At 44.2% G+C, this 68,314-nt stretch overlaps 8 protein-coding genes across 11 annotated transcripts; 4 read left to right on the top strand and 4 right to left on the bottom strand.

Moving 5' to 3' along the window:
- Positions 1 to 9,298: 9,298 nt before the first annotated feature.
- On the bottom strand, positions 9,299 to 21,599 carry LOC133646835 (transcription initiation factor TFIID subunit 4-like). Its single transcript, XM_062042653.1, has 15 exons — positions 20,521 to 21,599; positions 20,104 to 20,270; positions 19,931 to 20,038; positions 19,673 to 19,852; positions 19,436 to 19,558; positions 15,162 to 15,251; positions 14,885 to 15,070; positions 14,694 to 14,769; positions 14,506 to 14,611; positions 14,173 to 14,342; positions 12,123 to 12,253; positions 11,916 to 12,041; positions 11,767 to 11,823; positions 10,316 to 10,438; positions 9,299 to 10,228 (listed from the first exon to the last, which is right to left on the bottom strand). The coding sequence occupies exons 1-15, from the start codon at positions 21,545 to 21,547 to the stop codon at positions 10,082 to 10,084; spliced, it is 2,817 nt and encodes a 938-aa protein (XP_061898637.1). The 5' UTR covers positions 21,548 to 21,599; the 3' UTR covers positions 9,299 to 10,081.
- A 406-nt stretch (positions 21,600 to 22,005) lies between these two features.
- lsm14aa (LSM14A mRNA processing body assembly factor a) lies at positions 22,006 to 27,176 on the top strand. 2 transcript variants are annotated; one of them, XM_062042655.1, is made up of 9 exons: positions 22,006 to 22,297; positions 22,855 to 23,018; positions 23,097 to 23,250; positions 23,318 to 23,527; positions 25,696 to 25,866; positions 25,960 to 26,125; positions 26,220 to 26,258; positions 26,335 to 26,569; positions 26,658 to 27,176. In XM_062042655.1, the coding sequence occupies exons 1-9, from the start codon at positions 22,177 to 22,179 to the stop codon at positions 26,676 to 26,678; spliced, it is 1,281 nt and encodes a 426-aa protein (XP_061898639.1). In that variant the 5' UTR covers positions 22,006 to 22,176; the 3' UTR covers positions 26,679 to 27,176. The 2 variants fall into 2 exon arrangements, with proteins under 2 accessions (XP_061898639.1, XP_061898638.1); XM_062042654.1 differs by having other exon boundaries at positions 22,007 to 22,297; positions 26,655 to 27,176.
- Positions 27,177 to 27,797: 621 nt separating this feature from the next.
- Positions 27,798 to 42,925, top strand: gpia (glucose-6-phosphate isomerase a). The gene is made up of 18 exons (XM_062042651.1): positions 27,798 to 28,052; positions 28,726 to 28,816; positions 29,040 to 29,108; positions 29,180 to 29,299; positions 33,963 to 34,046; positions 34,116 to 34,262; positions 34,330 to 34,401; positions 34,471 to 34,515; positions 34,603 to 34,656; positions 34,724 to 34,784; positions 34,844 to 34,887; positions 34,961 to 35,113; positions 38,375 to 38,504; positions 38,581 to 38,657; positions 42,126 to 42,254; positions 42,338 to 42,413; positions 42,481 to 42,547; positions 42,625 to 42,925. The coding sequence occupies exons 1-18, from the start codon at positions 27,934 to 27,936 to the stop codon at positions 42,746 to 42,748; spliced, it is 1,662 nt and encodes a 553-aa protein (XP_061898635.1). The 5' UTR covers positions 27,798 to 27,933; the 3' UTR covers positions 42,749 to 42,925.
- Positions 42,926 to 42,995: 70 nt separating this feature from the next.
- On the bottom strand, positions 42,996 to 44,208 carry mphosph6 (M-phase phosphoprotein 6). The gene is made up of 5 exons (XM_062042652.1): positions 44,011 to 44,208; positions 43,761 to 43,873; positions 43,595 to 43,685; positions 43,413 to 43,513; positions 42,996 to 43,336 (listed from the first exon to the last, which is right to left on the bottom strand). Exons 1-5 carry the CDS (start codon positions 44,056 to 44,058, stop codon positions 43,186 to 43,188), a joined length of 504 nt encoding a protein of 167 aa, XP_061898636.1. The 5' UTR covers positions 44,059 to 44,208; the 3' UTR covers positions 42,996 to 43,185.
- A 4,789-nt stretch (positions 44,209 to 48,997) lies between these two features.
- snx20 (sorting nexin 20) lies at positions 48,998 to 51,122 on the bottom strand. 2 transcript variants are annotated; one of them, XM_062040652.1, is made up of 3 exons: positions 51,106 to 51,122; positions 50,880 to 51,016; positions 48,998 to 49,681 (listed from the first exon to the last, which is right to left on the bottom strand). In XM_062040652.1, exons 1-3 carry the CDS (start codon positions 51,119 to 51,121, stop codon positions 49,031 to 49,033), a joined length of 804 nt encoding a protein of 267 aa, XP_061896636.1. In that variant the 5' UTR covers position 51,122; the 3' UTR covers positions 48,998 to 49,030. The 2 variants fall into 2 exon arrangements, with proteins under 2 accessions (XP_061896636.1, XP_061896637.1); XM_062040653.1 differs by having other exon boundaries at positions 50,883 to 51,016.
- Positions 51,123 to 56,151: 5,029 nt separating this feature from the next.
- kcnj11l (potassium inwardly rectifying channel subfamily J member 11, like) lies at positions 56,152 to 61,541 on the bottom strand. 2 transcript variants are annotated; one of them, XM_062042648.1, is made up of 6 exons: positions 61,398 to 61,541; positions 60,981 to 61,143; positions 60,671 to 60,913; positions 58,720 to 58,989; positions 58,431 to 58,638; positions 56,152 to 58,353 (listed from the first exon to the last, which is right to left on the bottom strand). In XM_062042648.1, the coding sequence occupies exons 2-6, from the start codon at positions 61,137 to 61,139 to the stop codon at positions 57,956 to 57,958; spliced, it is 1,278 nt and encodes a 425-aa protein (XP_061898632.1). In that variant the 5' UTR covers positions 61,140 to 61,143; positions 61,398 to 61,541; the 3' UTR covers positions 56,152 to 57,955. The 2 variants fall into 2 exon arrangements, with proteins under 2 accessions (XP_061898632.1, XP_061898631.1); XM_062042647.1 differs by having other exon boundaries at positions 58,431 to 58,989.
- LOC133646832 (CD59 glycoprotein-like) lies at positions 57,180 to 57,890 on the top strand. The gene is made up of 3 exons (XM_062042650.1): positions 57,180 to 57,386; positions 57,464 to 57,565; positions 57,654 to 57,890. Exons 1-3 carry the CDS (start codon positions 57,323 to 57,325, stop codon positions 57,851 to 57,853), a joined length of 366 nt encoding a protein of 121 aa, XP_061898634.1. The 5' UTR covers positions 57,180 to 57,322; the 3' UTR covers positions 57,854 to 57,890.
- A 407-nt stretch (positions 61,542 to 61,948) lies between the features above and the next one.
- LOC133645778 (uncharacterized) lies at positions 61,949 to 65,857 on the top strand. Its single transcript, XM_062040651.1, has 4 exons — positions 61,949 to 62,063; positions 62,398 to 62,491; positions 62,565 to 62,652; positions 64,922 to 65,857. Exons 1-4 carry the CDS (start codon positions 62,045 to 62,047, stop codon positions 65,747 to 65,749), a joined length of 1,029 nt encoding a protein of 342 aa, XP_061896635.1. The 5' UTR covers positions 61,949 to 62,044; the 3' UTR covers positions 65,750 to 65,857.
- Positions 65,858 to 68,314: the final 2,457 nt, after the last annotated feature.

Here is a 68,314-nt window from a genome sequence, read left to right as displayed (position 1 = left end):
TCCATCTGGCATTCTGATGGACCAGTCTGAGTTTGGAGGTTGCCAGGAGAACGGTACATTTCAAACTGCATTGCGCCAAGTGTAGAATTTGGTGGAGGAGGAATTATGGTGTGGGGTTGTTTTTCAGGAGTTGGGCTTGGCCCCTTGGTTCCAGTGAAAGGAACTTTGAATGCTCCAGGATAGGAAAACATTTTGGACAATTCCATGGGATGGCACTTCAAGTTCATATGTGAGTAAAGGCAGGTGGCCAAACACTTTTGGCAATATAGTGTATATGCGGCTCGAATCAAACCATATAGCTATTCAGCTATTCTCAGTTACGGTTTAGTTACACTGTCTTTGTATCCCTACTGCTATTGTTACGTACGGCGGGGGAAGAAGACGGCACAACATCAGGGATCAGTTCAATAGGTTTATTGACACTGATGATGATGATGTATTGGGGTGTGTATGCTACTCTAGGTGAATGGTGTAAGACGATGTGTATAATTAACAATGTAAATGTTACCAGGGGTTGTTGTATGTGCGTGTTGGATGAATCCTTCGTCAGGCCAAAGGGGCAAGGCGAGAAGGCAGGAAACAGAGGGAACACTGCGGGGAACACTGAGGACATAAGACACAGGCACAAGGGAAGCACAGAGAGAGCAAGTACGCAGAGGGAAGCCGGAGACGGGATGCTTACTACGGAGAGTGAACTACGTTCCGGCACTGGATCTCCATGGTCCGCTGGTCTTTATGCTGTCTGCCCTCATCAGACCCTGGTGGCCGCGATGCGGGAAATGCCAGCTGTGCTTGCAGCAGATGACATGCGGGACTGCGCATGCGCCGTGACAGCTATCTGGATATTTAAACCGTACCATGAGCCAAAGTAACCTTAAAAAGCCCAAGCTCTTTCAATTGTATTTTCTACACTGTATACAATTGTTAAAATGAATTAATTTTGAGGTTTAATAGAGTACATGTGCATATAGGTAATGTTAGGAATGATCTACTTATTAACTTGTTATTAACATACTTTGTATTAGAGTAAACTGATTTACCCAATTCCTTACTGGTCAATAATGCCCATTTGCATACATTTTTAACAACTATGATTGATCCTAATGCTGTCTGAATAAGACCAAGCACTGTTTAAGACAACAGTCAGGGCAAAGTCACTGAATAGCTTACCTACCACAATCATGGTTTTAACATTCCCATGCATCCATTTTCTTCCGCTTATCCGAGGTCTGGTTGTGGAGGCAACAGCCTAAGCAGAGAAACCCAGACTTCCCTCTCCCCAGCCACTTCGTCCTACTCCTCTCGGAGGGGTATTCCCAGTGGCCTTCTACCGTTCGGACGTGCCCTAAACACCTCCCCAAGGAGGCTCCAGGGTGGCATTCTGACCAGATGCCCGAACCACCTCACCTGGCTCCTTTCGATGTGGAAGAGCAGCGGCTGTACTTTGAGCTCCTCCCAGATGACAACGCTTCTCACCCTATCTCTAAGGGAGAGCCCCACCACTCAACGTAGGAAACTAATTTCTGCCGCTTGTACCCGTGATCTTGTCGTTTTGGTCATAATCCAAAGCTCATGACCATAGGGGAGGATGGGAACGTAGATCGACCGGTAAATTGAGAGCTTTGCTTTCAAGCTCAGCTCCTTCTTTACCACAACGGATCGAAATAGTGCCTGCATGACTGAAGGCGCTGCACCGAGCCGCTTGTCGATCTCACAATCCACTCTTCCCTCACTCGTGAACAAGACTCCGAGGTACTTGAACTCCTCCACTTGGGGCAAGATCTCTTCCCCAACCCGGAGATGGACTCGGACTTAGAGGTGCTGATTCTCATCCCAGTCGCTTTACACTCAGCTGCGAACCAATCCAGTGAGAGCTGAAGATCCTGGCCAGATGAAGCAATCAGGACCACATCATCTGCAAAAAGCAGAGACTTAATCCTGCAGCCACCAAACCGAATCCCCTCAACGCCCTGACTGCGCCTGTCCATAAAAGTTATGAACAGAATCGTTGACAAAGGGCAGCCTTTGCGGAGTCCAACCCTCACTGAAAATGGGTCCGACTTACTGCCGGCAATGCGGACCAAGCTCTGACACTGATCATACAGGGAGCGGACTGCCACAGACAGACAGTCCGATACCCCATACTCTCTGAGCACTCCCCACAGGACTTCCAGAGGGAATGCCTTCTCCAAAGCACATGTAGACTGATTGGACAAACTCCTGTGGACCCTCAAGGACCCTGCCGAGAGTATAAAGCTGGTCCACAGTTCCACGACCAGGACGAAAACCACACTGCTCCTCCTGTTTGGTTTACAAAAACACAGGATAAGTCAGGGGTGGGCAATTAATTTTTACCGGGGGCCGCATGAGCAACCCGAGCCCTGCTGGAGGGCCACACCGACAATATTTCAATTAAATTTTGCACAAATTATTTTTGATATACCGTAAGATAGATAATAATAATAATAATAATATTTTCATTTAACCTAACTTATCTTTATACAAAAGCAGATGGCTTTTGATGGTTTTATTTTTAACACTTTCTTACACAACACTTCCTGATGTATATTACAATACAAAAATTTCAATTTCTGTCACTTCATCCTGCATCCTCTTTGTTGTGAACGTAGCACGTCTGTAAGGTAATTGGCGAAGAAGGAGGAAGCGTTCCTGTTGCGGAAATGAGGAGTGAGGATTGGTTTTCCTTTTGGAAAGAACGAGATAAGTTGAGCTGTGTTAGTATAGCATGCTCAATAAAAGTTTAAAAAGAGCGTCAGACTTGGTGTGCACTTCTTCTGGACGCTACAATTGATGTCACAAGTGGGATGAAATGCCTCCCAGTTCGCCTTGCCATCAAACCTGGGAGTCTTCATTGAGGGCGGAATTCCCCCCGTAGCAAGCAGCGTGGCTGCACCTCTAAACGCTGTCTCTCTCTCTCTGTCTCTCTCTCTCTTTGCGGCGAGGTCCTCACGTGGCACGTACCTCCCGATGACGTAGCACACAAGCAGTGCAGTATGCGCAAAGTTTTACTTCTGACACCAATTGTAGCGTCCAGAAGAAGTGCACAGCAAGTCTGACGCAATTTTTAAACTTTTATTGAGCAAGCTATACTAACACAGCTCAACATATCTCGTTCCTTCCACACGCACGTCTCCTCACTTCTCATTTACACAACTCAAGAAGACAACATCTACTTCAGCAGGTCGTTACACTATATTCTTTAAACACAGCAACAAGTGTACCACAAATTTACCTTTACTTGGCAGTCCATGTCTTTTTTAAAACACGCCATTCGTCATCAACTTTTCTCTTTTTAGCGTCTCGGGGATAACCGGGCATCACTTGTCGCTGAGCGCCTTCCCTCACAGGACATACGCACATATAACACTTTTCAAAATAAAAGCAGCACAGTTGTATTGCACGCACGACAAAGATGTTTTTTTAAATGTATTTTGTATTTGTGATTGCCGCTGCGCGCACGAGCATACGTCCACACGGAAGTAATACAAATAACGCTTTTCAAAACAAAAGCAGCACCGTTGTATTGCACACTCGAAATAGATACTTTTTTAAATTTATTTTGTAATTTATAATTGGCCTTACGCGGGCCGGACAGGGACGTACAAAGGGCCGGATGCGGCCCGCGGGCCGCAGAATGCCCAGGTCTGGGATAAGTTGTAAAATTCCTTTGTGCTGGCACATACTTGAGAGTGTTTGGTGATGGCTGGTGAAATGGTGGATGGGTGTTTTGCAATTTGGACGCATCATCAGTAGTGTGCCCCTGGGTCACTGGGCGTTTCGGCCTTATCACTAGACGCCCTCTCCAGGGGTGGCCAGCCACAGGGTGATCGGCCCAGGGCTTGCGTCAATCCCAATTAAGCATGAGTCGCTTGGTGTTGAACAGCAGACTCCTCATGGGACTATGCATGGCAGGGGCGTCCTTTTCCCTGAGTCAAGCCTAAGCTGACCGCATACCTCCTGGCTTGCTACTTGGGGGCCCAACAGGGGTCTTTCCTCCTCATGAACAGCCACTGGCTGCCTCTTTCGGCTGCCTCCGATGCAGCTTTGATGGCTATACGCAGGCGTTGGCCTCGGACTCCCAGGTCTACAAGCAATTTGGTGGTAGATCTCGCCACAAAGCCTCTGCAGCCCACCTCCACTGGACGGACCTCAGTGTTCCAGCCACGATGTTGTGCTTCAGCTGCAAGCTCGGCATAGCGTTGGTGTTTTCGCTCATAAGCCTCATCCACTGAGTCCTCCCAGGGTACTGTGAGCTCGATGATGAAAACCTTTTTTTGTGAAGGGGACCAGAGCACCACGTCCGGTCTCAGGGTGGTCACAGCAATCTCCGGAGGAAACGCAAGCTGCCGGCCAAGATCAACCAGCATCCTCCAGTCGCGGGCTAAGCATAGCTGGCCTCGCTCAGGTGGTATGGAGCCGCTCCTGACTACCTTAGCCCCTTCGCGGACAAAGGTAATGGTCTGCTGGTGGTTGGCTGCTGGTGGTGGTAGGGAGTTGATGGTTACTCGTTTGTCCTCCAGGGTGGACGCAAGGGTCTTTAGGACTTGATTGTGACGCCAGGTGTAACGTCCTTGGGTGAGACTGGTTTTGCACCCTGTGAGAATGTGCTTGAGGGTGGCTGGCATGGAACAAAGGGCACACACCGGGTCTTCGCCGAACCACTGGTGAAGGTTAACTGGTGTTTGAAGGATGTCATATGTAGCTCTGATGACAAAGCTCAACTGCCTAGCTTCCATGGCCCACATATCCTTCCAGCTGATCTTCCTCCTCTCCACACTGTCCCATCTCGTCCACTGACCCTGTTTGCCCAAAGAGACTGCCTTGGCCCATCTTGCAGCCTCCTCCTGGCGGTGTACTTCGTCCACCACCATCTTCCTCCGTTCTGGTGCTGTGGCCTTACTCCAAGCCGGGCGGGTAGCTGTTAGCCCAAAGCCTCCTCTTCCTTGCTGGACATAGCCCACAATGTCAGCATGTCTGAGGGCTGCTGTTGCTTCTTCCACTGCTTTGGCTGGTCTCCATTTACGCCCTGTCGCCAAGGTTGGTGCATTGTTGCTCACTACCAAGTCTCTGGATTCATTCAGTGTCATCTGGAGTCTTGTTTTTGCACACTTGAACTCCTCTGTGAGTCTGGTGAGGGGCAGCTTGAGGATGCCATCTCCGTAGAGGCCTATGGTGGTAAGGCATCGTGGAACTCCGAGCCATTTTTTGATGTAGCCTGTGACTCCTCTTTCCAACTTCTCTACAGTCGAGATTGGGACCTCATAAACTGCGAGGGGCCACAGTATCCTGGGTAGGAGTCCGAACTGCAGGCACCAGGCCTTTAACTTTCCAGGCAGTTGGGTGTTATCGATGGACTGTAGGCCGCTGCTGATATCCTTACGTAGTTGTTGCACCTGGTCTTTGTCCTTCAGGCTTGCATCATACCACCTGCCAAGGCTCTTTACAGGCTGCTCAGACACTGTTGGGATTGGGTCATCTCCGATGAAGAATTTCAGGTCCGAGAGCACTCCCTTCACAATTGAGATGCTTCGTGACTTGGATAGTTTGATCTTCATACGGGCCCAACTGATGTTCTCTTCCAGTTTTCTGAGAAGCCTCCTGGTGCATGGGACGGTGGTGGTCAACGTTGTAATATCGTCCATGTAAGCTCTGAGTGGGGGCAGGCGCTGGCCAGAGTCAACCCGCTGACCGCCTACCACCCACTTTGAGGCGCGGATGATAACCTCCATCGCCATCGTGAATGCCAGGGGTGAAATAGTGCATCCCGCCATGATGCCCACCTCCAAGCGCTGCCAAGAGGTGGTAAAGTCAGAGGTTGTGAAGCAGAACTGCATGTCCTGGAAGTAGGATTTAACTAGGGCTGTGATGGTGTCCGGTATGTGGAAGAAGTTGAAGGCAGACCACAGGAGTTCATGGGGCACCGAACCAAAGGCGTTGGCGAGGTCCAGGAAGACTACGTGGAGATCCTTTCTCTCCGCCTTTGCCACTTGGATCTGGTGCCAGATCATGCTGAAGTGTTCTGAGCACCCAGAGAATCCTGATATACCTGCCTTTTGTACAGATGTATCGATGTACTTATTTCTTCGCAGATACTCGCCCAACCTCTGTGCAATGACACTGAAGAAGATTTTGCCCTCGACGTTTAGCAGGGAGATCGGACGGAATTGGCTGATGTTCTCTGCATCCTTCTCCTTTGGGATGAGGACTCCTCCTGCCCTACGCCACATTTTGGGTATCATTTTCTTTTGCCATGCTGTTCTCATGAGCCTCCAGAGAAACCTCAGGATGTCCGGTGCGTTCTTGTACACCTTGTATGGGACTCCATTTGGCCCCGGGGCTGATGCAGATCTTGCTCGACGCACAGTGTTTTCCACCTCTTTCCATGTTGGAGGGCCGATAGGCATATGATGTTCAGGAGGGTCAATCTGCGGGATATCTGAAGGGATGGTGAGACATTCATAGCGCCTTGGGTCAGAGTGCGTTGCTTTCAGGTGATCTTCCAGGTCTGCCTTTGTTGTTTTAAGGGCTCCACTTTTTTCCTTTGCGAAGATACTTTTGAGGAACTCGAAGGGATCTTTATAGAACCGTGTTCTACTTTGTTCTTTCTTCCTTCTACGTTTCCGTAGGTTCTCTGCTCTGCGGAGGGATGCCAGTCGGGTTTTAATGTCGACTTGGAGCACATTTATGCCTTCCCTTTCCACTCCAGAGGCTTTTCTCCACTGTTTCCTAAGTTGTCTCCTTTCAAGGACGAGGCGCCTGATCTCATGTTGCCTCCTAGAAACTGGTGCGGTTGAGACGTTTTTTCCACCTTTCCTTACTTGCACTCCGAAGCGTTCTGACCCATATTGATAGATAATGTCCCCCATTCTCTCCAACTTCTTTTCCACTGTCCCTTGTAGTTGTTCGAGGGACAGGGCCAGGTCAGTATTGATTGTTTCCCACGACACCGAGCCACTTCACATGCAGTCTAATCCCTGCTAGTCTCCTTTCGACTGCAGGTCTAGGAGGTTGGGTCGGTTCTACCGTCGTTGTCATCAGCTCTGTGTTTGCTTCCTCCGTGACATTGGTACTGATGTACTGCAAGCTGTGGTTTGCGTCCAGTTGCTGTACTTCATTCGACTGATTTGACTCTTTTCGTAGAAAGTAGTCAATGCGAGGCCTCTGTCTCTCTTCTCTCAAACACTTCTTCTTTCCCTGGTGAACTCTCAACCCATGATGTGATGTAATGCTCCTCCAACCACAGGGACACATCTGCAGTTTGTGTCCCGTCGTCGTGGTTGTAGCTGTGGCAGTTGCAGTGTCACTCTCTTGTATTGTGCTTTCACTCATAGTCGTTTCCGGTCCAGGGTCTGTTACCGTGATGTCAGCCGATGAGTCATCTTCCGCCCCCACTCTCGCAGACTCTAGGGGTGTTTTCTTCTGTCGTCTTTTCGTAGCTATAACGGGTGCTTCCAACATGCGAAGGCATGGGAAGCTACAAGCATGGGAAGCTAGCCCATGCCTGTCCCAGTGGGGTCTATTCCCTCCTGTCAGCTGTCTTTCCACGCTGCCACAAGGACTTTCCCGTGTTGTCAGCTGATCTTTCTCAGCGGTCACTGGACTTAGTGTCCAGTTACTCAGTTTACAAAAACACAGGATAAGTTGTAAAATTCCTTTGTGCTGGCACATACTTGAGAGTGTTTGGTGATGGCTGGTGAAATGGTGGATGGGTGTTTTGCAATTTGGACGCATCATCAGTAGTGTGCCCCTGGGTCACTGGGCGTTTCGGCCTTATCACTAGACGCCCTCTCCAGGGGTGGCCAGCCACAGGGTGATCGGCCCAGGGCTTGCGTCAATCCAAGGTTCGGCTATCCGGTGTAGCCTCCTCTCCAGTACACCTGAATAGACCTTGCCGGGAAGGCTGAGTGTGATCCCACGATAGTTGGACACACCCTCCGGTTCCCTTTCTTAAAAAGAGGAACCACCACCCCGGTCTGCCAATCCAGAGGTACCGCAAAGTTGCAGAGTCTTGTCAACCAAGATAGCCCCACAGTATCCAGAGCCTTACAGAACTCCGGGCAGACCTCACCCACCCAGGAGCTTTTTAACTACCTCGGCAACCTCAGCCCCAAGCCGTGCTTCCTCATAGGAAGACGTGTTGGTGGATTGAGGAGGTCTTCGAAGTATTCCCTCCACCGATCCACAGTCGAGGTCAGCAGCACACCATCCTCACCATACACGGTGTTGACAGTGCACTGCTTTCCTTTCCTGAGGCGGCGGATGGTGGTCGAGAATCGCTTCGAAGCCATCCAGAAGTCGTTTTCCATGGCTCCTCCAAACTCCTCCCATGACCGAGTTTTTGCCTGCGCGACCGCCGAAGCTGCACAACCCTTGGCCTGTTGGTACCTGTCCGCCGCCTCCGGAGTCCTTGAGCCAAAAGGACCCGATAGGACTCTTTTTTCAGCTTAACGGCACCCCTCACCGCTGGTGCCCAACGGCGGGTTCTAGGATTACCGCCACGACTGGCACAAACCACCTTGCGGCCACAGCTCCAGTCGGCCGCCTCGACAATAGAGGTATGGAACATGGTCCACTCGGACTCAATATCCAGCGTCTCCCTCGTGACATGTTCAAAGTTCTCCCGGAGGTGGGAATTGAAACTCTCTCTGACAGGAGACTCTGCTCGATGTTCCCAGCCATGCCGAAATTGAAAGTTCCTGGTTCAAACCCAGCTTCTGTTGTGTCTTTGGGCAAGACACTTTACACACTTTTCTCCTAGTGCCACACACACTGGTACAAATATATCTCACCACCACCAAGCTTCAATATGGGTTTTCTCAATGTAAAGTGTGGCGACAATTGTGAAAAGTACATTATATATATCATTCAACAAATGTCACTTTAATTACATGAAAAAGGGAAGTGCTGCTTTGGACTCTTTTTTTCTGCACAATGTTTAGTCGTTAAACTTGCATGTTAACTTTTTTTTAGCCAATCTTGCAGCCAAATACATCAAATTCACATAACATGGTATTTGACACATCCTAACTGTTAATATGCTAACTTTTCAGAGTCATATAACTTGGTTTCTGGTCCATTCTGTTAGCATTTCATTTTTGGCTTTGGTTGCAAGGAAGTGCGAGGGCCCGTTCAGCGCTGCTTGCAGCTTTAATGTTTTTTATTTTTGCTTTAATATTTTAGGGTAATTTTATACACATCATTTAGGGGGTATTGAGTTACTTCTCATTCCACCAGCTAAAGTGATGAAACCTCATCATGGTAATCACTGGTCAACTGTTGATGACATCAGTGCTCTTTTGACATATCTTTATTTAATTTTAGTCAAGGTACAAACAGGTGTAAAATTTAATGATTGAGTACAGAATATAGGAAATATAAATAATCGTAAAAGTTCATGTCGACCAACCGGTGCGCTCGTCAGAAACAAACATGTAAAGCGTTAAAAACCTCCAAAAAGTCTTAAAAAGTGAAGAAAAACTGCATTATGCACTACAATATAAAGTCACAAAGTCTTTGCACTGCGACACGTTGCATCATTGAGGGGATCACAGGCGGGTTACGCCTGAATGAGGCGCCAACGTTTTTCCGTTTTCCCCAACAAAAGAATCACTTGCATTTTGATCAGATAAACAGGTGGACAAGCCTGCATCCTAAACCAGGTGTCATCATTATAGCATCATAGCTTAGCATATGAATGCTAAATATGAATTCATTCATGGTTTTTATCAAGGAGTTCATCAGTAAACAGTCTCTGAGTGGCTCGACAACATGTTAGTGTAGTGAAACCATGTTTAGTAGAAGATGGCCGCCATAGGGTCCATGACAACAAATCCGTGCTGTTGTATTTGTGCATCTTAAAAAAAATGTATGTTAGCTTTAAGATAAGCTAATGGATGCATTGTATTCCTTAGCAGACAGTCACATTGTGACCTCACATTGCCTCGTTGCCACGTCGTGGATACTTTCTGGTGGGGGGGCGTGACTCATGGAGTGGGAAGGCTCTGAGCCGCCGTCTGTACCAAGCATGGGCCCAAGGAGGGCAGGGTCCGGGAGGTACGCCTCACTTGAGCAGCGCTTTATAGAGCGTTAGCGAGCGGGCCGTGCTGCCGTCCTGCTCCAGACACACGATCAAGTCCCTGAGGTTGACTCTAGTGATGCGCTGACGTAGCTGCTGGCGGGACGAGGCAGGGCTTCCACTCGACACGACCTGAGTCAAATACAATACTGACTCATTAGTAAGTTCATTGAGGGGGGGGCCATCCTTTTCTGTTTTGACAACACAGATGAACATTACCTCTGTGCAGGCTGTAGTGCTACCCGGCGAGTCCATCCTGCGTTTCTTCCGAGGCCCAATGGCAGCCAGCGCGGTGAGGTTGGCATCTCGTTGTCGGATTTGAGCCAACTCCTGTTGCTGCATCTGTTACAGGACAAAAAAAAAAGTTAGGTTCTTGGTAGGGCTGGATAATTATTCGAATTTCGATTTTTAGCTTTTCACGATCATAAAAATATTACAACGAAAAAAACGATAATTGCCTGCACAGCGTGCATGCAAATTCCTGAGCTTGTACCAGTGAAACAGATGCGGAGCGTATGAGAGAAAAAAAGAGCATGTTTACAAGATGTTTGGGATCTCACCATGGTTGTTACTTTTTATTTGACAGAACACTAGTATTCCTAATCGATAATCACTAAACCTAACAAAAAAAGTACAGCATTTCCGAGTTAACATAACCATGGACAAAGTCACAGAGTTGGCCAATAAAACGGAATCCACTGTTAAACGCAGAATATCACGGAAATTGACATAAATGTAAGTGAAATGTTGTCACTGTGAGAGAAAGGAACATTTGTTTGGGAAAATCATACTGCTCATTCATCCCCGAAAACACATACTTAATTAAACAATGTTGAGAGCAACTAAACTACGAATCTAAAGCTAGCAAGAACAAACCATACAACCACAATATATCTAATCTGTTGTTGTAAACGACATCACGGATGTGAGATCAATGTACAAACAGGACAGCAGTTGCAACTTTTAGAGGCTCGTTTATTTCTATAAAACAGCCTCTGGTCGCCTTAAAACTCGTCAAGCTCGGAACAGCAGCACACTTCCCCCCTTTACAATAACAGCGCTGTGCGGAACATTCGGTCTGGCTGGGCTAACAAAATAAAGGTTTCAAAAAAGTACCTTACACAAGCATAATGCATTTAAAATACTCATTGATACATTTACAAAAAATATTATTGCTTCGACTTTAAATATTGGTCAAAATTGTCCAATGATGTATTGCACCTACAAATGTTAGGATTTTTGCATTTTATAAAATTATTTGTGACACAAAAAGCACACACTCTATGGTGGTAAAAAAGGGAGTAAAAGGTAAAGATTGGAATTTAATACAATTAAAACGGAAAAACTGAATTTTATTATATTGCTATTGTTTTTATTGTTGTTACTATTATTATTTCACTTGTTGTTTATTCATTACTAATTTATATCTCTTCTTCTTTTAAATTATATTATTTAAAGTTGAGTTTTGGCGACTTTTACAATAAATCCTCATCTTTTCAAATTAATGAATAATCGGGTTATTAATCGTGATTTCAATATCAATCAACATAATTGTGATGATTATTTTTGCTTTAGTCATCTTTCCTGTAAAACCAATACATTAGCATTAATTTGTAGCACACGTTTTAAAACGTTGTGCAGAACTTCTCCTCTGACTGATGAGCACAAACCTCTTTGGCCTTCTGCTTCAGGCGAGCCTGCTCGGGATCTTCTTGTCTGGCACGACTCTGCAAGAGAGACACGAAGGCTCACTTCAGTGCTGAACAGGCTGAATGGCGTCACACGTGTGCAAACAAAGCGTAGTCAGTCAGATCAAGACCTTAGCTGCCTTCAGCAGAATTTCTCGCTCTTGCTCGTCCTTCCTCTGCTTCTCCAGACGTTCCAACTGCTCGAAGAAACGAAGCTGAGAGCGAACATCTGACGTCTGTTCGTGATGATCTTCGTCCTGATGACAGAAAACAAAATGTCAGGCTCGTCTAACAGACGCCACATGGACACAGTCCACCTGGACACCTTTTTCTCTCACCTTGACTCCGTCTGCTCGGTGCTGAGCGACCATGGTAACCTTCTCCAAGACCGCGCGCAGTCTGGACTGCGTGGCGTGCGACACCAAGTTGACCACTTCAAGCGGCACCTCGCTCACGCCCAGCTTCCTTGCTGTGGAGGCAACGCAAAACACAAGTATTCAGAACAGTTCACCTGATGGGTGTGTTAGAGGAACATTTTCCCACATTTGAGCAAAATGGATCGCTTTAGAAATTACTGGCTTTGGCCACAGTTTTGTTCATGGAGATAAACACAATGATCTCACTGTTATTTATCCATGTGCACACACACATGTATTAATCTCTCTGGTTTTAATGGGTTCATTAGGTACCAGGTGTGAGGAGCGAATGTGGAGAAGAATGCGTTCGGCATACACACACACACCAAGTTATCTATAAGTTTCGACCCCTGCCAAAGCAAAGCAGCCTATGTGGACAAAAGCATGCAAGGGGGGCGACCATTTTAAAGATTGCTCTGCATTTTTGACGCCTCGGTCCTCTATTTAGTGCTTGTATTGCTATTGTTTGTATTTACTCTTTTTGTATAGAAAAAAATGTTAATCTTCAATTCTAGTCGCCTCTTATTTATTTTAGACAGCCTTAGAATTAAAGAATCTGGGTGGGCTCTTCCCTCCTAAAGAGAGGGTCCCAATAAGAAGGTTGCATATGACGTCACATCCGGTTTTCTTCTCCACGGCTTAATTCACACAATGGCCAAGCAGCTTGAGTGTAGTATTAAAACAAGTGAGAGTGAGTGTAAAGTTTGAGCAGAAAATGCCGTATTGCTGTTCTGTTTTTGGGTGTTCCAGTCGTTCAAATATAGAGATAGGAAAGAGTTTTCATAGAGTCCCGAAAGAAGTGGGTCATAAAGGTAATAAAGTCAGGGAAAAACAAATGTGCATAGAAGGAAATGGCTCTTAAAAACATCTTGTGGAATACAATCGGACCATGCATGTGTCTACAGCCATCACTTTGTAAAATGTTGTTTGAACATTTGATTTGTTTGAGAAACTTTCTGTGATTCAATCCAGTTTATTCTCTACTATATTAGTTGTTTGAAAGCAGAAATAAATGTAAAGAAAGGACAATAGATTGCATTAGTTTGTGTTCTTTTGTGGTGGTTCTGCCTAAATATAACTACAAAGACTTGCTTGGGCAAATAAACCAAAGTCATGTTAAGTCCTAGGAATAAATATTGTGATTGTTGGTCCAATCCACCGTATTTTCTTTCTCGATTTTCCTAATAGAAAATAAAAGCTTAGTTGTTGTTGTTGTTGTTGTTGTGCAGGAAAGCCAAGCGACACAGTGATATTTGTGAGCATCAATAAAATATCCTTAATAGTAATAATAAACTAGACGAATAAATCTCTCGTAGGCTCAACAGCAAAAACAGTTTTTTGACATCGCTAGCAAAGATTCATGCTGAACAACAGGAACATATACAGCTAAATAATGAGACAAAATATGAACTTCACAGCATAAAAATAACTGCAGACATGAATTGTAGATGAGAGTAATATTTGTAACAGGAAATCAACTTCAAACAAACGTATCCTTTTTCTCATTAGCGTCATGATCACAGCAGCCCGGCACTCGTTATGTCAATCAAATACGTTACCGGTGCACGAATAAGTCCAATTTTGTCTTTCATTGATTAATGTTTAATTTGTGGACCCCTCAGATGTAAAGACATGATGTGCCTTCAATATTTTCTTCTCTAAATGCCGTAAGTGACAAGTGAAGTGAGGTAGAAGTAACCTCTTGGTCATGATAAATGGTTTAAATCTTTAAAAAATATATTTTTCTTAAGAGTGCAAAAATCCACTCCATCCCTTTTAAACTATTTTTTTCATGATCGCTTTTATATTTGCCTCTAAATCTTTCAAAAAACGCCTAAATCTGCACTGACGCAGGTAAAAAAAACAGAAGCTTAATGTGGGTTAGACTATCGCCTGAAACCTGGAAGTGCCTCAAGGTCACATGATTGTAAATATATGTATGCACTGAATCGTGTGACCTTTGACCCGTTACCTGTCTCCAGGATGCGGCGGTGCAGGAGGCCAGCGGGCAGGAAGGACTCGTCTTTGCACGAGCGGATTTTGGTGCCGACAAACTCGGAGCTTGTGGCAAGAATGCGAGCGTTCTCCTCGCTGAGGTTGACGCCGGCCATCGAGGCTACGTCGTTGATGTCGTCGTCGTCCCTGCGGAGGTCGACCGTTGAACGACATGTTAGTCGGAAAATGAATTTAATGCCGTTGTCATGGTGACCTAGGGTCCAATACTTCTGGCAACATGAAGCAGTGCAGGGAGAGTAAATACTTTTTAGCCCAACTGAATCAAGCTGACCAATGACCAACACTTCACCTGAAAGTCCCGCCCCCTGGGTCACCCACTTTCTTCTGATTGGCTTGCGCTGCCAAGTTAACAACACTTCTGCCAATGATTGCGGCAGGCCCTCGGACAAGTGTGCCTGCAGAGAACCCAAATGTCACGCCGCTGGTTTAATGTTCTTGCTGCACTTGGTGGTGTGAAGAGGGGCCCACAGGACTCACCGTGGGGTCTGATGGTCTGACCCATGATCATCGACGGACGAGTCTGAAGCGTGTGGACGCCGCCTCGCCCCGCAGCCTAATAAATAAGAAGTGGACAGCGAGGCTAGCATTTAGTGTGGAAGAAGCCTCAGAGGTCCAAGCAAGGAGAAGTCCTTGTTCGGAAACAAGTGTACAAAAGATGGTCACGGTACCAGAGTTGTGCTAGTGAGCGGAGCATTCATTCGAACAGCGCCGGCGACAGGGCTGATGGGTAACCGTGGCCGAATGGCGGCGGTAGTCCCGGCGACGTGGGGACTGGGGGGCGGGACGCAGGCGACAGGTGTGACCAGAGACTGCTGATTGCTAAGTAATGACTGACGCAAAGCGGGAAGAGTTTTCTGGAGACAGAAGATATTTCAAGAAGCGTGGATAGATTAATGATGGGTTAGAGATAACTCCAGCACAGCAAAGCCATGAGAGCGCTGGTACCTTGAGGAAGGGGATGAGGTAGGGCTGTGGTGAGGACTTGAGCTCTGCCTGCAGACGATTGGTGAACTCCTCGGGCTCGATCTTTGCATCCTGGACAAACACAAACGCCAAGTGAAGGTAGGGTTAGATATAGACGATATAAAAATGGCCGATGATAGACATTTTAGTACTATCATTATATCGTGATATTACATCTTGATGACACAAACTTAGGGGTGTAACGGTACGTGTATTTGTATTGAACCGTTTCGGTATGGGGGTTTCGGTTCAGTTCGGAGGTGTACTGAGCGAGTTTCCACACAAACATATTAAGTAGCCAAAAGCTAAAGTCTTAACAAGCTGCTCCGCGTTCTGCCTATGTCTCTGTCAGTACTCTACACAGCACCCAGCATTGTCCCACCCACACAACCATCTGATTGGTTACACACGTAGCGGTAACAGGCAATCAGCAGTGCATATTCAGAGCGGTAACAACCAATCAGCAGTGCATATTCAGAGTGCATGGAATCAGTGCTCCAGCGTCGAGCAGGTAGGTGTTTAGCAGGTGAGCATAAGGCAGTGGACTCTCCCCAAATTATAATAAACACCTCCCAGTCAACTACTAGTAACATCACTATGAGCCCGTTGACGTTCTAGAAACCTAAACGGCAGCTCAGCTCGCTCGCAGTCCTGGATGGGGTGAAGGCTAATTAGCTTTTAGCGTAGCGTTAGCTCATTTTGCGGTGTGTGTTTGTGTGTGAGTGTGTTTGTGTGTGTGTGTGCGTGTGTGTGTGTGTGTGTTACGGACAGCAAAGCCCTGTCTGTCTGTTATTTCACTTTACCTTTTTCTGTGTTGATTGAGCTGTGTTGAAGTAGCAAAAAAGGACATTATGTTAAATGAAGAGTTTCTGTCTCTGATAGTTGATATAATAATGTAACTGCATCATTAAGCCTACATGAACTCCATGGTGTTCAGGGATGAATAGTGTCTCCTAATGCTATTGTACTATTTTTTCAGCTATAGTTACATTAATCATTAGTAATGGAGCAGCCTAGTTTTGAATGGCAGGGTCCCTGCTATCACATGTTGATAAAAATATAACATTTACATAATAAAAATCAACTACAGGTTTCCCAAATGCTGTAATAAATTAAGCATGATGAGTTGACTTGAAACTGTTTAATGTTGCACTTTTTATATGTAGAAGAAAAGTTTTGTCATTTTCTTTAATCTGAGCAACAACTTGAGGCAGTTTAATGTTGATTAACGTGGGCAGAATTATTATAGTGTTCCCAATGTTAAAAGGATAAAACCATTGTTTACAAATTTGGTAAATAAATAACCAAAAAATTTATATTTTGTTGTTTTCTTACTGTACCAAAAATGTACCGAACCGTGACCTCTAAACCGAGGTACGTACCGAACCGAAATTTTTGTGTACCGTTACACCCCTACACATACTAGCTGTGTTCTACAAATTTGACAGCGACGAGAGAACTATTGTGCCCTCAATGCAATGTAGCATCCTTAATAGCGGCTAATGTCCCTCCACCGTGCAGCAAAACCACTTCTAAATCAACAATCCTCACCTCCACGGTGGCAAATAAACATATTTAAGTATAATCACTAGGGGTGATGTTTGATAAGAAATTATCGAGTTCGAGCCCATTATCGAATCCTCTTATCGAACCGATTCCTTATCGATTCTCTTATCGAGTCCAGATAGGTTGTTGTATATGGAAAAAAACACAATATTTGGTTTAACAAAAGCTCACTTTTATTTTATAAGAAAAAAATAAAATAAAATAAATAAATATTGACTGTTACCTCCCTAAAAAAATTAAATAAATAAATATTGACTGTTGTTACCCAAAGTATATTACCGTATTTTCCGCACCACAAGGCGGCCCCGTGTTGTAAGCCACACCTTCAATGAATGGCATATTTCAAAACTTTGTTTACCTATTAGCCGCTCCGTGTTATTAGCCGCACCTACGCTACGCTAAAGGGAATGTCAAAAAAACAGTCAGATAGGTCAGTCAAACTTTAATAATATATTACAAACCAGCGTTCTAACAACTCTGTTCACTCCCAAAATGTAATGTGCAAATGTGCAATCACAAAAATAGTAACACTCAAAATAGTGCAGAGCAATAGCAACATCAATAACTCAACGTTGCTCGAACGTTAATGTCACACAACACACAAAATAAACATTTAAAGCTCACTTTCTGAAGTTATTACTCATCCACAAATCCCTCGAATTCTTCTTCTTCGGTGTGCTTCACTTGTTTTTTGACACCATCGATGATGTGGACGAGCATGCAGTCATAGATCAACAGGAACGGCGCTGCGTGAAAAAAGTCACCCGGTCTTTTCGCGTAAACGTCTATCAACCACTCGCTCATCTTTTGTTCATCCATCCATCCCTTTGAGTTAGCTTTTATGATGACGTCGGCTGGAAAGTTCTCTTTTGGCAAGGTCTTCCTTTTGAATATCACCGTGGGTGGAAGTTTCTGGCCGTTAGCATGGCAAGCTAGAACCACAGTAGGACGACTTCTCATTCCCTGTGGTGCGAATATTCCCCGTACGTGCTCCCGTTGTATCCACAGTGCGGTTCACATGAATATCAAAAGTCAGTGGAACCTTGTACGCGTGTCTCTTAGGAGACATTTTGTGGTCTTTACAGAAACACACAAATGAAATGAAACGTAATATCCACGCGCTTCTTCTTCTACGGGGGCGGGTGCTCACCTTGGCGGTTGCTTACAGTAGAAGAAGAAGCGCTTCCTCTTCTATGGGGGGCGGTTGCTTACCGTAGAAGAAGAAGCGCTTCCTCTTTTACGGGGAAAAAAGATGGCGGCTGTTTACCGTAGTTGCGAGACCTAAACTTTATGAAAATAAATATTAATATTAATCCATATATAAGGTGCACCAGGTTATTAGCCGCAGTCTGCTTTTGAGAAAAATTGTGATTTTTAGGTGCGGCTTATGGTGCGGAAAATACGGTAAGTGGGATTTTTCAGAAAAACAAATATATACAGTAACACAAAAACAACCTGTCTCTGTAATCACTGTAGGTGAATAGCCATGCCTTGAGGCGTTTTTTCCGGTCTATTATTTTTGCTGCTTGTGTGACATCACAGGAAATGACGTAGCTCAGTCTGACTGAGCTACGTCATTTCCTGTGATGTCCCACAGGGCATTTCTTGTGGGACGGCATTCGTTCCCAGGGATTCGAATAAAGAACCAACTCTTTTTCTTAACTATAGTGGCCTCAATAACGGGAACCGGTTCACAAAAAGGGATTCGAGTCCATGGAATCGGTTCTTTTCTTATCGAACGGTTCTTTTCTTATCGAACAACTGGGAGAACCGGTTTCGAACATCATCCCTAATAATCACCCTGGAAAATTAATAGATAAACATGCTACACTACACACTGTAGGAGTATAAGCTAACTGCTAACACCAAGCTAGAGCTCTTGAATGTAAACAAAGGTGGGTGGATCGATACAAATATCAACAGTACCGATACCAAATAAATTTGGTCGATACCGCAGTGGTTAATTAAATATTATAATTATCATCAAATAATCTTTTATCGTTATTGTTTTCAACCTCAGGAAATACGTCCCTGGACACAGGAAGACTATAAGAGCAACCCAAAAATGTAAATCAGAACCAATAGTAGGAAATTATTCAAATATTTTATTGATATTGTTACACAGCGATTCTCTATTTTTCTGTGTGATTATAATTGTGATCAAAATGTAATCATTCAAGGGTCTTAAAAATGTTAAGTATCAGCATTGGTATGACCAATACTGCCCCTGTAACTAATTAGTATATGTGATTGATACCAACATTTGTAGTATGGCTACAAAAGTACTGTAAAGTATTCAAACAATATAAGAATAAGTGCTAATTACATTTTCCAAGAAAGACAGATAGAACCATATTGCAACAAAAAGCTATTAACACAAAATTAGCAAGTATATTAATAATAGTTTTGACAAAATAATACAACTGGAAATAAAGCTTTATGTTACCGTGTACATAAGTAGCCAAATTAGGAGTCTTTGTAACCTATTTTGAAATGGTTCTATCATCACTTATACGCAAAATAATATATTGTAATATATATTGTTATTATAGGACGCTGCAATATATAGCTTGATATAGATTATATAGCTTGATATAGATTTTAGGCATATCGCCTGTCTCAAAGTGAGACACACACACACACACACACACACACACACACACACACACACAATAAAATAGGTTACTTACAAGGAGATCCTGGACCAGAGATTTGACATTCTTGGACGTGTCGGGTGAGGGTGAGTTGTTGGATGCCAACTTGATGAGCATGGCCAGGAAGTTCTTGCATTTCTTCACGTTTTCTTGCATTTCCTGTTGACACAGTAAAAGTCATTGGACTGGCTAACAATCCCGATTGAGTTGACATTGTAAAAAATTGGTAACCGAAGTCAGCCATCAAGCAAAGATCACAGTGGATAGACTCACCTGGGACACCACAGCCACCCTGGTAGTGGGTGTGGCGCTCTGAGCAGGCGAGGCACCGGTCATGGGAGGCGTTGAGGACTTGACGACGGGCGCCGCCTCCGCCGCCATCACCGTTGGGGCCTTCGGAGGCGGGGTCATCATCACTGACACGGCGGGAGCACCGGGTGCGACAGTGATGGCCTTATGACCCAAAACTACAACGTCAACATGGCCGCCACAAGCAAAGACGCATGTCTAAATGTGTCAACGGAGTCACACCTGGACAGGGGAGGAGGTGGAGGACGAGGTGGAGGAGGACGAAGGAGACGGGACCAGTCGGGTTTGAGTGGGGGTGGTCAGGCGGATATTCTGAGGTGTACCAGGTGTCTGCACGCAACAACATCAAACACCAACTGCTCGACACAAGTCAGGTCCTCCAGTCCACAACTCACCGGAGGGGCGTTGCTGACCCGGATGGCGGCGGTTGCAGTTGGAGTGGCGGGTCTTTGAGCGATGTTAGCTACTGTGGCACTCTGTTGCGTCTTAGCCTGCGCCTGGGCCAGAACCTGCTGCGGGACCATGACCAGCTGACCCGTCTCAATCCGGACCAAAACCATTCCTGACATATAAACAGTCAACCCTTTAGGAAGCTCCAAGTAAGACAGACCAGAACCACTTTGAGTGTCACCAAACTTGAGAGTTCGAGCTGTAGTGACTTGACTGTTTTAAACAGAAGAACTTCTACTGAACCAACATGTAGGTAAAGGTGCCCACACAACCCAACAGGTTTTCTGTAAGTTTTTACAAATGCTGAAGTACACTGATTTATATAAAAAAATAAATATGAGAAAGTTCTGGCTCTGGCTTACCTGCAGGCATAGAGAACCCAGGAGGAAGCTGGATGGTGGCCTGCTGCTGAGGCCGAACAGCCAACGGGGGCTGGGGGGTGGCCAGTCGTGTCATCCCAGTCACGAGCCCGGGTCTCTGCTGCTGGACGGATCCTGCTACCGCGGGGACGCCGGCGGGTCTCACCATAGTCACTCCGGGCTGTCCCAGCCCATTAACGGCCAGCTTGGGCGCTGCAGCGGATAGACCCACAACGCTCTGGGGCTGAGTGACGGGCGACATGGCCGGAGCGGGTGGAGGGGCGCCGGTCAGAATGACAGAGTTCCCAGCCGTGGGCTGACCGGGCACAAGAATCTTGCCGTGGTTCACCAACGTAGTCGGCGAGGGAGCACCCGGTGACACCAACTGACCCCCTTTAGGATCTAGTCCGTTCTGAGCAATGCTGACAGTCGGGCTGGGGAGTAATTGTGGGGGGGCGGCGGGAGCCGTAGACTGGGGTCCAGGGTGGAAGTTGGCAGCCATGACAAGAGAGTTACTCGCTGCTGCTGCGGGGGCCACACAGGTAGAGTTCAGCAACTTGACAGCTCCTGCGTTGCCGTTTAAACTTTGCAAGCCCGGCGAGGCAGTCCTGCTGGGTTCGGCTGCCCGCTGGAAGCTAGCGGCAGTAGGCTGGGTGCTCAAAGTTTGGACTCCCGGTGCGGGGACGGTTGAGATCGAAGCAGCAGACCCGAATGCGTGCACACCGCTCCCCCCACCGACCAGGGCTCCGCTGCCGCCAGGGGAGGTAGAAGAAGGGAGAAGCTCGCCAGCGGAAGACTGGAGCTTTAAAGCCGCCTGTATGTGTCCTTGTTGCGGCTCTTGGTCGCGCACTTTCCCTGAGAAGTGACTCGCAGCGGCCGGAGCTCCCTCCCGTTTTCCGGTAGAATAAGACGCAGCGGGTGCTTTTGGTTGCCCCAATTGTGATTCCAAAGAGCCAACTAAGTCGCTGACTGCCTTTTCGTCTACTTCATTGAAGAGCATGTCCTCCAGCGGGTCGGAGGCTCCCGCCATCTTTGATCGTGGACCGTTGTGCAAATCGTATTTTAGAATGTACGCATGCGCGGAGGATCAGCAATGGTTTTGACCATAGAACTAGAAGGAGTAGACTGTGTTTTTTTTAAACATATGCGCGTATAAAATTGTTAGATATACTTTTAAAAATCAGATTATAATTCAGAATTCAGAACTAGCGCAAAACAAGGGTGTGGCATTATTCCACCTTCAGGAACTATTTGTTCGTTTACCTAAAACGAGTGAAAGCTGTGGGTTGCTAAAGCAGGTTAGCTGTTGAGTGTTACAATATATTTGCCCAATTTCCTCAAATATTTTTAAAATGTTCTCTTTATTACTTTTGTTTTTAAACATTAGTCAGTTTGACGGCCACCAATGTCGAGCTTCGTGCTGCAATGCTTTCCTACTCAATGGAGATCTATGTGTACGCAAGAGACTACAATTTCCCATCAGGCCTTGCGCGTGTGTAACCCCCCTCCCCTCAATGGCGGATACGGTAGCCATGTTGTTGTAGCAAAACTGCAGACGAATTTCGTCGCTGTCGACACTAGTGACTTCTGCTCATCTACCAGTTCGAAGTGCTCGTCCATTTTGCTTCTCGTCACAACCGTCGTTTTGTGGAGGACAACATGAGTGGCGGGACGCCGTACCTCGGCAGTAAAATCAGCCTCATCTCGAAGGCCGAGATCCGCTACGAAGGGATTTTGTACACCATCGACACCGAGAACTCCACGGTGGCTTTAGCTAAAGGTGGCAAATAGCTAACGTTGTAACTAATGGCTGCAGCTGAATGAGATAGCTTGTTATTGGTCCAACCGACACAATTACCAAATTGTCTCTAAAGTACTAGTATCATACAGGTCTGTTCAAAGTAGACGTTCGGCCCACTTAAAGCTTGCAGCCACAATTTTCACTCTGCATGCTAACTCCTGTGGGAAGATTAAGAACCCAAAATTCTGTTGAAATGTTCTTAACGCAAACTACTTTCCGTTTATGATGTATAAAAAAAAAAAAAAAATCCTGAACAAGTAGGCTAACACCAAGTTGCTTTAGGCAAAGTTGAAGTTTGCTAGTGTTCAAGCATTGCGTCATGATGACGTCACTAGTGGTTCGTCCAAAAGCAGTTTCGAGATTGTTAGCGCGGCCTTTAATATTGGACCACTCTTTGTGACAATTAAATTAGCTAATTAGCGCTTGGCAAAGTTGTCTATTTGTGGTCGGAATTTTACCTAGAGATGTTTTAAACATAATACAAGACATGATGTGTGCCAGCAAGTCTAAATGACACCTGTCCCATCTCATCTTAGTGCGTTCCTTCGGTACTGAAGACCGGCCCACTGACAGGCCCATCCCGCCTCGCGATGACACCTTTGAGTACATCATCTTTCGAGGAAGCGACATCAAGGATCTGACAGTGTGCGAGCCCCCAAAGCCCACAAGCTCCTTCCCCCAGGACCCAGCCATCGTCCAGGTGTGTGTTCCAACACAAGACCCTTTTAATTGACTCCTTGAATCATCATTGTAAGCCCTCTCTCTCTGTCTCCAATAGTCCTCCATAAGTTCCACTCCATCATCCTCGGCCGCTGTGCTTCCCAACGCCTTCCCGTCTGCAACTTCCTATGGACTCTTCAACCGCGCCCCGCTTTCCTCCTACAACCAGTTTAACACCAGCACCCTAGTCGCCCCTCAATATGGAGGCGTCGGTAAGTACTAACATCCATGGCAGTGGAAACGCGTGTACATTCTTCCCAATTTTGTTGTCCCTCCCAGGACGCAGCAGCCCACCTCCAGATCCTGTGAAGAAGAGCGCCCCCATTGTGGAACAGGTGAGAAAATCTGCTCCAAGCACTGCCACGGCTGCCGTACCTGCCATCCCAAGCCTGGGTCGCCGTAGCCCCGCCCAGACTCGTACGGCTCCTCCCACTTTGACTCAAAGCACTGGAAGGACTCCACAGCAGGACCTTGTGGACCCGAGGAGGGGTGAGACTAGTTAGAGCCCCTTCACACAAACTTAAAGGGGAACTGCACTTTCGGGGAATTTTGCCTATTATTCACAATCCTTATGTAAGACAAGCACACATATGTTTTTTTTTTTTTTCTATGAATTTTAACTCGTAAATAAACATTAGCAAAGGTCAGCTAACAATGGAGGCAATGGGAGTCGCTCTATTATGTATCTATAAAGCACTGAAAAAAAAAAAACGTCCCAAAAAACTATTTTGTATACATGTAAGTATATATGCGATGTAGTAACAGGCACATTCATAATACCGTGTAATATTTACATATTTTGCTCATTTAAGTATACGGCGGTGTATTAATTTCACAGACTCATCACAACTAGAGATGTCCGATAAATGCGTTAAAATGTAATATCGGAAATTATCAGTATCGTTTTTTTTTGTTTTTTTTAATTAAATCCACATAAAAAACACAAGATACACTTACAATTAGTGCACCAACCCAAAAAACCTCCCTCCCCTCATTCACATTCATTCACACAAAAGGGTTGTTTCTTTCTGTTATTAATATTCTGGTTCCTACATGATATATCAATATATATCAATACAGTCTGCAAGGGATACAGTCTGTGGTTCCCACATTATATATCAATATATATCAATACAGTCTGCAAGGGATACAGTCCGTAAGCACACATGATTGTGCGTGCTGCTGGTCCACTAATAATACTAACCTTTAACAGTTAATTTTACAAATTTTCATTAATTACTAGTTTCTATGTAATTGTTTTTATATTGTTTTACTTTCTTTTTTATTCAAGAAAATGTTTTTAATTTATTTATCTTATTTTATTTGATTCATTTTTTTAAAAAGTACCTTATCTTCACCATACCTGGTTGTCCAAATTAGGCATAATAATGTGTTAATTCCACGACTGTATATATCGGTTGATATCGGTATCGGTTGATATCGGTATCGGTAATTAAAGACTTGGACAATATCGGCATATTGGATATCGGCAAAAAGCCATTATCGGGCATCCCTAATCACAACCGTCACTTTTCCCTTCAACAATAACAATTACTACGCCTCATGGAGATTCATGAGAGCCAACAATGATTACTTTGGGAAAAATGATGATCAGAACCTTATATTTTTGAGCCTGAATATAAGGAGGATGAGCTACAAGTTTTATAAGGTGTATACTAAACCAATCCAGCATTAGTTAAACACTAAGCATCATGTAGCACTATTGCTAAGTGCTAAACAAGATATACAAACTACAAACATAATAAAACAATTGCTTACTGTACTGTCTGCCCTCACTGGGATTCGGACTGATGTTCATATTTTCCTGTTTATGTGAAGAATTAATTATAATCCCTACGAAGGGGTTAAAAAAAAAAGGTGGCTGCAAACGAGAGTCTTTGCGTGTCTTTTTCGTCATCTCGGGGTTTAAGTTGAACTTCTCGTTTTATGGCCACAACCTTTTAATATCCATGTAATTATAATTTAGAATTAACTTTCACTAACCCAGAGGCGATCAAGCAGCTCACCGGCTCAACTTAGCAGCACAAGCTAGTTAGCTCTCTGTGATCATGACACGGCTAAAAATAGTTTGTCTGCATTAGCTTATAAAAATTATGTCAGACCCACTCGACATCCATTGCTTTCGGTCTCCCCTAGAGGGGGGGGGGGGGGGGGGGGTTACCCACATATGCGGTCCTCTCCAAGGTTTCTCATAGTCATTCACATTGACGTCCCACTGGGGTGAGTTTTCCTTGCCCGTATGTGGGCTCTGTACCGAGGATGTCGTTGTGGCTTGTACAGCCCTTTGAGACACTTGTGATTTAGGGCTATATAAATAAACATTGATTGATTGATTGAAAAACAATATTGATAATATTTGGTTAATAATAATGTCACAAGACATAAATAGATTACTGTTGGCATTTTGTGGATGTTTTTCTTTTACTGTTTTATCGGCAAAATATTGTACTTCCATTAGCTGCATTGTTAGCCACCTCAAACTTTATGACTTAGAATACATAAAAAAATACAAAAAAAAAAGTTCTTGTTTTACACAGAGATTGTGAATAATAGACAAAATTCCCCCCAAAAAGAGCAGTTCCCCTTTAAGCCGCCATGTCCACTTTCCTTAACATTTCTTTCTTCTTCTTTTTTAGCACACGCTAACCGTAGGGGAAGAGGGGGCGGACACCGAGGAAGGGGCCGCTTCAACGTGCGACGTGACGGTGCCGTCAAGTTTGAGAAGGACTTTGACTTTGAGAGCGCCAACGCCCAATTCAACAAGGAGGACATTGAACGGGAGTTTCAGAGCAAGCTGAAGATAAAAGGTCATCACCTGACTCCTAAGACCACCAGTCCAAGTTGATCCAAGAAGTCCAAAAGAGTACATGGTGACAATGATGATTTTTCTCTGCTGGCAGACGACAAGTCGGAGCAGGCGGTGAACGGCGAAGAGAAAGGCGAGTCCAGCGTTGAGACACAGAACGACACGAGCAACGCGCATGAAGAGGGTGACACGCTCGGTCCGAACTGCTTTTACGACAAGACCAAGTCCTTCTTTGACAACATCTCATGTGACGACAGCAGGTATGTACCTGCTGTAGTTTGCACGTCTTGATCAGAAATTACCCTCCTTGCCCGCCACGTCATTTTGCCTTCGTTCTGCCCCGTTACCCACTAGAAAAGCCAACGACAGGTGTGGAGGCAGCGTTTTCCCGAGGTAGTTGTTTTTTTCAAGTCATGTGACTCACAGATGGTCATATGTGCCCCTAATGATTGCCTCGCCCTTCTCGAAGAGAGCGTCGGAAGACTTGGGCGGAGGAGAGGCGAATGAATGCGGAGACTTTTGGCGTCCCCTTTCGTCACGGTCAGGGCCATGGGGGTTATCGTGGTCGCGGCTTCTCAGGCTTCCGTGGAAGTCGTGGCCGTTCGTCTAGCCGGGGCTCCTTCGCGCCGCCACAAGGCTTCAGAGGCGGATACCGTGGAAACAGCCAGGCCGGGCGGGAGTTTGCCGACCTATCAGCATACAGGGTGACGTGTGCCGCATGTGATCACGCATGTATATTGTCACCATGTTTCGTATTTAATATTTAATGTCCTTTTCTTTTTCTTCTAGAAGGACAACAAAGTGGCGGCGTAGCGGCGAGGAGGAAAGTCGTCACGTTTTTGTCACCAGCACTGGTTCACTTACAATGTGGCGTTTTCTGAGCTCAACCTTTGATAAGATTTTCTTAGCTGTCCAGGCCCGTGCTTTATTTGGGGAGATGTGGTATTTTTTCTACGAGACGTCACGTAGCCTTTCGCTTGCCTGTGCTCCGCTCGTTCCTGCCGTCTGAAGTCCTCCTCAGCTTCATCTCGTTCCAGCTCCTCACATTAAAATGTGCTCGTTTCGCCTCCTAATTCCGACACGTTTTGACCTTTAAAGTACAATTTAGCGCCCCAAAGATACAAGATTACACTTGCACTATTCTAGCAGCAGGGGGCCCCAGCGTTGTCATCAGGGATGAGCAAATTATGTGATCATTTGTTCTCTTCACATGGCATAATCGCACTTCAGTTAACTGCCAACTTTAACTTTTGCTAAACGTTCTGTAATTAGTAAGATGAAGTGTCATTAAAGTAACAGTAAGACACCAAGTATCAGATTGCTAGGAGACTTTGTTCACAATATGCAAAATATTCAAGAATATCATAACAAAAAATTGTTGTTACAGCATTAAGTTACCGCTTGTGTGTGTGTGTGTTGACGTAAGAATGTCAGGTCAATGTGATGAGGATGAAGCGCATGCAGACACAGCTGATCATGTTTATTATTATGACTTGATCTGTTGCCATGGTGACAGGGTCTGCATCAGTGACCAATAAAATTCCGACCTCCGCATTTGGATTTGAGTATTCTGGAATTTCCCGGCAAATAAACGTTTCAAGAACATCATTGGCATGCAAAATAGTTCTTCCCAGTCATTGACTCGGTCATCCAAAAACACAAGCGAGTTGTGTGTGATGCAATAATGTAAACTTTCTGAACCAGCATGGCGTGCACACGCCTACTTAGTCACAATAAAACATGAATATCAACACTATATACGCCTCTTTTTCATTTGGTTTTTAACTTCAAAACTTTACCCATCTATGTATTTAGAAGTGGGCGGGGCCTCGGCTTCAGCTAAAAGGACGTTTACTCGCCTGTTTTGTGGACACCACCCCTTTAATTGTAGCCTATTTCCCTTATTGGTCGGCTCAATAGGGGCGTGCCCTCGGCGGCTCATTGGTTTGGACGTGCGTTGCTGTCACCTCCTCACTGCGACTCTTGGAACCAGACCGGAACCGAACACTCGCACGTCGTCGTCGTCGCACATTTTTCTGGGCCGCAGTCTCCGCCGAGCAGGACCGCCATGTCTCTGTCTAACGACCCCAACTACCAGCGGCTGAAGCAGTGGTACCAAGCCCAGTCCGGAAGTCTCAAAATGAGGGACTTGTTCGCTGCAGACCCGGAAAGATTCCGCAAGTTCAGGTAGGCTCAAAAAGCGAAACGAGGATTTAACCAAATGCCAGTCACTGTTGTTATGTGAAGTTTTTTTTCTTGCGAATTGGTACTGTGTGCACCACAAGGTCATTGTGGCCATTGCATGTCTAAATGTATTTCTCCTGCAGTGATTTTCTTATCATGGTGGCCGAGCATGTTAGACATAAAAAACGTGACGTCACAATTTGAGTAAAAAAAAATAAAAAAAAAGCTTCCAGGCAGCTTAATGAACGAGACGAGCTAATGTTAGCTTGATGGCTAAAGTCACGGAGCAGCCAATATTCCATTATGGGACACCAACAGGAAGAAGCAACGTTCACTTTAATGATTAAAAGCAACACATTAAGTACAAAGATTTTTTTTTTTTTTATGTCAACCTTCTGTCAAACTTGTTTAATTTTAAGCATCAACCTGTTCGTAAGCAGCTGATTGAAGACGGCACATATACGCATGCGCTGAAGTGCTTGGAGGACGTGTGAGGCTGCACGCGCCAACATTTTCACGCAATAACTATAAGACAGTGACAAATAATATTTTATCAGAACATAAAACATTGTATTAATTTACAACGATAGTTAGCAGGACTTAAATCCTATATACAGTAATTTGACACTTTTTACATTGAAAACTAATGATTACTGTGTTTGTGTGGGTGTGTCAGTGTGACGGTAGAGACCAGCGATGGTGACATTCTGCTTGACTACTCCAAGAACCTCATCACCCAGGAAATCATGGACATGCTGATCGCCATGGTAACCTCCACCTATTCACCTCACCCCTGACTAATGTGGACAGACAGGAAGTCAGCAACACTTATTGTGAAAAGGCCCTTGAGGCTGTAATGCCGTGTCAACACGAACCAGAATGTCGAAACTCGGCCTGCGCGTGTTCCCACAATAGCGCTGCAACACTTCCTGGTTATGTGTCCTCAGATTAAGCCCGGGAGTCATGTGACATGTGTGTTTTGTGTGGTAGGCGGAGTCTAGAGGCGTGAAGGAGGCCCGTGAGAAGATGTTCTCTGGAGACAAGATCAACTTCACAGAGGTGTGCTCGTGAGCTTCACGTGCACGCTCGCATCATGACGGCTTCAACTCATTTTGTGCATGTGCACGTAGGGTCGCGCCGTGCTCCACGTGGTGCTGCGTAATCGCTCCAACACTCCCGTCCACGTCGACGGCAAGGACGTCATGCCGGAAGTCAACCGCGTGCTGGACAAGATGAAAGCCTTCTCGCAGGTGTGTCTGATGCTGCAGTCATCTAATGCTTTTGTCTTGTAGCGATGTATAAAACACACAAAAATATAGCAATGGAGTTTGTTTTCCCGAGAGAAAGTGATAACGGCGTGTTTTAATTTGCATGAGTGACAGAAGCAGCATTTTTTTTCATCCATTTTGCTCCGAAGTCTTGTCTTGAAATTCCAGTCTTACTCAAGTGATCAACAACAACATGGCATTTTTTATATTTGAATCAGGGCTGCTCAATAAAATATCAATTTACACCAACATGTGACATCTACAAATTACACTACCGTTCAAAAGTTTGGGGTCACATTAAAATGTCCTTATTTTTCAATGAAGATAACTTTAAACTAGTCTTAACTTTAAGGAAGTACACTCTATACATTGCTAATGTGGTAAATGACTATTCTAGTTGCAAATGTCTGGTTTTTGGTGCAATATCTACATAGGTGTATAGAGGCCCATTTCCAGCAACTATCACTCCAGTGTTCTAATGGTACAATGTGTTTGCTCATTGGCTCAGAAGGCTAATTGATGATTAGAAAACCCTTGTGCAATCATGTTCACACATCTGAAAACAGTTTAGCTCGTTACAGAAGCTACAAAACTGGCCTTCCTTTGAGCAGATTGAGTTTCTGGAGCATCACATTTGTGGGGTCAATTAAACGCTCAAAATGGCCAGAAAAAGAGAACTTTCATCTGAAACGCGACAGTCTATTCTTGTTCTTAGAAATGAAGGCTGTTCCACAAAATTGTTTGGGTGACCCCAAACTTTTGAACGGTAGTGCACGTTTAAAAAAAAAAAAAATATATATATATATATATATATATATATTTTTTTTTTTTTAAGTGCTGCATCAAAAGCACATATTACTTACTACATTACTGTTATTATTGTGGCCAGGTATAGCCCCGCCCACTAACGGGTACTGGGCCAATGCCCAGTGTTTGTTGGCTCTGATTGTGTTTCCCACAGAACTGTAATTGTCTGTGGTGGTGGGTCAATGTCCAATTTGCATAATTGGTCATCACTCATGCACATGAGCGACACAGGCTGTCATGTTAGTCTCCTCCAATAAGATCAGAAATAGTCGCTAGGTTTGTTGTGAGTACTTTTTAAAATAAAGTATCTAGAGCAGGGTGCGGCCCTGCAGAGAATTTTTTAACGTCCCGCGGCACAATCTAAGAATACTATTAAAAATAAATAAAAAAAGTGGAATAAAGGCGCTATCAGGCCAAATATAACGTGAAACAGTTCCAATGTTGACACACAGTTGCCTTCAAACTGTTTTTTCTTTAAAGGGGAACTGCACATTTTTTTTGGAATTTTGCCTATTGTTCACAATCATTATGAGAGACAAGTACACGTCTTTGTTTTTTAATGATTCTAACAATAAAAATGCTTGAAAGATGCGGCTAATGGGAGTCACCCTTGTAGCCTTCAAAGCCTCTAAAACAATTTCAAAACCCTTAATCAACGTTTTATATAAACACTGCAAGTGTGTATATATATATATATACATATACATATATCGTAACATACACCTTTATAACAATATGTAATATGTTCAATATATACCGTATTTTGATCATTTTAATAATTTCCGGGACTAATTTCCTCTGCACATTGATTTCTGTTTCCATAGCAACGCACGTCTGACTTCTAGCAACAAATGTTTTTTCCTACTGCTGGAATGAAACACGCGTGTGTGTGAGTTTTCTAATCATGGCAGACTAGTAAACGGACAACGAAGACAACTATTTTTGGACAAATGAGGATTCAAAATCTTATACTTTTGAAGCTAAATATACTGCTGCTTATAGAAGCGAGCACAAAGGAAGAGTGAGACGTTGGAGCAGACGGAAGCCGGTAGAAGGGGATGAAAGCGATTTTGACTCTATAAATATGGAGTTTGGAGCCAAGCTATTTCGACATAAATGGAGTGCTTACCCAAAATCAACAGGAAATGTCCCCAGCCAGCTGGAGCAAACAGACAACTGTCCATCGAGTGAGTCACTTTAATATCGACCATGACACATGCAGCTCGTCATGCGTGTTATTACAACTACAGTACGTACGCTGTCTGGCTAGCGAAGCTGTGTACAAACAAAACTTGAAACGTGGGCTAATACTTTACAGATACTGTAATATGATTTTTCATGTTTTTCAGTCAGTACAAATTAGTGTCGTATCGCAGTGTTGTGCATTGCAAACTCCAATGTGTTTCGTGTTGACGTAAAAGCTATCTTATCTCTTGCCGTAGTTAGCTTTTACGGCTAATACCAAAGCACGCCAATGTGTTACTACGCTAGATAAACAGTCCCTCAGTGTTTGCTCTTACAATAACAATGTCGCTACAGTTTGGTTATTATACAGGTTATGGAATGAAGTATTGTTGATGGTTTTCGAATGCATTTTTAAACTGATTTAGAGGTAGAATTAATTGCTCCCATTAGCTACCTACATTGCTAGCCACCTAGAACAAACCAATTTTTATATGTTAGAAAGCGGAAAAAAAAAACTTTTTGTCTTCCATAAGTTTTGTCAACGATATACAAAATTCCCCAAAAAAGTGCAGTTCCCATTTAAAACTGTCACTGCTCCAAAAATAATAATGAATCACAATCCATGTTATGAATTATTGACCTATTCATGGCTCCAAATTACTTTACATCAAATATTACACTTTAAAACTTTTTTGGGGAAAATATGGCATATTTTGTGTTTACTAGATAAAAAAAAAAAACAAAGTTTTCGTTGGGAAAAAAAGGCCATAAAAACAAACACAAAAAACCCCCATGAAAAATAATGAACTTAGAATTGACAGGTCTGAAGTTGATCTAGAGACTTAAGTGTTGAAAGTAAAATTATATAACAATGATGACTTAATTTTAACACTTTTATGAATGGGGCCCCTTTGGATCCTAAAGAATTGTTGTGGGGCGTTTTTGTTTTTTTAATAATAATGAATTTGTTGAAAGGACTAGTTGGTACAATCCCTGGGGACTCTGCATGGCAGGGGCGTCCTCCTCCCTGAACCAGGCTTGCACCTGACCGCATACCTAAATGAGGCTAAGTGACACTGCTGGGAGGCTTTTCCACCATTGGGACACATCCTCAGTTGTGTGCCCCAGCGTCTCGGGGTGTTTCGGCCCGGCTTACCACAAGACACCCTCTGCCGAGAAAGGGCCCACCCCAGGGTGATCAAATCCCTGGGTGTGTGTGTCCCATTAGGTGTTAGCCTTAGCAGCCCAGCTGGTGTCACTCCTCCTCAACCACAACCAATGGCTCGTCCTCTCTGCTGTGTTGGCCAACTCTTTAATGGCCTGTCTGTGAGCCTGCCCCCTGACTCCAACCTCCCTAAGGAGTTTTGCTGTTGTGCTTGCTACAAAGCCCCTACAGCCCACCTCCACTGGGCGCACCCTTACCCTCCAGCCTCTGTCCTCTGCCTCAGCTGCAAGGTTGGAGTACCGCAGCTTCTTGCGTTCATACGCTTCTTCGATAGCATCCTCCCACGGAACTGTCAGTTCAATAATATAGACTGTATGGCAGGTTTCAGACCATAGGACGAGGTCTGGACGCAGGGTGGTCGTTGCGATCGCCGGGGGGAAAATGAGCCTCTGATCTAAGTCGACTCGCATCTGCCAGTCCCTGGCTGCATTCAATGGGCTTAGATCAGGATTTGAAGGTCTCGTCTTCAGCTTTTCCCCCTCCCGAACAAACGCTGGTAGGTGTCGGCACACTTCCTGGTTGTTGATGGGTTGGGCATTGATGGATATCCTCCTGCACTCAAGTTTGTCAGCTAGACATCTGAGGACCTGGTTGTCTCCACGTATATCTGCCTTGAGTGAGGCTGGTTCTACAGCCAACCATTATGTGCTTGAGTGTTGCTGGGGTTGTACACAGGGGACAGGATGGGTCCTTTCCAAACCATTGTTGTAGGTTTATGGGAGATGGTAGCGTATCATATGTTGCTCGAACGATGAAACTCAGTCTGTTGGATTCCATGCCCCAAAGTTCGCTCCACGTGAGTTTTTTCTTTTCAACACCCTCCCACCTTGTCCAAAATCAATGGTGTTGTGAATTATTGACCCAACTAAGGCTCAAATTTCTACACATCAAATATTTCACTTAGAATTTTTATTGGGGGGGGGGGGAATAGTGCACATTTTGCATTTTTGCAATAAAAACAGGGTTTTAACAAAAAGAGCATAAAACATAAAAAAAAAAAAACTCTGTATCAACAGATTTAAAGATTGAAGTGTTTATATATGACGTATTTTTTACATTTTTATGACTGAGACCCTTCCGTGTGCCTGGCACCAAACCTAAGGGAAGCCCTAAGGTAAAAAAAAAAATGTAGATATTGCGTTAACTTTGAAAATGAATAATTTCAAAATGGCATGGTTTGATTTTTTAGTGTGCGGCCCTCAGTGGAAAAAAAATTGAACAGCCCTGATCTAGAGGGATCTGAATACTTGCAAAATATAGCGACAAGGCTCTTAAGCTGGCAACATGGATCCCTCCTATGTCTTCTTATGCTCTGGCAGACCAGCTGTGTATGGGAAGCAGAGTTATGAAGATGGAACAGATGCCACTGAATCTTTTTGTGGCGATTTGTGGTGTTAGAAGGTCGTGACTTGATGCTGTTGTCCACAGAAAGTGCGCAGTGGCGAGTGGAAGGGGTTCACCGGGAAAAGCATCACCGACGTGGTCAACATCGGTATCGGAGGGTCCGACTTGGTCAGTTAACTTTCTGGTCATGTAATGAGTCAACCAATGAGGTTGCTGACTAGCCGGCGTTGCCTACAGGGTCCGCTAATGGTGACGGAAGCCTTGAAGCCATACTCAGCGGGCGGACCAAATGTGTGGTTCGTGTCCAACATCGACGGTACTCACCTGGCCAAAACGCTGGCTCAGCTCAACTCAGAGACCACGCTCTTCATCGTCGCCTCCAAGGTGAGCATTTTTTTTTTTTTTTTTGTGGCTTTGCTCTGTGTTGTTTTAACGTTTGCGTTCCCCGCAGACGTTCACCACACAGGAGACTATCACCAATGCCGAGTCGGCCAGGGAATGGTTCCTTCGCGCCGCCGTCAATGTGAGGCTGCGTCACATGACGAGTCACATGACCGCCGGGCCTCGTTGATTCATTTGTGGTGTTTTTCAGAAAAGTGCCGTTGCCAAACACTTTGTGGCTCTGTCCACCAACGCGGTAAGTTTTGATGACGTCACGGCTTTTTGTCAGTCTTTTTTGTGTGTGTGTTTTTGTGACGCCACGGCGCTCTTGTGTCGTCCGCAGGCCAAAGTCAAAGACTTTGGGATCGACACAGAAAATATGTTCGAGTTCTGGGACGTAAGTTTGCGCCCGCGTGTTTGCATTCGTGTTGACGGTTTGACTTATTCGGCGATGTCGTCCTCAGTGGGTCGGAGGTCGTTACTCGCTGTGGTCAGCCATCGGACTTTCCATTGCGCTGCACATCGGTACGTCGTTGATGTCTTATTCAGTAAAATATTTATTTATTCCCATTATTCTTTTTTAGGGTTTGAAGGCTTCGAGCAGCTGCTGAGTGGCGCTCACTGGATGGTAACATCATCATCATTCTACTTTTAGTAGTTTCCAATGATTGGTCATCTCTTGTAAATGTGCCGTCCGGCAGGACAACCACTTCCGCAGTGCTCCGCTGGATCAGAACCTGCCTGTCCTGCTGGCGCTACTGGGGGTCTGGTACATCAACTTCTTCCAGGCCGAGACACACGCCATGCTGCCCTACGACCAATACATGCATCGCTTTGCTGCCTACTTCCAGCAGGTTAGAATCCTTGCCAATATTTGTCACTTTTATGACCCGTTATCTCTTTAATGGACAACATCACTCTACTACGATTATTTTTAGAGTAGTCAGCGTACAGCTTGTATAGCAGTGTATATTTTTTTTATCCACTGAAAATGTGTTCAACACACAGCCTTGGCTGGTGTGTGTGTGTGTGTGTGTGTGTGTGTGTGTGTGTGTGTGTGTGTGTGTGTGTGTGTGTGTGTGTGTGTGTGTGTGTGTGTGTGTGTGTGTGTGTGTGTGTGTGTGTGTGTGTGTGTGTGTGTGTGTGTGTGTGTGTGTGTGTGCGAGCAAAGTGCTGATTGTAACGATTATTTTGTACAAAAAAATAAAAGATGTAGGATTTACAATATTATGAGGAAATGTGACACTTCAGTTTGTTAAAAAAGTAATTAATACAGCGTTAGATAACAGATTGATCAACAGCACATAATTTTCAACTGTTATTACTCTTCGCCATGCCACTCCTGGCCGACAGACAAAACACACACAATGGACCATGGATGCATATGACCACATACCCCACCCCACGCCTTTGCCACCGCTTTTGACTCCTTAGTGGCGACTCATGGCTGGAGATGCGCCAAAGGGCCGCAGCTTTGCCAACGGAGGCCCCCCCCTCCCTCCTGTTGCAGGTTTTGTGGTATCTGTGTCGTAATACGTGTATTTGTGCTTATCGTATCTCTCAAATTTTTTTAATTTTCTGCGCTCAGTCAGCATCAATTTTTTTTTTGTCAAGCCTCCACCTTTTTAGAATAGAATGGACTTTATTGTCATTATATTTGCATATAACGAGATTAAGGACTCCAACTTAAGGTGCGGTAGTGGGAACAAATATGGGGTAAAAATAAATTACACAACAGGTAATAAAGAAAAAACTAACAATTGAAATAAACAGACTACTATCCAATAAAAATAATAAGCAATCCTGTACAATATACAAAACACTATAGAAATACAAAATACTGTACAATATACAGAACAAGACCAGAGTACCGGAGTAATAAATAACAATCAGTGTCGGACGTATTGCACTCGAAGGGTAATATTGCACAGTAGGGTATTAAGGTAAGATATTGTATAGGGGTGAATTATTATTTTAAGTTAGAGTTCAAGATGGTGACAGCTCTGGGAAAGAAGCTGTCTCTGAGCCTGTTTGTTCTGGCTCTGATGCACCTGTAGCGCCTGCCCGATGGTAGCAGGTCGAACAGGTGGAATCCAGGGTGTGTGCTGTCCTTGGTGATGCTTTTTGCTCTTTTATGGGGGTAAGTGGCAACCCATCAGCGTTCCAGTTCCGTCACCCTGTATGTCTACTCTTGAGCGGGTTTGGGCTAAAAATAGAAATTTTGTTGTACTTGCGCAATGACGATAAAGTCCTCCCTCCACCAAACATTGGCTATTACGGGTATTTGAACCACTCTTACCTTGTTTACTTCTGTGACGCCCTTCTTTTGTAATCAGTCAGAAATATCAAGCAGTTCAAGTGTGGCAAAAGAGTAGATTACTCATCATGCTTTGTAGTGGATTTAAATGGGTGTAATTTTGATTTGTTTATGGTGCTTAGACATTTTTTTATGTCCACATTAGGGTTGTACGGTATGCCGGTACTAGTATAGTATCGCGGTAGTAGTGAATCAAAAATAGTACAATACTCTGTTTGAAAAGTACCGGTTCAGCCATTTGTTGTTGTTTTTTACAGGCATGACAGCGCATCGTCACCTCGGGACATTGCTTGTTAAACCAGCAAAGGAGAATGTTCGGCAGCGCACAATCAAGGAGTACTTACAAGCAGACAGTGTGTAGGCAGAAAAGGGAGAATGGACGCATTTTGGCTTAAAAACTAAAGATAAGGGTGAAGCTTTAACACTGAAACACCCACAGGAAGAGGTGCTTTAAAACATGGCTAGCTAGTTAGCGGCTAATGTCCATCTGCAATCTGCAGTGTTTTAGCTATGTCTAATCACCAAAACGCATGCAACTTCACAAAACCCAACACATTAGTGCGGGGCAAACGTGTATAACACATTCAAAACGGGGAATGTACAATAAAAGGGAAGTTGGCATGCTCCTAGTAAGGAAGCCCCATCGATATGAATACGTAGGACGCTGCTGGCTATTGGAAGAATGCGTCACCACGGCCGCCATATTGAGCAGGGGGAAGCCGTGCCCGTTTACTGCTTCAGCCAACTGAGACCGAGGTCTATCAAGGATTACAGTTTTGGTGCCAGTCGCACTGGTCTGACGAAACCCCTCCTCAAGATGCCGGTCGTGTTGACGTGCCTGACAAATCTACCGATTTTAATTACCTCTGTTTTTCCCGTATTGCATGTTTTAGGAGTTTGTGTGTTTTGGATATTCTTAGGCGGTGTTTGCCCCTGTCGGCCACCGTAGCAAGATGATTGTCTTGTCCCACAATCTTTTTTATTTATTTATTTAACTACAGACAGACAAAATGTATTGTTTCTTTTGTTAATATCAGATTCCGTTCTGCAAAAAGGTAATCCTTAGAAGCACACAGCTTATGGACAGGGACCCACAGTTAAAATATACATCATCATATAATAATCAAAATACAGTACAATACAATTCCTTTCCAAATCTACCCACCAAATACCCATTTACAATTTCATACCAACCTACCAACAGGTTGACATTTATAAAAAAGGAATCTTTAAATCCACCAAATAAGTCTCAATATCCTATTATTCAAATTTGATTACAAGGTTGCATCTTGAAGATCTGCGATAATCTCATTATACATACAGAGGTCAAGACCATAATTATGCAACTGTGAATTCCTCAACCATAAGGGGTGTGATAAATATACTAAGCATAACGTCGCAATACATTTTGCTTAAAACTCTTTTTAAAAATGTGTAAAGAATCTAGCATGGTGTGCACGAGCGCTTCCAGCATAGGGGAGCTGCGGTTCATAAAGGGGGAAAGAAAAATTCCAAGAAAAAGTCCTAACACACCTTCAGGATGACGAGTGCCTTATAGGAAAGTTGAAGGTGATGGAATGGCCAAGTGTGAACTCAATTGAACACCTGTGGAGCATTCTCAAGCAGCAAAAAAAATTATAATACAAGCTACACGCTGACTACTCTAAATTTATATAGAACTGTTTCTCGATAATGCTTGTTTATAGAAGCAGAACCTCACTGTGATGAAGAGTGGCGTCTTCTTTATTGTCATCACACATGTATTCTTATTCACTGGGTGTGTGTATTGCATCCACAGGGAGACATGGAGTCAAACGGTAAGTACATCACCAAAGAAGGAAAACGGGTTAACTACCACACTGGACCCATCGTGTGGGGCGAACCCGGGACCAACGGCCAGCACGCCTTTTATCAGCTCATTCACCAAGGTCTCACACACACATACTGCATATCATTGTTTAGCTTCATGCTAACAACTTCCCGCTGGTGCCATTCCTTCTGCAGGCACTCGTATGATTCCTGCTGATTTCCTCATTCCGGCTCAGTCTCAGCATCCAATCAGAGACAATCTTCACCACAAGGTAACATGTCTCAATACGCTCGACATTTATCAACACTTTGCGCAACATGACTGGGTGGTTGAACCTCCAGCGAGCACGCAAAACAAACTGTGAACTTGACTTATCGAACTGTTGCGTTTTTAGACCACCCCCCCCCAAAAAATCTATATTTGTTTCCTCAGTGCAGCAGTTTATGAAGTCATGTCACTTTCGGAACATCTTAAAATAAAATAAAAATCTGTTATTTTTAAGTTGCATCTTTTTATGATGTCAGGCTAAACTACTAACACTAAGAATTGTTTTGGCCCCCTCACCCCACTTGAAAAAATATATATAACTTTTTTAATTTGTAATGAAACTCGAATATAACTTGCATGTTTTGAACTCAATGGGAAATTAATTTTTTTTTTAATTGAAACATACATTTATAAACCTTCTTAGTACCTTCCTAAATAATTTCTACCTAGGATTTGAACCCGGTACCTGTGCCTTACAAAAAAAGGGCTTATGCTGTGCGTCAACCTGTGTGACTGAGAGGGGAAAGTTGTCCTCATATTGCTGTCGGTGACGGAGCAGGAAGCGGCTAGGAATAGATTTGTGGTAAAATGTCATGAAGTGCCCTATCAATAAATTGACTTTTTGTATGCTATTATCTCGTAAAACAAGGCCCCTCGTGGATCACAGCGTCCTGTGCACAGTGCCTGTTCTGCCTTTAGGGCGAGGTGGCCCTACTCTTTCCTCATGGACAGTAGTGAATGGTGAGCTTACCCCCAATTTGCAAAAAAAAAATAAGGTTAAAGCTTTACCAACTATCCATCAGAGAGATGTGGGAGCTGTAAGTTTGATCAGTTTGTTGTTCTTCAGCAAAATATGCTAACTTTGCATGATTTTGTTAAAATGTGTCAGCATGGTGGAAGAGGGCTTAGTGCATCTGCCTCACAGTCCGAAGGTCCTGGGTTCGATCCTGCGCTCGAGATCGTTCTGTGTGGAGTTTGCATGTCCTTCCCTCCGGGTACTCCGGCTTCCTCCCACCTCCAAAGACGTGCACCTGGGGATAGGTTGATTGGCAACACTAAATTGGCCCTAGTGTGTGAATGTGAGTGTGAATGTTGTCTGTCTATCTGTGTTGGCCTTGCGATGAGATGGCGACTTGTCCAGGGTGTACCCCGCCTTCCGCCCGATTGTAGCTGAGATAGGCTCCAGCGACCCCGAAGGGAATAAGCGGTAGAAAATGGATGGATGGATTGGTGTCTGTACTGTTAGCATTGTAGCTCAGTCGGCTTTGCTAGCGTCGCCAATGTTCGTGTCCTCATGGCCCACACCTGTTATGTTACGTTGTGATATATGATATCTATTATGTTGGACATGTTAGTGTCTATGTAAAAATTTGATTAAGCACTTCTTGGAGATGCACACTGTCGGAGAAAGGAGTGGACAAACACAGCTCATTAGCATTAAAGCGACATATGCAGTAGTACTTTTAAGCAGTTGAAATTCCACCATCAAGGCTACGTTTTGGACAATGTACTTCTAATGCACTATTGTGACCTCTGACACTAATTTGAAATTGCTAAAAGTACTATATGTGACCTTTTTAAAGGGCCCACCGAACGCTGACAACACTGGCACTTCATAGTTTTGGACCAACAAATAACTGGTAAATTTTCCCCCAATTTGGAACCAGAAGTAACTTTAGGCTTGTTTTCTTACAAGTTTTGGCACATTTTGGAATGCCAACCTTTAAAAATGTGAGCGGGTCTGCATCAGCCTGCCAACGTCACCTACAGAAGACTGTCAGGAATTTCATATAGCTTAGTAGGTATGTGTTTTGATAGCATCTTAATCCTGAATCAACATATTTTCACTCAGAATTTGAAGGTATTAGCAAATGTGTCTGTCGTTTCTGGCCTTTCCACCTTCTCCTGGGCTGAAGGGTGGCATGGGTGTGTGAAAGATCAAGGATTATGCCATTGAACGAAGACTACTTTATTGGACAAGCAAACGTCTCGACAGGTTCTGCAGCATGTACACCTGCGAGGAGAATTGGCTCCTCCATGCCTCAGCCTGTGCTTCTTGGCCTTTTGACTGTTATAGAGTACCAACCAGACGTAAAGCTCAGGTCAACAGGCCAATACAAAAGAGACCATCTCCTGATCTCGGGTATCTTATTTTCATATCATACCCCTGACAGCCTGACTTTCTCCATATTGTGTTTTGCTTCCTGGAGGGCGACCCTGTTGTCCATCTGTTTAGTTTTGACCACCAAGGACTGTTTTCACTGCTGGACTCTAGAAAGAGGTTTCGCAGCCTCCAAAGCAGAAACTCCAGGTTCTGTAACAGCTTCTTCCCTCAAGCCGTAAGACTCTTGAACGCATCATAATTAAATTATCCCCTCAACTCCCCCCAAAATGGATTAACTCGCTGGAATAAAAGACAATATAACATACATCCATAAACGTGGACGCATGTGGAAAAGTGCAATATATTTATCTGTTTATATTTATTTATTATATATATATATTTATATATGCACCTTGCTTTTTTATCCTGCACTACCATGAGTTTATGTAACGAAATTTCGTTCTTATCTGTGCTGTAAAGTTCAAATTTGAATGACAATAAAAAGGAAGTCTAAGTCTAAAAAGTATGAGGCATAAAACTGGATGTTTGCTGACAGAAGCATTAACCTTTTCCATTACACGCCAACAGATACTGCATGTCTACATTTGCATTGTTGCAAGTTGTAGCAATACAATAGAACTGTTCCGCACAAAATGGCTGAAACCAAGTGAGTGTAATTTGCTGCGATGATTTTGACTTTATAGAAGGGTTTTGGTCAGCGATTAGATGGAAAAAAAATTAGCGCTGAAGCCAATTTTTTTCCTAAAAATCAGGAGCACCTTTTGAAGGCAAAAAGACTGCAAAAAAACAGAATGAAAAGCAGACCCGAAACCCAAAATTATAGAATAGGCCACCAGTATTGGAATTTGCGTCCTCTTATACTGATGTTGTCCCCATCTTAAGGACAACATCGGTATAAGAGGACGCACATTTTGTGCAGTTGATCAAATGCTGAAAGAGCATGCGGAGAAACAGTTTATTGTGATTTCTACGGAAGAGGACATTTATTTTTTGCTCAAAATGTTAACCTTATCAGTTTTGAAGTAATCATGGACCATGGCCACAAAAAACATGCAATTAAGTTATCAAAATAATTGTATATTCCTTAATCCACACAGTCTGGGGAAACAGTCTCCAGTTCTGTAGATGATGTCCCACCAAGAGGGCATTGGAAAAGGGGGCGTTCCAAGTACAGTTAGTTATCTACCCATTACTCAAAAATAATTTTTTCTTATGGGAAGCATAAAATTTATAGAGTATTTGTTAGTGAAAGGCCACTATTAGTCCTTTCTGGAACATTATGGCGAGGAAGTGTTGCTATAATGGCGTCCTGATCAGTTTGTTGCAATCAATCCTGTAATGTTGCAGATCCTTGCTGCCAACTTCCTGGCCCAGACCGAGGCTCTGATGAAGGGGAAAACGTCAGAGGAAGCTCGGAAGGAGCTGGTGGCCAGTGGTTTGTCGGGCGCCACTCTGGAGAATCTTCTTCCTCACAAAGTAAGACCAACGGTCGGAGGATGCGTCTATCTGATGCTCGTCGCCCAGCGTCACGTGACTCAGCCTGTTTTCTTACTTTTAAGGTGTTTGAAGGCAACAAGCCAAGCAACTCCATTGTCTTTAAGAAGCTGACTCCCTTCACGCTGGGAGCGCTAATCGGTGAGTCCACCTTAAATAAACAATCACCCCAATCCTTCGATGGTTATTGACAGAACTGTCCTCTCAGCCATGTACGAGCAGAAAATCTTTGTGCAGGGCGTCATGTGGGGCATCAACAGCTACGACCAGTGGGGGTAAGTTTGTCTTCTGCCATCTTGGACACGTAGCTTACATAACACTGCTGACCCGCATTGTGTCGTCAACACCCTAGTGTCGAGCTGGGGAAGCAACTGGCCAAGAAGATCGAACCGGAGCTCAAAGACGACTCCGCGGTTCACTCTCACGACTCCTCCACCAACGGCCTCATCAACTTCCTCAAGAAGAACTTCGCTTGAATCCTTCCACGGAAATCATTCATCGCCATTCCCGGCTGCGGCGTCCTTATCGGCTTGATCTGTGACCCCCTCGCCCCACCTTCCTTTGGCACAGCGTCTTTGGTTTGTGTAGTCCAGTTTCACGTGCACATGTTACTGTAGTCCGCTTTTCACAATAAAAGTTCTCCATCTATGTGACATGTGGGAATTTGTCAGTGGTTCTTCCGAGAATACTCAACTTGTACTTTTATGCTGAAAGAAGCGACAGTTATGTGAACACTTGCCGTGTTTAATAAGCCACGCCCCCTCGCCTACACTTGAGCAATGCTGGGGGGTTTTCTGGTGGTCACACAAGCAAACAAAGTGTAAAAAAAATTGTCGCTGGCACAGGAAGTTAAACCTCCGGTGTCAGCAGCAGTCCGTTACTCAAAAAGACTAAAATTTTAAAATAAAGTGCGTCAGTCAAGGTTTGGCTTCAGGAACATCTTCTTTGCTTGGTTTGTTTTCACAACATTTTGATTGATGTCTTGGTCATCCTCGTCGTCTAAATTGACTATTTCCCGCTTCTTGGCAAACTTCTTCTTCATGCTTCCCACTAAACTCTGGTACCTGAGGGACCGTTAAAGGCGTCAGCTTGTCTTTATACTGTCTAAAATTGAAAGGCAGCAGAGAGAAGTCTACGCACCTGAGCGCCATCTCCTCGTCCGTCACATCCGTCAGCATTTGGCCAGCGTTGGGATTTACTTCCTGTTTGGCCTGGTTTGGGTTCATGAGCGTCATCAGTTTCTGAAACCAGGAAAAATAAACCAAACATGGCATTTAGACAGGTGCATAGCAATGTTTCTGTCTTCTTCAAACCGAACTGACCTCGACTTCTGGGTTGAAGCCTTTAAAGGACATGCGGCCAAACCGAAGCTCTTCAAACGGAACAAAACTCTTCTCTTCCACTATGAAGTTCCTAAAAGACAAAATAAAATGCAGTTCTCAGCCAATCACCAACATTAATAATAATACAAATAAAATAAAGTATTACTCTTTGCTTTGTTGCTCGGGCAGGTCCAGATACCAATGTTCATCACTTATGATTCTTTTTTCATCGTCTTGCAGCTGCTTTTTCGTCTCTGCATCCAAACCTCTCTGCATGAACTGTAAATATGTTTTACAGGTTATCCATTTATTTATTTACGTGTCCGTTAACACTGGACTTTAATTGAAACGTCTATTTGACTCGTTGAGTTCGACCTATGAGCTAGCACCTAACTTGCCAGCTAGCAGTTACTTACTTTCATCCGTAGCACATTTTTGGAGAGTTTCACCGAGTCCGTCGCCATTTTAAACACGCCGATTACTAAGAGAAGAAAACAATTCCGACTCAGGATTAAAACAGAACGTTTGTCTTTACTTCACATGTCTTGAAACGTCACGTGGCCGCCGCAGCTGCGCAGAAGGAGCAATAACTCTTCTTCTGTTTGTATCTGGCAATCTCGGCCTAGACGCATCTGTGGAGCATTACTGTTCCCGTGTGGCTGTTTGGCATATTGCAACTTGTCTATATTTCTCAGCAAGTTTCTTGTGAAGTGAAACCTAAATTTTCCTATCGCAGGCGTCTGCAACCTGCGGCTCTTTAGCTCTGCCCTACTGGCTCCCTGGAGCTTTTTCTAAAATGTATGAAAATAGAAAAAGATGGGGTGGAAAAATATAGTTTTGTTTTAATAGGGTTTCTGTAGGAGGACAACATGACAAAACCCTCCCTAATTGTTAGAAATCCCACTGTTTATATTAAAGGCCTACTGAAATGATTTTTTTTATTTAAACGGGGATAGCAGATCCATTCTATGTGTCATACTTGATAATTTCGTGATATTGCCATATTTTTGCTGAAAGGATTTAGTAGAGAACATCGACGATAAAGTTCGCAACTTTTGGTCGCTGATTAAAAAAGCCTTGCCTGTACCGGAAGTAGCGTGACGTCACAGGTTGAAGGGCTTCTCACATTTCCCCATTGTTTACACCAGCAGCGAGAGCGATTCGGACCGAGAAAGCGACGATTACCCCATTAATTTGAGCGAGGATGAAAGATTCGTGGATGAGGTACGTGAGAGTGAAGGACTAGAGTGCAGTGCAGGACGTATCTTTTTTCGCTCTGACCGTAACTTAGGTACAGGAGCTCATTGGATTCCACACTTTCTCCTTTTTCTATTGTGGATCATGGATTTGTATTTTAAACCACCTCGGATACTATATCTTCTTGAAAATGAGAGTCGAGAACACGAAATGGACATTCACAGTGACTTTTATCTCCACGACAATACATCAGCGAAGCACTTTAGCTACGGAGCTAACGTGATAGCATCGGGCTTAACTGCAAATAGAAACAAAAGAAATAAACCCCTGACTGGAAGGATAGACAGAAAATCAACAATACTATTAAACCATGGACCTGTAACTACACGGTTAATGCTTTCCAGCCTGGCGAAGCTTAACAATGCTGTTGCTAACAACGCCATTGAAGCTAACTTAGCTACGGGACCTCACAGAGCTATGCTAAAAACATTAGCGCTCCACCTACGCCAGCCAGCCCTCATCTGCTCATCAACTCCCGTGCTCACCTGCGTTCCAGCAATCGACGGAGCTACGAAGGACTTCACCCGATCTTCGATGCGGTCGGCGGCTAGTGACGGCTAGCGCGTCTGCTATCCAAGTCAAAGTCCCCCTGGTTGTGTTGCTGCAGCCAGCCGCTAATACACCGATCCCACCTACAGCTTTCTTCTTTGCAGTCTTCATTGTTCATCAAACAAATTGCAAAAGATTCACCAACACAGATGTCCAGAATACTGTGGAATTTTGCGATGAAAACAGAGCTTTTTGTATTGGATACAATGGTGTCCGAATACTTCCGTTTCAACGATTGACGTCACGCGCATACGTCATCATACATAGACGTTTTCAACCGGAATTTCGCGGGAAATTTTAAATTGCACTTTATAAGTTCACCCAGCCGTATTGGCATGTGTTGCAATGTTAAGATTTCATCATTGATATATAAACTATCAGACTGCGTGGTCAGTTGTAGTGGGTTTCAGTAGGCCTTTAAACATGATTCTCTGATGAGAGTATTTGGCGAGTGCCGTTTTGTCCTCATTTTGGCCGTCCTTGAACTCACCGTAGTTTGTTTACATGTATAACTTTCTTCAACATGCCAGAGAAATGCATATTTTATGCCACTCCTTCCTTGTCTCATTTTGTCCACCAAACGTTTTATACTGTGCGTGAATGCACAATGGTGAGCTTTGTTGATGTTATTGACTTGTGTGGAGTGTTTATCAAGCATATTTGGTCACTGCATGACGGCAAGCTAATCGATGCTAACATGCTATTTAGGCTGGCTTTATGTACATATTGCATCATCATGCCTCAAGTGTAGGTATATTTGAGCTCATTTAATTTCCTACGTCCTCTGTGTATTTAATTTGTATCTGCATTTCTCATGACGTATTATCTGTATGTAATATTGGCTGCATTTCTGATAGTTGTTTCTGTGCCATGTTGTTCCAGACCACAGCAAACGTTACCCAGCTTGCATAGATTCTAATAAATTCATTAGAAGAAGACAGCCCGTCATTTCCTTTAACTTGGACACACACATCTATACCTTTGGCCATTCCAAGACAGTCATTTAGAGGAGTTATCTCGCCCTCTGAGAAGGTTTACAAATTTTTTCCAATGTTGTAAAAATAAAAGTAGGCTAATATAGCTAATTTAGACACGTAAATCATGTGTTGTCTTCATTATAACAGTTGTATAAGACTTTTAAAGTCATTTTGATAGTAGGCTAATGCAACTAAAACAGACACGTACATCATGTGTTGACTTCATTATATCACATATAGAAGGCTTTTCATTTTTTGCGGCTCCAAACTGATTTTTATTTTTTTTTTGGACCAAAATGGCTCTTTCAACATTTTGGGTTGCAGACCCCTGTCCTATCGGAACAATGATTTAAAATTATTAATTACATCTTGGAAAAAGTCACAAAATAGAAACGCTCCTAAATTATTGTCTTTATTGGATACATTGAATTAGTTTTATTAATATAATTTGTATTCTCTTATTTGTTTTCTTTGTATTAGGATTTAAATTTATTTATTTTATACTACTATGTAAATTTCTAAACCTGTTCAATAACTTATTGAAAATATACCTATTGAATTGTATTGTATTGGAAGTGCCTTAACGTGTTTGTAAATTATATATATACTGTTTGTATGTGCATTTGTTAAAAAAATGAACTTGCATGTAGTAAACAACGGTGGAGTTGTTTTGTACGAAGATGCAGGTATTTGTTATATACACAACACGGAACAATGAATGCCACACAATACGGAGTTGAAACATAAAAAAAGTAGATTGGATGATAATTATAAAATGTCATCATTCACATAATACACAATAAAATCAATGCATGTGTCCCATTTGTAGGGAGACACTGCAGACAATTGAAAACAGTGAGGTGGTTTATGGTCACAGTACACATCACAGATGCATTAAATTGGAGAAAATATATTTATATGATAAAATATGATTAACTCATTGTTATTGCTTATGGGCAAATGTAATGTTTGAACGTTTACTAACTTTCGAAATACGCTCTCTACTGGCCATATGAGAACATGACAGGCAAGTAGAAAATGAATCTTAGTTTTTTTTTACTCATGTCACTAATGGCCAATGGGCCACTCTCTAAAGAACACCAATGAATAGTGGAGCTCCTTTCGATACACAGCAACACAGGAAAGTTCTTTTTTGACGACTCCTTCTTGCTGTACACACCATCCACGCCGTGAGAACTTAGAAAATACAGTACAATTAATGCAGTTCATCAGACTTAAATTTCGCATCAATAAACACTCGGAAATAAATTAAATTACAAAAATACGATACCTCGTTGGCTGCAAGTAATGAAAATAGATTCGAACAAAGACTTGTTTGAAGTTTTGCACAAATTAAAGAATACGCGGCACCGCTGCTGCCCACTGCTCCCCTCACCTCCCAAGGGGCGAACAAGGGGATGTGTCAAATGCAGAGGACAAATTTCACCACACTTAGTGTTTGTGTGACAATCATTGGTACTTTAACTTAAAATATTTCGATGAGCTGAAGATAACGTGCTCACGAAGCTCCCCCCCTTTTGCATGTTTCACAACACTCATTCCGCCTTGCAACACAATTAACACAATACACAGAAAACGGATGGATGGTAGAGATGACCGATAATGGCTTTTTTGCCAATATCCGATATTCCAAAAATGTCCAACTCTTAATTACCGATTCCGATATCAACCGATACCAATATATACAGTCGTGGAATTAACACATTATTTTGCCTAATTTTGTTGTGATGCCCCGCTGGATGCATTAAACAATGTAAGTAGGTTTTCCAAAATGAATCAACTCAAGTTATGGAAAAAAATGCAAACATGGCACTGCCATATTTATTATTGAAGTCACAAAGTGCATTATTTTTTTTTAACATGCCTCAAAACAGCAGCTTGGAATTTGGGACATGCTCTCCCTGAGAGAGCATGAGGAGGTTGAGGTGGGCGGGTTTGGGGGGGCGGGGTTGAGGTGAGGGGGATAGGGGTTAGCGTGGGTGTATATTGTAGCGTCCCGGAAGAGTTAGTGCTGCAAGGGGTTCTGGGTATTTGTTCTGTTGTGTTTATGTTGTGTTACGGTGCGGATGTTCTCCCAAAATGTGTTTGTCATTCTTGTTTGGTGTGGGTTCACAGTGTGGCGCATATTTATAACAGTGTTAAAGTTGTTTATACTGTTACCCTCAGTGTGACCTGTATGGCTGTTGACCAAGTATGCCTTGCATTCACTTGTGTGTGTGAAAAGCCGTAGCTAGGTATTATGTGATTGGACCGGCAGGCAAAGACAGTGCGTTTAAGGTTTATTGGCGCTCTGTACATCTCCCTACGGACGATATTATGATAATATCGTCCGATAAATGCTTTAAAATGGAATTTCGGTATCGGTTCGGAAATTATCGCTATCGGTTTCAAAAAGTAAAATGTATGACTTTTTAAAACGCCGCTGTACGGAGTGGTACACGGGCGTAGGGAGATGTACAGAGCGCCAATAATGTCCGATAATAATTATCGGACATCTCTAATGGATGGACATTTTGTATTAATGTTTTAACTCTGCCACATTAACTTATTTAATCATATTTATTGATTTATGACACATATTTAAAGCATGCAAACTCTCTCAGCAACAGCTACAAATGGCGTTGTGTGTCAGTTAGGTGACGTCACGGACCACCACCTCCTTCAGGGAGCGCCAGGAGGCGGCATGGCTGCCCCGCAGCGCCATCAGCTCCTCCTGGAGGTGGGCGACGGGCCGCTGGAGGCCGTAGCTCAGATCCACCAGCATCTCCAGAAGACCACCGAGGTAGTCGTTCATTTTCCAGCGTCTGACGACAGGAAGCGCTCGGTGGGCGGTGGCCACGGCCTCCAGGGGCTCCCCCAGGTCGCGGTGACAAACGGCAATGGCGGCGAGGGCCGGGACAAGCTGGGTGGCTCTCTGCCACGGCGCCAGCTTCTCTTGGATCTGCAGAACTGCGTGCAGCTGCTCAAGCGCCGCTCTGAACTGCCCGCCTCGCAGCGAGGTCCGGGCCCGACTCAGCTCCTTGCCCGTGAGGAAGTCCGGGACAAGAGGCGAGTGTCGCACGCAACGCACGGCAAACGCCTGGTTCAGGTAGTCCTGCAGGGCCAAGCCACGCCCCCCGACTGGACCCGCCAGGAGCTTGCAGGGAAGCGCCAGATCGTCAACCTCCTCGCCGAACTCCTCCGTCAGCTTTTGATGGAAGTGGGAGAAGTCGCTGTAACGCCGCTCCACGCACACGTGACGGGTGCTGAAACTTCCACAGGCCATCACCGCCACCTGGTACACCTGTAGGGCGCGGAGACAAGATGAGTCGCGCCGAGTGTGATGTGCGGTCACGTTTTGGTGTCTTTTGCTATCCATACACTTGGGTAAAACAGAATCCATCCTGTTTGGGTCCCACATCAACCTTAAGAAAGTCAATGACTTCACCATAAAAGTGGGTGACATTGTTATCACCAGGAAAGATGAGGTCACCTACCTAGGTTCCATTCTAGAGGCTAACCTTTCCTGTGATAAAATGGCAACCAAGGTAATCAAAAAGGTTAACCAACGAACGAGATTTCTCTACAGAATCTCCTCTCTGGTCAACAAAAGCACCTTGAGGATTCTGGCGGGAACTCTCGTTCAACCCTTTTTTGATTACGCATGCACCTCGTGGTACCCCAGCACCTCCAAAACCCTCAAATCTAAACTCCAAACATCTCAGAACAAGCTAGTCAGGTTACTTCTAGACCTCCACCCCAGATCCCACCTCACTCCTAACCACTTCTCTAAAGTGGGCTGGCTCAAGGTGGAGGACAGAGTTAAACAACTTGCACTGAGCCTAGTCTATAAAATCCGCTACACCTCCCTGATACCGAAGTACATGTCAAATTACTTCCTTAACGTAAATGACCGCCATAACCACAACACCAGGGGGAGCTCCACTAACCACGTTAAACCCAGATTCCGAACTAACAAAGGTCTTAACTCATTCTCTTTCTATGCCACATCAATGTGGAATGCGCTCCCAACAGGTATAAAAGAAAGGGCATCTCTGTCCTCCTTCAAAACCGCAATAAAAGTTCACCTCCAGGCAGCTACAACCCTAAACTAACACCCTCCCCGGATTGCTAATAATCAAATGTAAACAATCAAATGCAGATACTTTTTCTTATGCCTTCTGATCTCTCTCTCTCTCTCTCTCTCTCTCTCTCTCTCTCTCTCTCTTTTTTTCTCTATATCCACTACTTGATGTCCATATCCTACCCCCCCCCCCCTCCACACCCCTGATTGTAAATAATGTAAATAATTCATTGTGATGATTATCTTGTGTGATGACTGTATTATGATGATAGTATATATCTGTATCATGAATCAATTTAAGTGGACCCCGACTTAAACAAGTTGAAAAACGTATTCGGGTGTTACCATTTAGTGGTCAATTGTACGGAATATGTACTTCACTGTGCAACCTACTAATAAAAGTCTCAATCAATCAAACCACATGTTTGCAGCAGGCGTCCTCAACAGCGCGACTGGACGGGATGTCGAACAGCACTTTGTGTGAAGGCTGCGTCCCTTTCGCCTCTCGCCACCTCTGCTGCAGCTCCTTGGTGGTCAAACTGGAACCGCTAAGCGCTACACAAACACACACACACACACACACACACAAGTGACAGGGAAGATGTCGGTAGCATGAAGAAGAATAAGAAGAAGCATCAAGTCACCTGGTGGCTCGCTCATGTTGACGACGAAAACGGAATAAATAACTTCTTCACTTTCCTTTCTTATGAGTGAGGAAGTGAAACACGGCAACATATGTGCGACTTCCGCTTCCTGCCATCATTCAAACACCTGTCTATGGAAATTTGTATTTTGTTTTCAGGGGCGCCGCTAGGGATTTTGGGCCCCATGAAAAGAATCTTTACAGCAGGGCCCCCAACACAGCGGCAACATTACAATTTCATCATCATTAGGGGCCTCTCTGGGCCCCCCTCCATCATGGGCCCCTAGAATCCGTCTCCTTTACCCCCCCCCTTTTCGGCGCCCCTGTTTGTTTTATTATGAAAATGAACTTATAAAGAGTTTCTAATGTATTTTGTTTTGCGCTTGGAGTCATACTTGCTAACCCTCCCAATTTTCCCGGGAGACTCCCGAATTTCAGTGCCCCTCCCGAAAGTATCCCAGGGCCAACATTCTCCCGAATTTCTCCCGATTTCCACTCGGACAACAATATTGGGGCTGCCTTTAGCGTCCTCTACAACCTGTCGTCTCGTCCGGTTTTCCTACATATAAACAGCGTGCCGGCCCAGTCACATAATATGTGCGGCTTCTACCCACACACACACACTTAAGTGAATGCAAAGCATACTTGATCAACAGCCATACAGATCACACTGAGGGTGGACGTATAAACAACTTTAACACTGTTACAAATATGCGCCACACTGTGAACCCACACCAAACAAGAACGACAAACACATTTCGGGAGAACATCCGCACCGTAACACAACATAAACACAACAGAACAAATACCCAGAAGCCCTTGCAGCACTAACTCTTCCGGGACGCTACAATATACACCCCCGCTACCACTAAACCACCCCCCCCCCATCTCCCGAATTCGGAGGTCTCAAGGTTGGCAAGTATGCTTGGAGTCAGCAATAAAAGCATCCAATAATTATTTTAAAAAGTTACAACGCAACACAAAGCAAATAACAATAAAATAAGAGCATAATACATTTTTGAATGTTAAAATAGGCACAATTAAAAAATGTGTGTTAATTTAGATAATTTCAATCAATGCATAGTTAATACACCAGTTAAATCAGTGGTCCCCAAACTACGGCCCGCAGGAATTTTTTTTTTTTACCCAGGACTCAGAACTTTTCCTAGAGATGTCCGATAATAGCTTTTTTGCCGATATCCGATATTCCGATATTGTCCAACTCTTAATTATCGATTCCGATATCAACCGATACAATATATACAGTCGTGGAATTAATACATTATTATGCCTAATTTTGTTGTGATGCCCCGCTGGATGCATTAAACAATGTAACAAGGTTTTCCAAAATAAATCAACTCAAATTATGGAAAAAAATGCCAACATGGCACTGCCGTATTTATTATTGAAGTCACAAAGTGCATTATTATATTGTAGCGTCCCGGAAGAGTTAGTGCTGCAAGGGGTTCTGGGTATTTGTTCTGTTGTGTTTATGTTGTGTTACGGTGCGGATGTTCTCCCGAAATGTGTTTGTCATTCTTGTTTGGTGTGGGTTCACAGTGTGGCGCATATTTGTAACAGTCTTAAAGTTGTTTATACGTCCACCCTCAATGTGACCTGTATGGCATTCACTTGTGTGTGTGAAAAGCCGTAGATATTATGTGACTGGGCCGGCAAGCATAGGCAGTGCCTTTAAGGTTTATTGGCACTCTGTACGTCTCCCTAAGTCCATGTACACAGCGGCGTTTTAGAAAGTCATACATTTTACTTTTCGAAACCGATACCGATAATTTTGAAATCGATACCGATAATTTTCGATATTACATTTTAAAGCATTTATCAGCCGATAATATCAGATATCTCTATTTTTTTATTTAATTTTTTTGCCCTGCCAATACGCGCTGACACACAGAAGCCCCTTAAGAGACACTGCTGATCCAGAGGTAGTGACTTCTCCTCCCCTGTATTATAAGTCCACTTTAGTCATCTTTTTCCAGAAAAGTCCGGTCTCATTAAAATGTTAAACTTGCTGTGGTATGAAGCCCTCTTTGTCAATCACTTCAATTTGAGAAAGTACAAAATGGCTGCCAGGCAGCATGGTGGAACAGGTGTTAGTGCGTGTGCCTCACAATATGAAGGTCCTGGGTTCGATCCTGGGCTCGGGATATTTCCGTGTGGGGTTTGCATGTTCTCCCTGTGACTGTGTGGGTTCCCTCCGGATACTCCGGCTTCCTCCCACCTCCAAAGACATGCACCTGGGGATAGGTTGATTGGCAACACTAAATTGGCCCTAGTGTGTGAATGTTGTCTGTCTATCTGTGTTGGCCCTGTGATGAGGTGGCGATATATATATATATAAATATATATATACATATACAAATATATATATTTTAAAAAATACCCGCCCCCTGGCCACATTTTTTTAACCCAATGCGGCCCCCGGGTCAAAAAGTTTAGGGCCCCTGAGTTAAATGAAGGGCATTGCGTGTATTACAATATGTCACCATTAGGGTGGAGGGAAAGAATGCGCATGCAGCAGTAGTACGAAGACAAAACGGGGACAAACTCACATGTCGGCACTCAACTTCCATCCATCCATTTTCTACCGCTTATCCCTAGAGATGTTCGGCCGATAAATACTTTAAAATGTAATATCGGAAATTATTTAAAACGCCGCTGTACGGAGTGGTACACGGACGTAGGGAGAAGTACATGTCCCAAATTCCAAGCTGCTGTTTTGAGGCATGTTAAAAAAACAAAACACTTTGTGACTTCAATAATAAATATGGCAGTGCCATGTTGGCATTTTTTTCCATAACTTGTGAAGTGAATTATATAGCGCTTTTCTCTAGTAACTCAAAGCGCTTTACATAGTGAACCCCAATATCTAAGTTACATTTAAACCAGTGTGGGTGGCACTGGGAGCAGGTGGGTAAAGTGTCTTGCCCAAGGACACAACGGCAGTGACTAGGGTGGCGGAAGCGGGGATCGAACCTGCAACCCTCAAGTTGCTGCCACGGCTGCTCTACCAACCGAGCTATACCGCCCTACTTGAGTTGATTTATTTTGGAAAACCTTGTTACATTGTTTAATGCATCCAGCGGGGCATCACAACAAAATTAGGCATAATAATGTGTTAATTCCACAACTGTATATATCGGTATCGGTTGATATCGGAATCGGTAATTAAGAGTTGGACAATATCGGAATATCAGATATCGGCAAAAAAGCCATTATTGGACATCTCTACTTATCCCTTTCGGGGTCGCGGGGGGTGCTGGAGCCTATCTCAGCTACAATCGGGCGGAAGGCGGGGTACACCCTGGACAAGTCACCACCTCATCGCAGGGCCAACACAGATAGACAGACAACATTCACACTCACATTCACACACTAGGGCCAATTTAGTGTTGCCAATCAACTTGTTAGGCAAAATTAAACCTACCGTGTTCAATTCAAAGTCAAATTGGCGTATGAGGACAACGTTCGCGGCTGTCCTTCATAATTATTGCACATGTGTCCCTTTTGCCTTTATAAGTCGTTTACATGTTTCTTATCCCCCAACATATTACTTTCTCTTCTTGTTGGCTGTTTTGACGAATATATTTTCCATCCATCTTCTACCACTTGTCCCTATTTTCATTGCTGTCTATTCGAGGCTTACCGCCATTTGTTTTGACGCATGCGTGGACCGATCGGGTAGTAACAGGCACTTCAGTTTTTATTAATAAAAAGTATACTTTTTATTTTTACATCCATCCATCCATTTTCTACCGCTTGTCCCTTTCGGGGTCGCGGGGGGTGCTGGAGCCTATATATTTTATGATATGTTTCCTACTATTTTTCAGATTGCGTTAATTTGAGTTATACTCCGGTGTGGACGCCTTAGTGTACTTCTCTACTTTCTGTTTTTGTGTGAAGCACCTTGTGTTGCCAGTTCCCTGTATATGAAAAGTGCTATATAAATGTTGACTTGATGATACGAACACTGCCCGTGTCTGTTCGTATTGTTGTGCGTAGGATTTGTGATTGACAGCTGATGAGCCTGCCTCTCAGCCAATGACTGCATTGAGAGGAAATTATTTTTTTTTAAAAATACAAATAAGGGGCAGCACGGTGGCACAGGAGTTAGTACATGTGCCTCACAATACGAAAGTCCTGAGTGGTCCTGAGTTCAATCCCAATACATGCCGACATATTCATTATAAAGTGGCCCGAATATGAGTTATAATAAATAATCATATAACCTGTCGTTATTCACTCAGTTTCCCCTCACTTATAGCGTGAGGTAGAGAGCCCCTTTAGTGCGTCGGTATCCAATCCATTCCACTTGTTCATATAGAAAATGCCCACATCACTCAAAATCCAGTCCGCATTTTTTCTGCGACCTTGCTTGCGGTCCTGCAGGTGTACGAAGCACATTAGCACACAGCACTGCAGAACAAGAACCTTGTGTCTGCAATTGTAAATAATTTAGTTTTTAAGTTTTGTGTTTTTTGTAGAATCTATATAAAGGTGCATTTTTTTACCGTCCCCGGGACGACGGGACTATGTTAATCTCAAGCCCTGGAAGTTACATTTTATTGTTTGCATTATTTGTTTCAGCATTGCACTTTGAAGATGGTCCCTCAGCTCTTTGACAGCTTTGGCTCTTTTTCAGATCAGCAGACAGACTCTTAAGTCTTTCTTATTTACAGTATATATAAAAGTTTCTCATTTCTATTCAGACTTAATTTAATTTCCTTAACGGCTTAATAATATACTGTATACATATATAAATATATTATAAACAAGCCAAATTATCCCGATCCAGATATTACTTTAATTCAAGTAAGTAATATTTCCATGGCTTGAATTTACAACCATCACATATGTGCCCAAAATGTAATCTGTGCAACTTCAGAATATTTGGGAACAAACAATTATTGTATTGTGAGCTAAAGTGGTGGCATTAGCCTCTATGTTGTGAATGAATAACATAGAGGCTAATGCCATGACTTTCATTGTGTTTCAGTGTATCTTGACGGATCATGCGAGTAATTGTTTCTTGTTGATGCTGTAAACAAAATGTCACTGTGCAAACCCATGTTTGTTGTTGCACTGAACACACATTGAAAATAAACCCACTGAAATAATAATAATAACAATGATTAATTTCTAAGTCTTTATTAGCTGTTTGTGAAGTTTTGTGCTCTTGCGCTACGTTCGTTTGCATCCTGTGCATCTCCTGGGGGCTAAGCCCCCCCTGTCCTTAAAAGCTAGTGACGCCCCTGCTCGGGATCTTTCTGTGTGGAGTTTGCATGTTCTCCCCGTGACTGCGTGGGTTCCCTCCGGGTACTCCGGTTTCCTCCCACCGCCAAAAACATGCACCTGGGGATAGGTTGATTGGCAACATTAAATTGGCCCTAGTGTGTGAATTTTAGTGTGAATGTTGTCTGTCTATCTGTGTTGGCCCTGCGATGAGGTGGCGACTTGTCCAGGGTGTACCCCGCCTTCCGCCCGAATGCAGCTGAGATAGGCTCCAGCACCCCCCGCGCCCCCAAAAGGGACAAGCGGTAGAAAATGGATGGATGGATAATACAAATAAATAAATACAATGTGAAACTAATACATGAACTATTATGCATACAATTTCAATAAAACCAGAGATTTGTTTATTCAAGTTGACTTAATAGTATACGTTACTTATACAGTACAGTGTTGTCATTGAATGCAGCTGGATGGGGAAATAATTGAGTCTCTATAGTTGCTGGTGCCCTGTTACTGTATGACACACACACACACACACACACACACACACACACACACACACACACACACACACACACACACACACACACACACACACACACACACACACACACACACACCAACACCACAAAAGTTGACACTATGTTGCGTGTCTGATTAACATACACACAGAAATATATAAAATATGGTATTTGTTTTGTTTTAGTTAAAAACTAACGATCGTTGTCATTTTCCTGTCCTCAATTGTGTGTGTTTGTGAACAGTTCCAAACAGACGAGTGCACACAGTGGACACATTGACATGGTATCCAAGGCCCGGGTGGGAGAAACTGTCACAGCGATGACAGCACATAGTGAGTCTTTGTGTGTCTTTTGTGTGTGCACCACAAAGATGTTTTCAGTGCGTGGGCTCACCATCCCACTGCCGGGCCATTCCCCGATTCAGTCCAGCTGGAAGAAGTCGACGACATGGCACGTCGGAGCCAACTCGTCCTGCTGATGTTCGCGGCCGCTGCAGTGATGATACGTGAAGGTGAGTCAGCAAGCTCTGTAACATTCCAACATCTTTTTTTTTTTACAAGCACATTTTGTCCAAATGTGTCTCTTCAGGGGACGCACTTCGCTGTTACAAGTGCGCCGACTACACGGGCCGCTGTCAGAATGTGCAGGAGTGCACGTACGAAGACGCCTGCTTGTCTTTGAGTGAGAGAGGTAAGAGGTCACGTGTCCTTTGCTTCTTCTCTGGACTAATCACTGTGTGTGTGTGTGTGTGTGTTCGTGTGTGTGTGTGTGTGTCCAGGCGGGAAGACCATCCGTCAGTGCATCAGGTACACCGACTGTGACAATTCCCGCCTCAGCCAGATGTTCCCCGCCATGTCAGCCTTCACGTACCGCTGCTGCAGCAGCAACCTGTGCAACTCCAGCAAGGCCGTCACCATGGCGACGCCCGTCACGCTCATTATCGGCTCGCTGCTCTGCATCCTTGCGTGCTGGCTGTGAAGACGCCACGTAACCCCGAATAAACAAAAGAAAGCCATTGTCGTTGTTGTTGTCCTTTTACGTTCCCGTCAGCGTGGCCTGAGCATCACATTTTATTGCGCGTCACCCCTCCGTCTGGCGTCCGATTACTTCTAGCTGCACTGTCTTTTTCTGCCCTCCTTGCTCCGCCTCCTCCTCGGCCGGGGCATACCAGGGCTGCGAGGCGGCACTGTCGCAGGCCCGTCCCCCTCTGCGGAAGCCACCCCGCCCGGCCCGGACCAGCCCCCAGCCCTGCAGCTGCACTTCAGGCGCACTCTCTTGGACCCCCCGCGTCTGGTCTAGCTCTTTGGCGCTGAGGGACGGCATCCGCACCCGGACCGTGTTGCCGAACTTGGAGTAGTCGACGCAGTAGCGGCCGTCCTCCTCGCTTACGATGGACACAAAGCGCCTCCCCCACAGGATCTCCTCGGGGATGTACGAGGTCCGAGCCTGCATGGTGATGCCTGTCGTCTCCACCACGCCTGCATGAGAACACCACGTCCACTTTTATGCTGACGACACTAACTACGCTCAGAATCATTTTGAGGAGAAACGCCACCTTCAAGGATAACGACGACTTCGAGGTCGGCTGAGGTCAGCGACTGGGCCGACAGCTCGTAGAGAGGGCTTCCTCTTTCCAACGTGTGGCTGATGATGAGCGGAGACACCAGGAAGATGCCGTTGCTCCTAAGCGGGTTCTCCACTTGGATGTCCAGCTGGCTCACCGGGATCACCTCACCCTCTGCCGTCACCGTCCGCCTGATGACCTGGAGGAACAAAACAGCGGAAACCCACGGCGTCAGGTACAAGACCTCCCGCGGTGAGCGGCGCGTAGCTGTCGCTTTCACCTGCAGCTGGACGGTGGCCGAGATGATCATGCTTTTCCTCAAGTCGCCTACTCGGAACATGAACGTGGGCCGACCGTTTCGCGGGGCGATGACAGCGTTCCTGGAGAAGATGAGCGTCTCCGCCCTGCGGTTGGCCTGCGCCGTCTTCATGAAGACGCAGCCCAGCATGACGGCGTTGATGATCAGGCCCAGGATGTTCTGGATGATTAGGACGATGATGGCAAAGGGACACTCCTCCGTCACCATTCTGCCGCCAAAACCGATGGTCACCTGGCAAAACGGTTAATTAGCTAATGGAGCAACGACGGTGGGTACGTTTTTGCCTCATCCCTCACTGACCTGATAACTCCGAAAGACAAAGAGATGATAGAATATTATCTGCTTACAGATGCTACCTGGTGGTTGTTTGACACACTTCAGCTAGTCCTGGATCGTCCCAGTCCCTAATGCTTGAGTCACACGCAGGATTCTCACAGGAATGAGGCAAAAATACAACCCTACCTACTGAATAGCAGTGCTATTCATCTACAGTGGAACCTCCATTTACAAACTTACCTGTAACTGGTTCTCGGACAGGGTTCGTAAATCGAAAAGTTTGTACAGTGAAGCAAATTTCTACAGAAGAAACAATGTAAATATGAATAATGGGTTCTATCCTCGACAATAGTCCATATTTTAGTTGCTAAACTGTACTGTATATCAAACAAACATCAAGGAGGTGATGGATCCACTTTCTCTTTATTAAAAAGCCAAAACAACGACAAGCTTAACTGTCCTGTTTGCTCTGCCAATACGCGCCAACATACAGAAGTCCCTTAGGTGCCCTCACAAACGATCCGAAATGACAAAAATCCTTGAATTTAATAGCCATATTGCTAGAATATTAAACATTTTAAAAAGTTAAATCCACTTTCAATGTCATCAGCAAATGAACAGCTAACGAGAAGAGAGAAAGCAGTAGACAGAGGGGTCGGGATAGGAGGGGCCGGGTGTGTGTGTGTGTGCTCTGAGAAGAGACACTGCTGATCCAGAGGTAGTGACTTCTCCTCCGCCGTGATATAAGTCCACTTTAGGCATCTTTTTCCAGAAAAGTCCGGTCTCATTCAAATTGAAAACTTGCTGTGGTGTGAAGCCCACTTTGTCAATCACTTCAATTTGAGCAAGCACCAAATGGCTGCCAGCGGGACTACAAAATTAATTAATGAAGCATTCGTACACAGAGGCATATTTGGGTGCCAGACGTCTCCCTTCACTATTAGTATTAGTTTGTATTAGGGCTGCAACAACTAATTGATTAAATCGATTAAAATCGATTATAAAAATAGTTGGCGATTAATTTTGTCATCGATTCGTTGGATCTATGCTATGCGCATGCGCAGAGGCTATTTTTAATTTTTTTGTAAAAAATTTTTTATAGACCGCAACATTTACAAACAGCTGAGAAACAATAATCAAAATAAGTATGGTGCCAGTATGGTGCCAGTATGCTGTTTTTTTTCCAATAAAATACTGGAAAGGATAGAAATGTAGTTTGTCTCTTTTATCCGATTATTAATCGAAGTAATAATCGACAGATTAATCGATTATTAAATTAGTTGTTAGTTGCAGCCCTAGTTTGTATATTCCAGAGAACCAGCGTCCTCTACAGTGGATATTGGATTTTGGTCTATTTATTATGTCATATCACAAGATCAAACCCCGGTGTTCTATGTTTGCTAGCAAAGTCAAATGTCAATGCAAGGATCTGTTAATGTGTTTACGATAGTCCAAGTTCCTCTTTACAACAGGAGCGCTGGCGTTTTTAAGAATTTCCTGCAAAAATTATCTTCTCCCAAGCTTTGAATTGAACTCGGGGGCAAAATAGTTGAATTGCCCCGATCTATAGTCTAGCAACAGAGCTGCGAATATGACGATCATATCTGGTGATAGAGAACATGGAGAAGGTTCCAACCTGGACCTCGATGGAGAAGAGGAACGCCGAGGTGAATGAGTTGATGGCGGTGACGCAGGGAACAGGAACCAGTTCTCCGTCGGGGTGCAAGGGATGCTGCAGGTCTCCGTGTGCAAAAGCCAGGAGCCACCACACCATGGCGAAGAGCATCCAGGAGCAGAGGAAGACCGAGGTGAAGATGAGGAAGGAGTGCTGCCACTTGAGATCCACCATGGTGGTGAAGACGTCCTGCAGGAAACGACCCTGGAACACCACAACACAGCATCCTGGTTAGGGACCGCGGTAGCGACCACACCGCCGTTCCTCTCACCTGCTCCATGATGTTCTTGTGGGCCACATTGCACGAGCCCGCCTTGGTGATAAAGCGGGCCCTCTGAGTCCTGGAACGGCTGCGGTTAGGCTGGTTCTGGTCCTCAGCCAGGCGGGTGAGCAGGAACCCGTCTGGGAGGAGACCCTTCCTGGCCAGCATGATGCTGACACAAACACAGGTACAGCATTAGTGTTAGTGCACTCCCCATCAAATAATTCATTGGGTGGTATTAATGACTGCTACATAATCAAATGTCATTCATTAATCCAGTGTTTAGAACATGATACATAATACTGAGCTGATCAAAAAAAATTCAATAAAATACAATCAACCACAACAGCAAGTGCGTGTGATCGATATGATGAGCACACTGATCGAGGCCTTTAAAACAAACAAAGAAAAATATAGTATAATTACCTGAATACGCGATACCTGAAGACTTGTCGGTCGATTATTCGATTTATCTAATTAATATCAACAATATGAAGCAGACATCTCCATCATTTTTTGTCATTGTGATGCTCGTTTGGAGGACGACTGTTAGGTCAATTATTAATGCAATTCAACTGAGACTTCTGCTGAGCTGTTTCAAAATAAAACTCCATCCACACGATTGGCTTGTAGTTTCGGTTGGGTTAAGTAATACATCTAAGAGTAGAAATAACAATAGTAAAGCGAGATATGCATTTATTTTTTAAGATAAGATGCATACATTGTGGGAAAGACTTGTTTTGGTGCGCTTTAAAGTATGAGGAGTTGGTTTACTTTGAAAGTCTCCGTAATTTGGTTCCGGTGTGTAGTTGTTCTTGATACTGAGCGTCTGCTCCAGACAAAAAACATCATCGTGCGCTTATTTTATTTTATAAAATAATAAAAATGTCATTGAATCATTAGCTTGTGTGACTGATAAACCTTCAGTCGTTTCTATAGTGTTTTTGTTGGTATTTGTTTATTACTTAATGAAGCAGTTCACCACATCAGCCTGTAGATGGCAACAAAGCTTTATTAGTGTGTATATTTTCATCTGACAAGCGAAGAAGGTTTCGGTATTTCATACATCGGTCATGGCGTTCACTTACAGAAGTATGTATTTTTTCATTTAACTGCTATTTAACATTTCATGTAGTCATATGACATTTGTCAGTGAACAAATTATAAACCACTTGCGACAAGGAATTGTTTTGGCGCCGTCGTCGTTACTTTACATATTGTTCCAAATCAATTGATATATGGCGGCCTCCTTGTTACAGTATTTTTTATAATGCATTATAACTAACTTAGCTTAAAGCAATTTTAGTAATTCCTTAAACAAAAGGTTGCCTGTTGTCAAAGCATGTGACGTCACAAATATGGTTAGTCTTTGTAGGAGCCATTAGTGATGAAGTCATAGCAACAGCCGTTGTGTTTGTGTCCACAGTGACGGACGGAGACATCCGGCAGCTCATTCACCTGAGGGCCACCAACAACGCCATTTTCACGGGTCAAAAGAACTCGGCCATGCAGGGCTGGAGGTCAGTTTGCAGCTTCTTCGGTGAAGTCCCACAGGAGCACGTTCCACTGTTGCTCCTCTTCTCTCTCCCGCAGGGCGATCCGGAGGGAGATGGGCCTCCAGGCAATGCTGTCCGCTAGCCAGCTGAAGAAGAAATGGGGCAACATGAAGGAGAAGTACCGGGTCAGCGAAACACCATCTTGTTTTTAATTCATCCCGCCAAGACAGCTGCTGTTGGCGGTCTTTTTGAGGTGGCTTCACTTCGAAATAATCTTCTCTTCGTGGAGTTTTTAAGCGCTTCCATATAGAGTCTACTATACGCTAATTTGTAACAAAAATGGCAACAGCAGAGGATGCATGTGCCTGTAAGAGCCAGTCTGCCCCACAACAAAAGTATAACGAATAAGAAGTAGCTTTTTGTCTACATCCTTTTTGACTTCAGGGCCAGACTTTTACACGACAGTTTCCGTAGGCGCAAACTGGCAGCCTCGCTTCCGTCAGTCTACCCCAGGGCAGCTGTGGCTACAAATGTAGCTTACCACCACCAGGTGTGAATGAATGATGGGTTCCCACTTCTCTGTGAGTGCTTTGAGTATCTAATAATAGAAAAGCGTGATATAAAATCTAATCCATTATTATTATTATTATTATTATTAGATAGTCATGGGGCCCACTAAAATATTAACACTGAATTAGTAATTTTACTTATTATTTTAATCATATTCAATAATGATATCTAACCTACTTATAGTTTAACAGCATAAACCTTGTCAAATGATATGAAACCACGTCTGAATCACAAAGATTATTATCGAGGCTTAGGTCAGGATGATTACGAAAATAGATATTAAAAAATATAATGCAAAAGAAGGGACTCATAAAAACTGTGCTAAAATAAATACATTCAAGCTAGATTATCAATTAATAATATGTTAATGAGGTGGGGACTTGTCCAGGGTGTACCCCGCCTACCTCCCTAATGCGGCTGAGATAGGCTCCAGCACCCCCCGCAACTCCCAAAAGGGACAAGCGGTAGAAAATGGATGGATGTTAATAAAGTTACAGTGCAAATGAAAATACAGATTCACCACTTAAGTCATCATTTTTGCACTTAAAGTTCTCTATGACTTTACCTCCAAATTTATTCTGATTGTTTGGTATTGGGCAGCACGGTGGAAGAGGGGTTAGTGCGTCTGCCTCACAATACGAAGGTCCTGAGTAGTCGTGAGTTCAATCCCGGCCTCGGGATCTTTCTGTGTGGAGTTTGTATGTCCTCCCCGTGACTGCGTGGGTTCCCTCCGGGTACCCCGGCTTCCTCCCATGACTGCGTGGGTTCCCTCCGGGTACCCCGGCTTCCTCCCACCTCCAAAGACATGCACCTGGGGATAGGTTGATTGGCAACACTAAATTGGCCCTAGTATGTGAATGTGAGTGTGAATGTTGTCTGTTTATCTGTGTTGGCCCTGCGATGAGGTGGCAACTTGTCCAGGGTGTACCCCGCCTTCCGCCCGATTGTAGCTGAGATAGGCTCCAGCACCCCCCGCGACCCCGAAGGGAATAAGCGGTAGGAAATGGATGGATGGATGGATGTTTGGTATTGTCATTACTGCCACAAGTGGTGCAAAAGTGTATTACAACAGAGTACTGCTGTGGCCCAAACAGAGGGGACTACAATACCCGCGAAGCACTTTGGGTAAGTTTCTACCATACAGTAAGAGTATTGGTTAGTTTTTGCCTCATTCCTGTGAGAATCCTGCATGTGACTGAAGCATTAAGGAGCGGAGGTTAATTTCTCCAAGACTAGCTGCAGTGTGCACACAATCACCTTGTAGCATCTGTGAGCAGATAATACTCTTTATCATCTCTTTCGGACTTATCAGGTCGGTAGTGCAGTCTTCTCGTTTGGAAGAAGTATGAAGGAAGGCAAGATAGTTTTTATAAATATCTCCGTCATGCCTCCATGGGTTAATTTAAAATTTTCAGGACTTATCCAGATCCCTAATACACAAAAACAGGTACCAATAGGTAAGAAAATTTGGTTTTGCTAAATGGGTGCCCTTTAAGTATATTCAAAAAAGTAATACAAACTAAAATGCGGAACTAGCGCGGACAAACACAGGGACCAAAGCAATGCTAACAGCTAAGCTAGCGTGACTGTGAAGTAGTGAAAACTACGTACAAAGCAATTGCATACGCGTCTATAGCACATGTAGGCTTCAGGCATACATGCTATGTGTGCACACCTTAACTGCAGGCATGTGAACTATATATTTTATGCACAAGTGCTATCTGCATACACACCAGCTGCATATGTTACCTGTGCACGCAAACTAAAGACGCTAACTGCATACCACCTGCATACATGCTACCTGTATACTCCACCGACATACCGTACACGTTAAACTTGAAAGACCTTGTCAAGTCATCTGATGATGTGTAATTTCTTGCCTAGGCCATCAAGAACTCACCGGGAGGTTTGCAGAACCGAACAAAATCTTGGCGCTGGTTCCACCTGATGGATGAGGCCCTGAGCGGCCGTCTGGCGGGTAGCGCCAAGGTGGTGGAGCCGTCGGTGTTGGATGACGACGAAGATGCCGTGCCTCACTTCTCTTTCGCCAGCATGTTGGCACGCACGCCTGAACTGAACGTGACCGAGACAGGTAGAGTCGAAGGAGTCCCGGTGCCGCGAGACGTGTTCAGCTTAGGCACTGAGGTGTGCGGAGACAACATCTTCAGTAAAACCGAGTCCCACGAAGACGCCGGCCCTGATCTTCATTCTCGGAATGGCGTGCTGTATCCCTCCTTGCTGTCAAAGGGCATTGTGGCACAGAGTGACAACATGGCGGCAATGTCCGCCCACAGCTGCCCAAACGACGAGGAGCGGCGGGCTCTGGAGAGACGCTCAAAAGACATAGAACGTGACCGCGCCAATGTAGAACGTGACCGCGCCAATGTGGAAAGGGAGCGCCTGGCGCTGGAACGGGACCGAGCGCAATTGGAAAGGGACCGCATATCCATACAACGGGACCGGGCCGCCATAGAACGAGACAAAGTGTGTCTGGATCGAGACCGGGCATTTCTGGACAGAGACGCAGCTTTTCTGGAAAGGGACAGAGCGCTTCTAGAGCGAGCCAAGGCACTGCTGAGGTGTGGGGGGGAGCCTGAGCTGGTGCAGACCAGACTCTACCAGAACTTGTTGGCTAAGGATGTGGATCCACTGCAGCTGGAGAGCACACAGCGGCTGGTGTCTTTGTTCCAGAAACTAGTGGAAAAATTTTGATTTTCCTGTGATGACATTCATTATGACTAATTAAATGTTTACTTTTTGTTGTCTTTTCTCCCTGCTTTAAAATTTGTGTCAATAAAGCATTTCAACTTTCTTGCTAAATGTATACTTTCAATTTTGATAGAAAAATTGCAGGACTTTTGAACTTAATTATCTCACCATGTTCTAAAAAGGTTTTTTTGTTAAATAGAAATGCATTCTTAAATATCCGCTGGTTACTTTGATTTCAGATTTCAAAGTCAGTTTGTATGTAGAAAAAATATAATCAAATGCATAAGCATCACCTTCTATGCCACATGTCGTAGAATTTCTGACCTCTTGACCTATATTTCTTGTTTTTAAGAATGTCCGCTCATTTTCAATTCTCTTGTATTTAGTGCCATTGAATGGACCAGTTGTGGGACAAAAGTGAATATTAAGTCGTGCCAACCTGTCTACAGAATGTGTTGACTGTCTAAAGGATTCGAGTTGTTATGGAACAGATAGGGAAAACAAGACATTGACGCATTTAGATAACAAACAATGACGCACAAGAGACATAAAAAATGGCAGAACACCAGAACTGGAGAGTGATTTTGGCTTGTGTGTGTCTTGTTTGCTCCGGAGTAACATGTGGTCTGTCTGCACGGCCAACTTAATTCAACCTGCACTTCTGATAATGGGTAAATAAATTTGTTGTACTAAACTACTTTTGTTGCCTGTTTAAGCTTCGGACAATCCACTACACAAATTGGCGTCACGAACAGGATGGTTTAGAAGCTACAGGTCGACAGCCGCTCCCGCTCTCTCAGTCAGGCAGACAGTGTGCTGCACGCGCGCATAACAAGGTAAGCGTTTTGCTTAAAGTGTAAACATTTTCTGCCTGGAGAGAGCCGGATCGATAAGACTAATTGCTGAATCTATTTTTGATAAAAGATAGGTTTAGTCAGGTTCTCCAAAAACAACCTGGAATGGGGTAAATTATGGTTGGATTGAGTTGTTTTATATGTGTCTGTGTGTTTGTTGAAAACTTGTGATTTCTTGTTTTTAACATAAGGGGATTGTTGATAGAATTTTGGTGGTTTGGAGTGTTTTTGAAGCATAAGACGATGTGAGACGAAAAATTTCTTTTAACCTCTTCATCCTCTGTCGTTGTTGGCAGAGGATGCTTTTTTCTGCAAGTACATTAGGTTAGCCGGAGTTGGATACAGCTAAATTATAGGCAAGAGTTTCTAAACTGGTGTGACATTTGGCCCATACAAATTGATGACGTCTATGAAGGTGCGACATATCTGTTTATGTGGAAACTGCAGCGGTGGGAAAAGCCTCTTATAGGTGACCGCTCATTAACTCCGGTAAAGGAGATCAACTGAGCGTATAGCTGTCACGACAAATTTGGAAATTTGCTGCAAATAGACAGGTAGTGATCGGGCTGCATATGGTAGAGCTTTGGTGAAACTTGGTGAAACTGTATGGACTGACCAGACACGAGTCTGTAGGATTGCTGGGTGATTTCCAGTGGTCCTATTGGGCGTTAGGCCAGGTTTTTCCGTGTTGGTCAGGGATAACGCAGGTGTTGCTCCAATGAAACGGGTTAATCGCCGTGATGGAACCTGGTTTTTGTGATATGAGACGGCCGATTCCACAAAAGCACGCGTGCATTAGTTGTTTATATTGGTCCGTACCAGGGGGGCGTGGGTTGTGGGAAAAATGTGTGTGTTTTTTATATTTATATATATATATACATCTGCGTATTGTAATAACATTTGTGTAGCACCTGGTTTCTTATCTGTTTTAATTCCCCTCTGAAAAAATCAACCTCTCCTCCTCACCTCCCTCCCTCATGCTTTTGTGAGAGTTCCCTCACGCTTTTTTCGCACCCACGCTGATCTGCAAGAGCTGGGAAATTGTCGGTTATGTGTGTGCATGTGAGAAAATAGACAAAGTTATGTACAGAAAACACATGAGTGAATGATCCATCCATATAATTATTTTCTTCCGCTTATCAAGAGGTTGGATCGCGGAGGCAGCAGCCTAAGCAGGGAGGCTCCCCCTCTTGGGCGCTGCGAGCGAATTCCAGTCATTTGAATTTGTTTTTAACTATACTGGTGATTGTGACTGTGCGATATTACAGTTGTTTTACACACTGAGATTTTGAGTACGGGAAAAAAGGCTTTTGCTCGCTGGTAAATTCTCTGTGTGTAAGTGACTGTGTGACGCATATAAATAAAAACAAAAAAAAGGAGTCTCAGCTGGGAGACATTTTGAGATAGGAGTGTGTCAGAAGTGGCGAGGCTGTGTGAGTGTCAGCTGTACGAGGCATTGGTTCGAAGAGGAGTGACACTGATAGCATTGAGCTAGGTTAGCATTATGTTAGCATAGCATTGAGCTAGGTTAGCATTGGGTTGGCATAGCATTGAGCTAGGTTAGCATTGGGTTGGCATAGCATTGGGCTAGGTTAGCAAAAGTTTGCTTACTGAGGCATAGTAAGGCTAAGTTAGCATCTAGCTTGGCATTACTAAGTGTGGTTGAACAGTTATTCTCGGTCTGTAGAGTGTGCTAGTAGTAGGTGCTTGCTAA

The sequence above is a fragment of the Entelurus aequoreus genome, linkage group LG03, assembly GCF_033978785.1.
Source record: "Entelurus aequoreus isolate RoL-2023_Sb linkage group LG03, RoL_Eaeq_v1.1, whole genome shotgun sequence".
Classification (NCBI taxonomy): Eukaryota; Metazoa; Chordata; class Actinopteri; order Syngnathiformes; family Syngnathidae; genus Entelurus; species Entelurus aequoreus.
The sequence above is the reverse complement of the archived record's forward strand: the minus strand, read 5'-3'. Positions and strand labels throughout refer to the sequence as shown.

Coding starts and splice junctions, on each gene's coding strand:
- LOC133646835 (XM_062042653.1), bottom strand. CDS start 21,547: ATGGCGGGAGCCTCCGACCCGCTGGAGGACATGCTCTTCAATGAAGTA. Junction 12,042..12,122: donor ACCGAGCAGACGGAGTCAAG/GTGAGAGAAAAA, acceptor TTCTGTCATCAG/GACGAAGATCATCACGAACA. Junction 11,824..11,915: donor TTCTGCTGAAGGCAGCTAAG/GTCTTGATCTGA, acceptor TCTCTCTTGCAG/AGTCGTGCCAGACAAGAAGA.
- lsm14aa (XM_062042654.1), top strand. CDS start 22,177: ATGAGTGGCGGGACGCCGTACCTCGGCAGTAAAATCAGCCTCATCTCG. Junction 23,528..25,695: donor CCTTGTGGACCCGAGGAGGG/GTGAGACTAGTT, acceptor CTTCTTTTTTAG/CACACGCTAACCGTAGGGGA. Junction 25,867..25,959: donor GAGCAAGCTGAAGATAAAAG/GTCATCACCTGA, acceptor CTCTGCTGGCAG/ACGACAAGTCGGAGCAGGCG.
- gpia (XM_062042651.1), top strand. CDS start 27,934: ATGTCTCTGTCTAACGACCCCAACTACCAGCGGCTGAAGCAGTGGTAC. Junction 29,300..33,962: donor AGATGAAAGCCTTCTCGCAG/GTGTGTCTGATG, acceptor TGTTGTCCACAG/AAAGTGCGCAGTGGCGAGTG. Junction 34,263..34,329: donor TCTTCATCGTCGCCTCCAAG/GTGAGCATTTTT, acceptor CGTTCCCCGCAG/ACGTTCACCACACAGGAGAC.
- mphosph6 (XM_062042652.1), bottom strand. CDS start 44,058: ATGGCGACGGACTCGGTGAAACTCTCCAAAAATGTGCTACGGATGAAA. Junction 43,686..43,760: donor CCCGAGCAACAAAGCAAAGA/GTAATACTTTAT, acceptor TTTGTCTTTTAG/GAACTTCATAGTGGAAGAGA. Junction 43,337..43,412: donor GACGAGGAGATGGCGCTCAG/GTGCGTAGACTT, acceptor ACGGTCCCTCAG/GTACCAGAGTTTAGTGGGAA.
- snx20 (XM_062040652.1), bottom strand. Junction 49,682..50,879: donor ACGCCTGCTGCAAACATGTG/GTTTGATTGATT, acceptor CGCGCCCTACAG/GTGTACCAGGTGGCGGTGAT.
- LOC133646832 (XM_062042650.1), top strand. CDS start 57,323: ATGGCACGTCGGAGCCAACTCGTCCTGCTGATGTTCGCGGCCGCTGCA. Junction 57,387..57,463: donor TGCAGTGATGATACGTGAAG/GTGAGTCAGCAA, acceptor GTGTCTCTTCAG/GGGACGCACTTCGCTGTTAC. Junction 57,566..57,653: donor CTTGTCTTTGAGTGAGAGAG/GTAAGAGGTCAC, acceptor GTGTGTGTCCAG/GCGGGAAGACCATCCGTCAG.
- kcnj11l (XM_062042647.1), bottom strand. CDS start 61,139: ATGCTGGCCAGGAAGGGTCTCCTCCCAGACGGGTTCCTGCTCACCCGC. Junction 60,914..60,980: donor ACAAGAACATCATGGAGCAG/GTGAGAGGAACG, acceptor GTGGTGTTCCAG/GGTCGTTTCCTGCAGGACGT. Junction 58,990..60,670: donor TCTTCTCCATCGAGGTCCAG/GTTGGAACCTTC, acceptor CCGTTTTGCCAG/GTGACCATCGGTTTTGGCGG.
- LOC133645778 (XM_062040651.1), top strand. Junction 62,492..62,564: donor TCGGCCATGCAGGGCTGGAG/GTCAGTTTGCAG, acceptor TCTCTCCCGCAG/GGCGATCCGGAGGGAGATGG. Junction 62,653..64,921: donor ACATGAAGGAGAAGTACCGG/GTCAGCGAAACA, acceptor TTTCTTGCCTAG/GCCATCAAGAACTCACCGGG.